This window comes from Hemibagrus wyckioides, linkage group LG01 (assembly GCF_019097595.1).
Source record: "Hemibagrus wyckioides isolate EC202008001 linkage group LG01, SWU_Hwy_1.0, whole genome shotgun sequence".
NCBI classification, from domain to species: Eukaryota; Metazoa; Chordata; class Actinopteri; order Siluriformes; family Bagridae; genus Hemibagrus; species Hemibagrus wyckioides.
The window spans coordinates 12,918,833-12,979,780 of NC_080710.1; the positions used below are offsets into that span (position 1 = coordinate 12,918,833).

The 60,948-nt window shown below is 36.9% G+C and overlaps 5 protein-coding genes across 6 annotated transcripts; 3 read left to right on the top strand and 2 right to left on the bottom strand.

The window, feature by feature from the left end:
* Positions 1–2,624: 2,624 nt before the first annotated feature.
* abcb5 (ATP-binding cassette, sub-family B (MDR/TAP), member 5) lies at positions 2,625–16,487 on the bottom strand. The gene is made up of 29 exons (XM_058397771.1): positions 16,394–16,487; positions 14,766–14,830; positions 14,508–14,622; positions 14,351–14,414; positions 14,082–14,232; positions 13,268–13,343; positions 12,923–13,114; positions 12,602–12,773; positions 12,375–12,499; positions 12,100–12,277; positions 11,858–11,971; positions 11,653–11,763; positions 11,413–11,538; positions 11,109–11,312; positions 10,729–10,899; positions 10,432–10,593; positions 10,074–10,337; positions 9,699–9,848; positions 9,414–9,518; positions 9,206–9,283; positions 8,832–8,915; positions 8,235–8,438; positions 7,839–7,939; positions 7,299–7,439; positions 7,050–7,206; positions 6,755–6,952; positions 6,371–6,577; positions 5,015–5,161; positions 2,625–3,919 (listed from the first exon to the last, which is right to left on the bottom strand). The coding sequence occupies exons 2-29, from the start codon at positions 14,806–14,808 to the stop codon at positions 3,722–3,724; spliced, it is 4,038 nt and encodes a 1,345-aa protein (XP_058253754.1). The 5' UTR covers positions 14,809–14,830; positions 16,394–16,487; the 3' UTR covers positions 2,625–3,721.
* Positions 16,488–23,605: 7,118 nt separating this feature from the next.
* Positions 23,606–30,957, top strand: macc1 (MET transcriptional regulator MACC1). Of its 2 annotated transcripts, XM_058398726.1 has the most exons (6): positions 23,678–23,759; positions 23,975–24,074; positions 26,038–26,164; positions 26,736–28,759; positions 28,894–29,082; positions 29,893–30,957. In XM_058398726.1, exons 3-6 carry the CDS (start codon positions 26,047–26,049, stop codon positions 30,097–30,099), a joined length of 2,538 nt encoding a protein of 845 aa, XP_058254709.1. In that variant the 5' UTR covers positions 23,678–23,759; positions 23,975–24,074; positions 26,038–26,046; the 3' UTR covers positions 30,100–30,957. The 2 variants fall into 2 exon arrangements, with proteins under 2 accessions (XP_058254701.1, XP_058254709.1); XM_058398718.1 differs by lacking the exon at positions 23,975–24,074 and having other exon boundaries at positions 23,606–23,759; positions 29,893–30,955.
* A 6,415-nt stretch (positions 30,958–37,372) lies between these two features.
* LOC131365403 (hemoglobin subunit beta-like) lies at positions 37,373–38,222 on the bottom strand. Its single transcript, XM_058409011.1, has 3 exons — positions 38,065–38,222; positions 37,747–37,969; positions 37,373–37,589 (listed from the first exon to the last, which is right to left on the bottom strand). The coding sequence occupies exons 1-3, from the start codon at positions 38,154–38,156 to the stop codon at positions 37,461–37,463; spliced, it is 444 nt and encodes a 147-aa protein (XP_058264994.1). The 5' UTR covers positions 38,157–38,222; the 3' UTR covers positions 37,373–37,460.
* Positions 38,223–46,102: 7,880 nt separating this feature from the next.
* LOC131369547 (hemoglobin subunit alpha-like) lies at positions 46,103–46,935 on the top strand. Its single transcript, XM_058416361.1, has 3 exons — positions 46,103–46,258; positions 46,353–46,560; positions 46,686–46,935. The coding sequence occupies exons 1-3, from the start codon at positions 46,164–46,166 to the stop codon at positions 46,812–46,814; spliced, it is 432 nt and encodes a 143-aa protein (XP_058272344.1). The 5' UTR covers positions 46,103–46,163; the 3' UTR covers positions 46,815–46,935.
* Positions 46,936–56,684: 9,749 nt separating this feature from the next.
* On the top strand, positions 56,685–58,290 carry twist1b (twist family bHLH transcription factor 1b). The gene is made up of 2 exons (XM_058399744.1): positions 56,685–57,409; positions 57,710–58,290. The coding sequence occupies exon 1, from the start codon at positions 56,834–56,836 to the stop codon at positions 57,359–57,361; it is 528 nt and encodes a 175-aa protein (XP_058255727.1). The 5' UTR covers positions 56,685–56,833; the 3' UTR covers positions 57,362–57,409; positions 57,710–58,290.
* The last annotated feature ends 2,658 nt before the right edge of the window (positions 58,291–60,948 follow it).

Sequence of the window (60,948 nt, forward strand, 5' to 3'; positions counted from 1 at the left end):
AGGAGGTTAACCAAAAGAGTTTCAGCTATGAATAGATGTTCAGGCCACTGTATTTAATAAATTATGAAAAATGATATACAGAGATGTATTAGATGAAAAGCATTTCTACCCTTGCTGAATAACAACAAATATTGGAAGCTGATTTGGTCAATCAGTGGGGAATAAGTTAAATCTCTGGGTGCATTAACAGGCTTCTGCATGTAACTGCAATTAGTAACCATGTAATAATTAGCACTGACAGTATGGCAATTGCTCATGATTTCAGTTTCCTTTTATTTATTGAGTCTTTTTATTTCAGTCAGATAAAGCTATTGTACCAAGCTTTCATCAACACTTGCATGACTTAGTGATGGATACACCAACATCATTTTATAAAATGCAAGGCTCTCCAGTATTATACCTAAAATGGCTTAATATATATGTGGATTAAACATTTAATGGATTAAACATTTAATGAAACTGAAATAGTTTGGTAAAGGCTGTAATCAACGTGAAATATATCTATTAAAACTGGGAACCTTTGTAAAAATGACTATTGCAACGCCCATTTTAAGGAGGGAGCTTCTGACCAAGCTTGTAATTATGGACCATTATCAAGTTTGCCAATTGCCCTAAATGTTCCTGAAAATAATAGTTGCTGAACAATTGATTTATCTCAAAAGTAATCCAACATTCAAAACAATGTGAGTCCAGGTCAGAACATTTAACAGACTATATCACATGCTAATTTACTGAAATAATTAAACAAGCTTTCAAATAATGGATCAGACTTTTCAAACAATGTCCATAAATGCTATGTTACTTTATCATAAAGAACAATCATAAAGGAACTTTGAATGTAGCTGCATGCAATGACGTTACACTTTCATTATGCAGAGCAAACTTTTATCAGTCATCATTTTCGTGGAAAGGCATATAGTTGTGAGAATGTGAACATTGGTTAACTTTGACATACATTAGATACATAAGAATTTACTGACACATACTCAGATATGTACAGTAGACAGTGTATATTGCATTTCAAAATACTTGTTTATTGTAAAACACAACCCAAAGACTGCATGTACTGCATATTTCTAGTAACTTCTGCAACTGTTTTTGTTTCTTTTATACTTCTGTTCTTTTGTTAGTAGTGCACATGATATGTGGGTCCTAACGAACAAACCTGTAAAACTAGACACTGTGGTGCCCATACCAGAAAAACCTTTCCAAGAAGAACCTGTTACTACCTCATAGATATTTCCTGAAGAATCTTGAGGTATGTGAAATTTCCCTCTGACCTCTCTTAGCTTTTTATGATTTCTATATTTCTGAAAGTCAAGTCTTCCATTTTCTCCACTGATTATATTTTGTATTGTTGTATGAACAAATTATTATTATTATTATTATTATTATTATTATTATTATTATTATTAATTTGTTATCATTTTTATCCCATGTTCCATGACGTACTTTTGAAATATGACATGCAAATGGTAAATGCTCGCTCAGTGTTCATTAAAAATGTATGAGGCAATGCAGTGTATTTGGATTACAGTGTTCTAAAAACATATTGTAGCATGGCTTAAAGATCACAGGTAGGTAGAGCTAGGACTATTCACTTTGACTATGCATATTGCTAAATAAAAAAATTGCACTACGATTTTATAAGATGGGTTATTTAGATAGTACCAGATTCTGATCTTTATAAAAGCTTTATTTGTAATCCTTTCTGAAAGGAAAACACAGTTATCTGGTTCCCTCCATGCACAATAAATGAAGCCTTTAAGGCTTTGGTACAAATAAAGCCACTGAAAAGTGTGTCAAAATGAGAGCAAAACTCACATACTGTATTAGGCTACATTTTCTTCCCAAGTTTCAAACTGGCAATTTATATAACAGCAATTTAAAGATCCATATTTTGATCAGTTCAAAATAATATCCAGACAAATCAGAGCCCATTTAATAATTTACACTTTTCAAGGTGCTGACATTTTGCTCAATTAAAAATCACTTACCTCAAAGCACTCATCACACCCCACACTGCATCATGCTCCCTCTGTTCCTCCAGCACTTCTTGACTCGGCCTACCATCTTTCAAGGTACAGTACAAAGAAGGCACATATCCTCATTTCTGTTCAGACCGGGAACACCCTACAAGAGCTGCAGTTTTGGAGATGCTCTGATCCAGTCGTCTAGCCATCACAGTTTGGCCCTTGTCAAACTTGCTCAAATCACTTGCCCATTTTTCTAGCACATCAACTTTGAGGACAAAATGTTCACTTGCTGTCTAATATATCCCACCCACTAACAGGTGCCATGATGAGGAGATAATCAGTGTTATTCACTTCACCTGTCACTGCTCATAATGTTATGTTGGATGCAGAGATGTTCTATATTGTGTCTTTTCTGACAGTATAGTCTACATATGGTCTACAACGACAGCTTTATTGAGGATGCTGAAAATCATATTGTGAAAGGGTTAAGAGGGTTAAGAGTGTCTGTGTCTTCTTTATTCTGGTGATCCCCATATAAGAGACAACCGCTAATATTTAACTTTCTGAAGTACATTTAATATCAATCCATGATGGATACTTCAAATCCAGTGATCCACTTTATAAGCTTACAGCATCATTAACAAAAAACATTATAACAAATATTTTGCTCTTTATTTACACTTCAAAGTACTATTAATCCTCTGTACAATCATACTTACAAAAACAAAATAAAACATAATTATCATTGAAATTCTCAAATGATTTTGAACATTCACATTCTTTACAGAAGTCATATACAGAGATGGATACAGAATAAACAGCATGTTTAGAATAAATTAGTACAGCTTTAGAAATAATATCATTAAATTAGTACACCATATGGGCAAAAGTATGTGGACACCGAAGCATCATATCAAACCTTCTGGGAAGGTTTTTCATTAGATTTTGGAGTGTGGCTGTGGGATTTTCTGCCACATTAGTGAGGTCCGGGACTGATGGTGGTTGAGGAGGCCTCAAGCACTGTTGCCTTCTGGTTCATATCTAAAGATTTCAGTGGGGTTAAGGTCAGGCTCCACCCTTGGCAAACCATGTCATCTGAGCACAGGGGCACTGTCATACTGGAACAGGTTTGGGAGAGACCCCTTATTTCTAGTGAACGCTAATACTAATGCTACAGCATACAAAGACATTACAGACAGTTGTCTATAGTGTACTTCCAACTTTGTGTCAACAGTTTGGGGAAGAACCACATATGGGCGCGACGGTCAGGTGTCCACAAACCTTTGGCTATGTACTATGTCATATCTTTTATAAAAACCTTTCATTGCAAAGAAATGTAGTACAAGTAGGTTATAAATAAGGTACTATATGTACCTTAATTGATTCATTGACATGCACCTTCATTGAGTCATTTAACATTTATCGATTTCTAAAGTTAAATCAACAAAAGCATTTGGTTACATGTCAACCAAATACATTTGTTTTTACTGATTACATTAAGACCATATATTGCGCTATAACTTCATCGTTGTACACATATACTTCTACAAAAATATATTATATCTGTGTGAGATGTAAGCTACATGAGGAAGAATAAACTACAAGTGATTGTTGACAGAAAAATAGATATTAGTATGTATTACTTTATAATGATAATAACTAATATTCTGTACATGTAGTTGTGCGTAAGATTCTGCTACATATAATGTTGCATGACACAGATGCTTATGAAAATACAGTAACAGTTAGTGGGAGGCTTGGGCATTTACAAGGGCATAGTATGCTCCTTGTTTGGCAATTAGCTGGCTGTGTGTGCCCTTCTCAACCACTTTGCCATTCTGAATGACCGCAATGATGTCAGCATTCTGGATTGTGCTTAATCTGTGAGCGATGACGATGCACGTGCGGCCCTGTCGAGCATCATCCAGAGCTTTCTGCACAATCTAGACCACAGCAAAAAGAGGAGACAATTATAAGAAAACATAAGTTCGTGGGCATTAATGAAACCTGCCAGAAAATTTTTGTTAAAAAAGATATTTTGAGGATCATTTCTGAACATGGGCACACGAACAGTGTTGTTCTTGTTTGTTTATAAACTGTGTATACTTTATTACAAAAGAGTGCGTACGTCATTATCTTGAATCAGCAAATTGCTAGAAAAAAAAGGGGCATGTTAAAGAACTCCGCTAATCTATTGAAGTTCCTACATGTCACTGGTGTAAATATCAGCATTCTGACACATTATATAGAACCTGTAATTAACCTGTCCCTAAACAGCTAAAGCTCTTCTTCTGCTAATCCTTAAATAACTATTTATGGAAATTCAGTTATTTAAAATATGCAGTCAAAGTAAACACACAGAATTAAAAAAAAAAACAAGAACACATGTTTAAAGATCATGAACCCCCTGCATGAATACCAAGGAATAAATTACAATGGACCCCAAGAACTCTTTCCTCTTGCACATTTTACATACACATTCAGCCTTAGTTGGGGTGTGGGAAAGGGACTTTAAAAATTTTTACCATAATTATATCACAGTTATTTTCAGTAAGCTCCAGGCAACATAAATCTTTTTAAAATAAATAAATTTTAAATAAATAATTTTTTTTGTTGTTGTTTGTACATATACTTTGTAAGAAATACTGGCGGTCTAAATCTTGGCTAAACTTATTTGCAAGTTTTTTCTCACCAGTAAGAAGGTTAATGACACTTTGCCAAATGTGTTGCCTGGTTGTCTGTGCCAGTAGGTGTTAGACATGGGCATGTGGTTTTATGTTTGCTTGTGTTTACCATCATGTGGAAGGCTGGGGAGTTTTGTCACCCCCACTGGTCTTCGATGGACTAGTTCTATAGCTAAGCATTAAGCCTATTGTTTATTCTGTAAGCATGTGTTTGGCAAAAAACAAGTACCAGTGGTTTTATAATCCCTCATTAATATCATGTTGTTTCTTGTGTTTGTTTTTCCAACAGTGGAAAGTATAAATCCAATATTAAATAGAAAGTATAACAAAGACAGCCAGGAACCTCTGACTAACCTTTTCACTCTCTGTGTCCAAGGCTGATGTAGCTTCATCCAGTAGCAGCACTTTAGGTTGCCGGACCAAAGCTCGAGCAATTGCTATCCTCTGTTTCTGGCCACCAGACAACTGAGCGCCTTTGTCTCCCACACGTGTGTTGTATTTCTAAAATAATGTGAAAGATGCTGATCATGAGCATAAACAAGTAAAAACAATCAACAAAACAAATCAAGTAGAAATGTAAAATGTAACATTTAAACGGATACGCTATATGGGCAAAGGTTTGTGGACACCTGATTATCACACCCATGTGTGGTTCCTCCTCAAATTTTTGCATTACAATGCCCCTCTGTCACGTACCCACGGCCATGTACCTGAATCTAGTGGAAAGGCTTCAGAAAAGCGTGGCGGTTATTAGAACAGCAAGAGGTGGGACTAAATGTGGAATGGGTTGTACCAGCACATGTAGATGTGATAGTTCAGGTGTCCACATATTTTGGCCACGTAGCGTATGCCTTCATGCAAAGGCCTGTCCCTATTATGCCCATAAAAGGTGTTTCATAATGCTTGGAATGTTTCATGAACGAAGACTTTGTGCAGTGGGAATGAATTGTGTGTTAACTAAAAGGTGATGGTGACCTTTCACTGAAGCATTTTTAACACCACCACAATGACAGATAGTAGCAATACTAAGCTAAAAATGTCACAAACTTATGAGTCTAAAAAGAGAAATTATGCAGAATTGGCTTGTTTTTCACTTGACTGGTTAGTACTCTTGAGGTATGTTAGCTAGCTCACCCACTCTGCTTTACATTTGAAAAAATTCCCAGCTTGACTTTCTGCATCTAGCTAAACAGTGTGCATGTAATAAGTCTATTACATATGCTTGATGCTAGATGCTTGATGCAACTTTCTTAGTTGTTCTAGGCCAGGGGTATCAAACTCAAATTCTACTTCAGCCATAATCTAAGAATTATTTCTTGTACATTATTATGCATTATAATACCGTATTATTATCTACCCTATCGATTAACATCACTAACTGAAAAATAGAATAGGATGTCTATATATTTAATTAGCATGTGTGTGTGTGTGTGTGTGTGTGAACCAGTGTTTCAGCACTGTGAAATGTGAGAATGCATGAGGCGTGAGGTCACTACTCTGCGGGTCTGCTGCCTGTGGATATTGAGTTTAACACCTAGGTTTTAGGCAATTTATGCTGCATGGTAATTACATAGCTAAATAACTATTCTTAATTACCTTTTCAATAGGTAAAATTCCTGAACAAATGTTTTTACTTAAATACCCACACATATAAAGGCACACACATTCTCTCCCATTATAACAAAAAAATGTAGTGAAACTATAACATACGTCTGGCAGGCTAAGAATAAAATCATGGATATTTGCATTCTTAGCAGCTTCCTCAATCTCTGCCTGGCTGACCAAACGGTTGTTGTCTCCGTACTGGATGTTCTCAGCAATGGTGCAGTCAAACAGGATGGGTTCCTGAGACACCAGACCCAGCTGAGAGCGCAGCCAAGCAAGGTTCAATTTCTTTGTGTCCACCCCGTCCATTAACTGAGCAAGAAATGCAGTAAGCAATACAAGTAGTTAGCAGCATCTAGTACCGTCTCTTTTTTTAAATGGAAATAGTCACATGTATTATATTACATAGAGATACACATAGTTGATATGACTTGCTGAGTAATTGTTAGACTTAACATTACAAAAAGTACTTCTATGATCCCAACTCACCACATGCCCACTGGCAGTGTTGTAGAACCGTTCCAACAGCTGGACTGAGGTGCTTTTCCCACAACCACTGCCTCCCACCAGTGCCAAGGTCTGTCCTTGAGCCACTGATATGTTTAGTCCTTGCAGAATTTTTACGTTTGGACGTGTAGGGTACGAGAAGTGCACATCAGTGAATGCTATGTCTCCCCTAAAGTTTGTCTGAAAGAAGAGCAGAAACTCTTAATCATCACATATATAAATACTTTAAAGTAGCTTTAAAATGAGTCTAAGGCCAACAGCAAGATATTTCACTTACTGGTTTGTCTCCTGCCTCACTGTAGATGTCAATCTCAGGTACTTTCTTAAGCAAGTTTAAGATTCTCCCAGTTGCAGATTTAGCTTTGGCAAAGTCCGGAGCAATTGAGGAGGACTGGCCAATACTCATGGCAGCAAAGACAATAACAGAAAATACCCTGATGGAAAAAACTGATGAATCAGTATTCTGTGTGAAGGCTGCAGCAACAAAAGTCTAGCTGACATGAAATACTTTCTAAATTGTTCTTACAGGAAAACTTTCTCATATTCAGTGTAGCAATGTGCAATCAGCCAGGAGCCAAAACGGAAGATTGCAGCATTAACGAAGTAAGGAATTGCTTGAGAAAAGGCAAAAGTGAGTCCATAGACAGGTGCTTTACATAAGGCAGACCTAAAAAATAATAATAAAAATGGAAATTTGTAAAATCAGACATTAATTGATTTTTTTTAATCAAATATAGACTTGTGACAAATAAAAAGTGATGTCTCAGTTTTGCTCTGAGTGGCATTTTACTGTATTTGCAGTATGATGTTCACAGACACTTGATATCAATCCATTTTGGACCAACATCCTTCCAGTACAGTTCCAGAGATTTGTATCTGTGCCAAGGCACAATGAAGCTGTTCTGAAGGTTTGTCTTGGCATAACACTGTGTTATGACACCTTGTGTTTTTTTTTTGTTTTTTGTTTTTTTCACTTTAATTTGTCACCTGTCTGTATATATCAAATAAGTCAAAGCTCTTTCATTTGTTCAGCATTGAGAAATAGAGTACTGCAATTAAGTTGTACCGATATGGTTTACTGAGGCTCTCATTAAACTTTTGGAAGAAGACATCTTCTTTTGTTAATCCAACCACCGTCTTGAAGTTTTCAACAGCTTCTGTGGATATCTGTAGAACATAAGCATCAAGGTAAAGTGGTGTTTTTTTGTAGTGCCTTATTTTCCTAACCAAAGAGTAACCTTACTGTACAAGACCTGACTCTTTAAATTCTGTTTAATTAAAGGTAAAAATGTTTGAATTGTGTTACAAAAATAAAATGGCAATCCTAACACACACCATATTGTGGCAAAAAAGAACCATAGTCCAATTAGCAGTGTGAAGAGGTAAACTTGAATGTATACATTTATATTGTCCTTAATTCATTTTAGTATTCTTATAATAAAACAAAAGTATAATCATACACCTTGCCAGACATCTCTAGTGCACTCTGATCTTTGGATGCATGACCACCCAGAGCTCTCATCTGGATGTAATGGGACCCAATGAGGAACGGTACACAGGAAAGGATAAGAAGGGTAAGTTGCCAGCAATAAATGAAGGCAATGATCACAGCAATGCCTAGGGAGCAGATAGTTCTGCTGGTCAAACCCAATCTAGATCCTGTTGCCTGAGAGAGAAATTAAGAGAAGAAGAATAGTAAGAGTGAACATAGAGTGAGCACAGCAAATAAATGCCTGGACAACTGTATTCAACTGTAAAATTACAAACAAACAAAAAACACACTTTGCATTAATTGACCCTTCAGCTCCCAGAACCTGGTGAGTCCAGGCGTGTGATGATATTTCTTCACTTAATATCATCACATCACTTAATTTCCTCATCACACCACTACATTTCTTACATCACTCATAGTTAATGTAATTAATGTTAATGTAATTACTCTTTAATTCATAGTAGATGCTGAATGACACATTTTAAGTGTTATTATAACTGAATAATAGGCCAGGACCTTAAAAGGTTGCAAAGACTTAATCATGGCTCATGGTGGGAAATCACTTACCCCTTTAGCCATTGATGCGTCCGTTGCTAATTTAGTGGTTAGGACTCCCACTGCATTGCTGTGGTCATCAAACCAGCTCACTTCCTACAAACAGGTCAACAAGTTAGCAAGGGAAACCAAGCAGCCTCCTTTGCGGATAATAAAGATCGTATCATTTTGTCTTAAATTGATAAACAGATACTTTATTGATCCCTTAAGGGAAATACTTGTGTCACAGCAGCATAAAATTTAAAATGATAGATAGATAGATAGATAGATAGATAGATAGATAGATAGATAGATAGATAGATAGATAGATAGATAGATAGATAGATAGATAGATAGATAGATCTTCTAGTAATATCTAATACTGTGTAGTAAAGTATTCTTCATACCTGTCTCAAAATGGCTTTAAATACCTGACTCCTCAGTCTCATAGTTAAAATTTCCCCAGACTTGCCAAACATGAAGCCCTGGAAATAGTGACTTCAGAATGTCAGATTTGCAAGAATAAAAAATGTGAACAATAAGTAAAAACAGGAACATGTCAAGTTTGAAATAATGTATTGGTTTACACGAGAGATTTTATTTATTCAAGTGCACCTCTAAGAAACAGGTGATAAATGACACAGCTCCAAGCAGGAGAAACAGAAGAGAGAGCATCAGAGTCTTCTTTCGCTTCACTTCAGGGTCAAACTCAGCAAATACCTACACATTAAAATAAAAAGTATTTGAAAAATTGCAAAAAGAAAAAAACCCAAAGCTGCAACTGAAGCCACGTTTTAAAATGGAAAAATTGTGCCCTTGGACCAGTCTACTCACTATGCATGCATGCAAACAACAAATCGGTTTGACAAGTAGCAAACACAAGGAAAGACAGCTACTCACACCAATGATTTTGGAAAAGAGGATAGCCAGACAAGGGTAGACAGCTCCTCCCACAATGCTGGCCAGTACACCAACCATCAGGTAGGGCCACTCAGGTTTGTTCAGAGCCAGAATTCTGGTGAAAGGGACATCTGCAACCTTTTCTTTCTCCTGATAAGGAGATGAATATATTGGATTGTGTGGTTAGGTTGTATTATTGTAATTCTGTATCATTAAAGTTATTATGTAGTCTTTCAATCAATAATTTCAATTTCATGGCTGTGTCTGTATGACAATATTGAAAGTTAACCAAGCCAATGACATACCCTGTGATTTAACCATCGTTGTAGTATTTTACCGTCTAAACACACAAAGCTATTGTTGTGTAGATTGTACCTTCTTCTCTTTCTTAGATTTGGACTTTTTTGACTTCTTTTTCTGCTTTGACTTCCTTTTTGACGATCTCCTTTGAAGAGTTATGCTACGTCTTATTGAATTTCTCTCAAGTCCACCGTTTTTTGTCGTGACTTCCACCAGGTCATCAGGATTGTCAGATGTTTCTCCCATCCCATCATCATCATCATCAAAATCAAAATCACCATACTCATCACCATCATCATCATCCTCATCATCATCCTCATCTTCTGGATTCCCCTGTGACTATATAAAGTTGATAAATACAAAAAAAAAACCATTAAAGAACACATTTAGACTGTGTCTGTGACTCTGATCAGAAGGGTAACTGCAAGAGTACCTGTTGTGTGACAAGAGAGTAATAGACTCCTTTCTTGCTCATGAGCTCTCTGTGAGTGCCGAGCTCCACCACCTGACCATCTTTGAAGCCAGCAATTATATCAGCAGTACGGATTGTTGACAGCCGGTGTGCAATCACTATGGTGGTTCGGCCTGCTGATGCCTGAGAAGCAACATAAGCTGATAAATTGTGTATCAGCTACTTTTCTATCATGTAATCATTAAATTGTCATGACTTAACCTGAATTATTTATATGCTTTAAAATCTAAGCGGTATGTGGTGCTTTGGAAGTCTTACTTTATCTAAAGCAGCCTGGACAATGGCTTCACTCTGTGTGTCCAGGGCTGAAGTTGCTTCATCCAGCAAGAGGATTTTGGGGTTTTTAACCAAAGCACGTGCAATGGCAATTCTTTGCTTCTGCCCACCACTTAGTTGAGCCCCACGCTCTCCCACCATGGTGTTCAGCTTCTGCCTCAGAAAAGCAAGTCAAAACATTTATGCAGTCTTTAAATGAAACGTATGTCTTTATTTATTATAAGTATTATAAAGTTCTAGCTATCTGCTGTGGGAGCCCTCTCAAGCAGTATTTACTTGTTAATGCAAAATAGGTTTTGACTCCTTCCCTAGTAAAATTGTATGTAATTGGGGTCACAGAGTAAGAAACCCACAACTCTTACCTCCGGTAGTTTGGAGATAAATTCATAAGCATTGGCCTCTCTCACAGCCCTTTCAATGTCCTCATCAGTGGCATCCTCACGACCATAGCGAATATTCTCAGCAATAGTGGTGCCAAAGAGTACAGGCTCCTGGCTCACAATGCCAATGTTTTCTCTCAGCCAACGCACATTTAGAGTGCGGATATCTCGACCATCCAGGGTGACCTGCAAGCATGGATGCCCTAATTAGAGCAAGTAGCCAACCACAGAGGCCTAAATGTCCAGTCTCTGAGAGTCGCTAGCACACTGATTTCAGTATAGTTACCTCTCCTTGATCTGGATCATAAAAGCGTTGCAGCAGTTGAATGGTGGTGCTCTTCCCACAACCGCTGGCCCCCACTAGAGCAATTGTCTTTCCTTTGGGCACTTTTAGGTTTACTCCCTGCAGGATCTATGATCGGACAGAATATACATGCAAAGAACATGTAATGTATATATATATGTAAAGAATAATAATAGTGCTTCTGTTTTTAATAAGAAAGCTATTAAATGTCACATTGCTTACCTTCACATCCTTTCTAGAAGGGTAACTGAAGTGAATGTTTTTAAATTCAATTTCACCTTTCACACTGTCTGGTTTGTAGCCTTCCTTTGAACTGCTGTCGATCGGACAAGGCTATGATAACAAACAAAGAACTAAGTAAGCTTAGATTATCATATAATGTAACTGATTAATAAAAAGTTTAAATGAGAAAAGGGCAAGTCATTACCATATCAATGGTGCTGTAGATGGCATATGCAGCACCACAGGCTTTAGCAACACTCTCCAAGTTGGGAGCTCCCTGACCCAGAGAGAATGCACCAATCATCACTGAGAAGAAGACCTAGAGAAAGAAAACATTTTAACAAAGGTAAACATATTACTATGTGTACTATCCATCTTAATATGATTTTATAGTAGAACACTAAAGCAGAAATGTCCGGTATATACAGTGACATATTACAAACTCACAGTTAGGACTTTTCCAATGGAGTAGTTTTCTGGTTCATCCACAGAGAGCTTTGTGCCATACCAAAATGCAAGAGCATACGTTGCTAATATGAAGAACTGTGTTAGCCCTAGTGCCGTGTTTGTGGTAATAGCTTTCTTCACTCCAAAGTTCTTTGCATCTACCAAGTTAGTTTCGTACCTAGAATACAGAAAATGATCTTTAAATGACATTTTGGAAAGAGGGTTTTGTTTTCAGCTTTTAAATACAATACCTTTGAACAGCAACAGATTCTTACTTTTGCAAAGCTTTGTTTTGGCCACTGAATGCAACGACTGTCCTAATGGCCACAAGTACCTCCTCAGCCACAGCTCCTGCTTTAGCATAGGCTGCCAGCTCTTTAGTTGTAAGAGTTGCAAGAATCTTTGTGGGAAAAAAATTCATAATTAGGATATATAATATTTATATACTGTCAATAGGTTAGTGAAATCGACACATATTAGCAATAGCATTAACTTATCATACCTTAGACCATGCAGCAGCTGAACCTGCCAGCAGTGGGCTCACTGCCAAAATGACCAGGGTCAACTTCCAGCCGAAAATAAATCCAATAATCAATCCTGTAATAAATCTGCAGAAGAACTGCAGAAATATACAGATCTTGTCTCCCAGGCCATCATTAACTGTGTTTATGTCACTGTTGTGGTCAGAAAGAAAACAGTCATATTGTTGAGAGAGCAGTTATATTACACTAATCTTTGACAAAAATTATTTTAACTGCTTTGAAATGTTCATTAGTGTGTGAAACAACATTGTTTATGGATAGTGGTTCTAAATATAACCTACTCTGTGAGTCGAGTGTTAAGTTCTCCAATGGGATGCGTGTCGAACCATGCCATCGGCTGATGGAGGATCGCATGGAAGTACTTCTCTCTGATCCGCTTGGTCTGTCTAGTGCCCGTCAGTATGAATAGCATGATTTGGAATGTTCCAACGAGTAAAACCACAGCCCCAATGGCAATAAAGTAATAAGCATATCTGTGTGTGATTTAAGAGGAGAAGATGTGCACTTCTAGAGTATCAGCAAAACAGATTTTTTGCAGCTGTCATCAGGATTAAGAAATAATGAATTACAGCCAATAACAAGAAAATATGAATATAGAAGGTAAAAAGTAAATGAAATCAATTTACTTTGTCATTGATGCTTCAATGTCTACTCCTGGTATAGGAACACATGCTGAAGGACTGATGTTAAGGGTGAAGTTTCCTGTAAAGTGCCATGCAAATGGAAAACAACTTCAATGACTGCATAATTTAATGTTACAATATGTGCTGACGTGCTTCAGGAGTATGAAATCTGACAGTTTTGGATAACACTAAATATACATGACAAGCACACAGAAATAATTGATAAATTAAAGGGAAAATAATCAAGGGAGGTTTTGGGCCATCACAAGCCACCAGAACAGCATCAATGCTTGGTCTCAGGAACTGTACTAGAGGTGCTGTGTAACGCTCTGCTCCAAAATCTCTCACATGTGCTCAGTTTGGTTGGGATTAGATGACTGTGAAAGCCATAATATATGATTTATACCATTTTTACACTGATCAAAACATTCAGTGAGCCTTCATGGCTCCTCAATTAGGAGAGAAATAATTGTTGATAGGATAAAAATGATCTTTTTTGTAGATCTTCAACTTTGCATTGATCTACAGTGATGCATCTCTCTGAGAGGATTCAAACCATGCAGCAAAATGTCCCACTGCATGGCAGAATTACAGTTTACCTTTAATTTGTCACCCATCTGTATGTACAATATCTTCAACTTAATATAATCTGAAATATACTGTATAAATGACAACTTGTTTTCCTTTTATTTTGTCACACATCTGTAACTGCCACTGTCGGAACAAGGAATAACTCGACTGGCTATTGACTGTTGAAGACAAACCATAGCCTGATGAACTACCTTTTCAAAGAAGGTAAAATGTGCATCTTTCCTACCTGTAACATTAAACTTTTGTCCACTTTGTACAAAGCTGTCAGTCATCTGTCCAAACACAATACACATTATGGGCAGTGAAGCACCATTAACAGCAGCGCACAGAAGAGCAATCAGCATCAGGAAGATCTCTGGACAGGTGGCATAACGAAACTGTAATAACAAAAGAACCCGGGCAGTCACGAACATTTTAATATTCACTAAAATTCAGTGATAGCTGTATATCTGTGGCTTGCAAACTGAAAATCAGAACAGACAAATATTTCCATACCAGCTGGAAAAACCCAACTGATTTTCCTTTTTCCTCTGGCTTATCAGACTTTTCCTTCTTCTTCCTTTAATAACAAAGTAAAAATGAATACTTCCTTATTATACTGTTAAAAAAAATGTATTAGAAGAATAAACATTTCTAATGGAATTTGATGTACTTCTTGGTTTTTGATTTGGATTTGGAGTCCTCTTTTGGAGGATTCTCTGGGTTCTCGTTGTGTGTTTTCTCATCCTGTGTGAAGGCAAAGTTGATATGACCGACAGGAGTCCCATCTGTAAAGGAAAATGGTGTGTTCTTTTAAAAAATAAAACAGTTAATAGAGTCTTATGGGACAGACATCTGCAGGAGAAAGACGTTTTTTAATAACTAATGATTCATGTGGTGTGCATTATAACTGGGAGTGGGATGAACATACCCTGTTGGTCTGGTTGAGGTTCTGCATTCTGTTCCTCTCTCATAGTCGCACAATGGTATGTTTGCCTTCATTAAATAAGACATTAATATAGTTCAAAAAGGAGGTACTGCTATTTTTTAAAATAACGAAGTAATGCATTTACACAGCAATTTCACTGTTAAAAATTGTGATTGTTATTCATTGTTTATCTATTTCCAAGCTGTTAAGCTAGGAAATGTATCTTAAGCATTCCTAACCGGTCCTTCAAGCATTTGGTATTATATAATCTGTTGGTATTATCTAAGAGTTTTTTTTTTTGTTTGTTTTGTTTTCATTCCAGATGTATGTTTATTGTGTTCACTCTAGTTCATGCAAAGGTGGTAGTACCTACTGGAAAATGGAACACATAGTCATGTTTATGCAACAAGAAGCATGACAAGTCATTTTAGCTAATACTTTTACTGTAGACATGCAGATGTGATACAAGCAAACATTTCTGCAGAGTGATTTAGTGCTAATAAAAATGAATCATGTGACAATAGAAAAAAGGAATCTTTCATTTTCAGAATATCTTTTTTTTTCCCCAGAGTTTATTAAAATGTATCAGCAGCTGGATTGCACAACAAAATAAGGTAATTCCTGATTTTCAGGGTAACAGACCTTGGAATCTAGGATTACATTTTCTTTAGAAATGTGCTACATAATTTCGTAACCTGAAACCTGATTCTTAAAATGTCATATTCTTCAAAATTTATACATATTATTTGTGTATTTTGTGTGGCATTTAAATATTAGAGTCACAAAAATGTGCAGTGAAGAATAAGTTGTAAAGAAGAAACTATTAGAGCCAGATGGACTAAGATTGTAAGATTTTTCACAATTACTGTGCAAAAAACATGTGAGCATAAATGCACAGTTCCATTCATATAGATACACTTTGCATTTGAGGATTAGCAAGCAAATGTTGGAAAAATTAGGGAGATTATAATTGATTATACTGGTGTGTAGCCTGTTCATTGGACTGGTCAGTTAGCAGCAGGCAGTTTTGCACGTGATTTTGTTCGCCTCACTAAATCAGGTGGTAGTCAGTGCTGCCGGCTTCAAGGCTTTCCCACAGAATTTGCATACTTTCGAACACCTTATGCAAGCTTTGTAAAGAGACTATTTATATACCAAAATGTATGTTTTTCATTATTAGATAAACATGCATAAAGTGAAAACAGTGAATTTTTTAAATTTATACATGCCGATATACATAGAAAGCTATTTTACATATTATATTTACGCTTTGAATTTTGCCACCAACAATTTTCCATTAAACACCATTTAACTGTTCAAACACAAGAATCTTCATTTAATAAGATCTTCATTTAACATTTTCTGATTTAGTCTAGAGATTTTACATAGATCAGTAAGTATGAGTAGTAATTAGCTACAAATCCAATATGCATATTTATTTAACAGAGAGAACTGGTGCAAATGTGGTGCAGCAAATAAGAATATCACAGTTATTGGCTAACTTATTTTATTAGTAGTAGTAGTAGTCACAGTAATAGTAGTAGTGGCAGTAGCAGTAGTAGTAGTAGTAGTAGGACTAATATATTGTCACTAAGGAAAAAGTAGATAGCAAATACACTTTAAAAACTCACCGGTGATGCGATCACAAAAACATAGTAAACATCATAAAGGTCATGAATGTTTCTTCTGACGCTTTGAAGAAGTGCTTTATATTGTACGGTACATCAACACCCAAAGGACACACCCCCAAAACTGTGTTAGATGTCATGAGAAAAAATGCAGTCAAGTGGAAGTCTTTACTCCTGTATTGAAAAGTGAAATGAATCCTGCTTCATATTCCTATTAGGAAATTATATGTATAAATATATAAAATAACACGTTATCAATTTCTATAATTGTTAAACAAATCACAAAACTATTGAAAAGAGGATCATAGGTGATTATATACTATAGGTGTATGTGAGTCCACAGTGAGGCAGTTAAAGAGGAAATTAAGTGTGTGTGTGTGTTTAAATATGAAACAGCACCTGGCACACAGCATTTTCAAAAAAGTGACAAAGAATTGCTGTTAGGTTTTATTGATTATCAGCATACAGTGGATGGTGAGCAGTTAAGCATTCAGTATCTGGGTATTCTGATCTCACATCCTAATAACAATTTTGGCAGTCAGCTGTAGGACAAAAGTGTATAGTATGAACTCTGTTGAACCCTTGTACAAGTGCGGCAGGGGTTGAAAGACGAGTGACGTGTTTGCCATTAAACAATGCACTGATCTGTGTAGATGAGAATGCTGATGAACTTCACTATCAATTCATCACATCACCAAAAATATTCTAGTTTATCATAAGAGTGCCTCAGGATTACATATCAGCTACTCTGTACAGAGGTAAGCTTCGGTTTTAACTACGACGAAAGCAGTCGAGTAAAACTTATATAATGTGGAAATAATGTGTGCAGTGTGTATGCAGTTAAATGATTGTTCTTGGCATGAATGTTTTCCCTGTAATCCTGTAATATACTGCAAAATATAACTTATTATTACAGTTATTGGAGAAATGGTTTGGTAACTTTTTTTTTTACTGTGACTAAACACCTTCATTTGCATGATGAATAGAGATAAATAAGGTATGTAACTCTCCCTCATTCTTGTGAGATCAAACTTGTCAAACTAAATCTACCTTGAGGAAATAAGCGGTCACCTGCCTTTGGCTTAGTCACTTTGAACATCTCATTCATCAGTACCCTCACATGGTGTTATAACACTTTGTGCAGATGTGTCAGAACAGGACGAAATATTTTCTCATGCATCTAACACAATAGAGCACCTGAGCATTCTGGCTCTGTGTAACCTCTGTGCTACCATCCCTCTCACGTGTGGTAGGTGTAGCCTTTGTTATCGAATAAAGATTTACCTGGAAATAATGTGTCACAAATAAACTCAGTTGAACCATGTACAACCAGTCTGACCTAATTACAATCGCATCTAATTTACTGTGAATGTGAATGGTGTTTGCAGTATCAACATTTTTAATAATTAAACTATTTGGCCTCTCTGCATTTGGATTCTCACTGATCAATTATAAATTAAGTACAAAATTCTAGAGATGTTTTTATAGTTAATCTTTATTTTAGTTGAAGTATACGCTCAGTTTACTTTGTGTCTTGACTATACCAAGTCATTCGATTTTACAGACCCTTGACTGTATCTCTGTCTACTGTCTTGTTTGTCCTGTTTGTTCATCTGTCTTATGACACTGTCACTCACAAAGAACTGTAGGCTTCGCTGATAATAAGGTGAATATCAATATACTTAAGTGAAGGCATTTAAAAGTTACAAAAAAGAGTGTAGAAGGTGTATAACAGAGTCTGTGTAATGTCTACCTAATGACAATGGCAATTATATTGTTCCAAAAAAAGGACAGTGGCAGAAGATGTGCATTCATTTAATTAAGGTGTAATCTGGGCAAAATGTGAACACTGGGTGGAGATTCAAACAAGTCACTGTTATGATTTCATGAAGTCATGTGCTGAAATAAATAAACTGATGTCTTCCTAGTCATGTTTTTTTTTTTTTACCGTAAGGTTCACGTACATGCATATGCACTTACTCACGTAAATCTATGCACAGTTTTGGGTGGACAGAGGAAATCAGAGAATCCAAAGGACAGAAGCTAAAGTAGGTATACATGCAGAGAAGCTCCGCACAGTTCTGGTTCAATCTGGGGATCCTGGAGTTGTATGGCAACAATGCACAGTTAAAATACAGTCGGTATAAATCAAAGCTACACTCTTGCTGAGGGTATGTTGGAACTGGTCCACATGTAAGCTATGTTTTATTTAAATACACAAAAATGCTTTGAGAGGCAATCATTCATTAAGTAGGAAATGTTCTGAGAATAAATCCTCCAATTTCCTGAAAGATTTGTAATCACTTATATTGCCTAAGTCCTTCCTGTGATCATGGACCATGCATTATTTCCAGAAAGTAAATTGAGACTGGTAAATATAGATAATTGTCGCTTTTCATATGTGGAATAATATGTGAACAATTATATACACTCACCAGCCACTTTAATAGGAACACCTATATTAGGTGTTATATATTAGGAACAGAAATCTTGTGCTACATTGGGCACAGGCTCACTGAAAGTGGGTTGTTGAAGACCTGGCAATGTAAAATGACACAGAGATAAATCATGTCTGAGATTTTTCCACCATTTATGTGATATAGTCAACAAACTTTAAGTGAAAAACAAATGGAAATGTTTTAGAGGAGAATAAAATAAAATAAATATACATTAACAAGATTGCATAACTATATGCATCACTTTAATAATACTTTGTTAAAGCACCTTTGGATAGTAATACAGTACTCAGTGTTCTTCAAGTCATTTAACAGGTTTTTCTAGGATTTAGGATTTAGATCTGAATAGCTGTAGATCTCTGACAGGGCCATTCCAAAACATGTATCTTCTACTGAAGCTATTCCTTTGTTGAATTGAGTTTATGCTTTGGGCCATTATTATGCTGGAAGGTTGCATGTTTCTTCATCTTTAGTTGTCTAACAGAGGCCTACAGCTTTTGTGCCAAAATAGTTTGGTATTTGGAGCTATCCATTATTTCCTATATTTTGACCCAGTCCCAGCTGAAGAAAGCAGTCTTATAACAAAATGCTGCCACCACCATGCTTCAAAATAAGTATGGTGTTGAAACGTGTGTTTTAGAATTAGGGTCAATATGGTTTAATGAGATTAAGGTGGGCCACTTTTTCTTGTCTTTGAATCAATTTTGGAGGAACATCCTGTACTTGGTAATCTGTGGTGTAATCAGAATCACACCGTGATAACAGATGTCTGATAATTACTTCTGAACATTAGTTCAAATGGGTTGTGAGTTTTTTCTCTAAAACTAAAAAAATTCTGTTTTATTTCTCACTTGAATTTCGTTGGGGTGTGTATACTTTCTATATGTACTGTGTACAATGTTTAGTCTTAGGTCACCACTAACCCCGAACTTCTGAGCATTTCCCAGCAAACACCATGGCCTATCCACTTAATTCAATTAGACTCACTTCGTCATGATGTCTTTAAAAAAGATTCTCAAACATTCAGACTTTGTTTATTGCGATTGCCTTTGTTTTGAAATAGTATTTTTATTCTTGCTTGCCTGCTTTACCTGCACTTGCATTCAGTGCCTCAGTGTTTTTCCAGTTTATTCCCAAAGAAACTCTTAACAGAGGCCCAGAGGCCCACTAGATCTGAAACTGTTCAAACAGAATTCTGTAAAACTCTCTTTATATATATTAAATATCCACAATAACAGTTTACTGTCACTACAGCCTGCATCAAAAGATATAATAATTGGGTAGTGGACAGGTTAATATAATAGTGAGTTAATTGGTGCTCATCACAGAAGAGGGGAAAAGATTTCCAGTGTTTAATACAACTTTTGTCCTTCCTTGAGCAGAACAGAACTGTCTGAATAGAGTAGCTACTTGCCCTCTGACACAACGACCACAGATTCCAGGCAACAGTTCCACAATGATGTCCAGCAACTCAATCTTTTTTTTCAATCTTACTTTGAAATCTGATTAAAACATGATACCAGGACAAAATATGACAAACATCAAGGTATGGCATGAGCTGAACATGTTGGGTCTGATGACATAGAAGACATGTGCTTTTGTCCTGACCTCTGCTAACCCTTATTCTTAGAACTTAGGAGGGTAATACAATACAGATTTTCTATAGATCTTTGGTATACTGAATATGTGTGTGTCACCTGGTAATGTGGATATAATGTAGGTTTTAAAAGGATTTAAAGTAGATAATTGGACTATAATAAGTTTAAAGAGTGCAACTGTAAAAGTTCACTAAAGTACACAGTGGTAGCTTAGTGGTTAAAACACTGAATTACTAATCAGCAGGTTATGAGCTCAAATCCCATCACTGCTACTGCTGGGGCCTTGAGTAAAGCCCTCAATCCTCAGTTGTAAGAGACTCTGGATATCTGCAATTCAATTTAGATACAAGCATCTGCCAAATCCCATCTTTGTAAATGAAGGATAGTCCTGAATAATAAGGGTGCAAAAGCTGTGCGCTTGATGAAACCATTCCAGCAACAAGGAATGGTACAGTTTAATCTTCCTTTTTCTGTAGTTCCTATTAGTTTCTATTAGACCTATTAGTTCCTGAAGAGCTCTGGGTTGCACAAAATACCTTGTGACTATATACTGTTGAAGAAAGGACATTATCAACATTTACATCACTTACTGTCCAGTGTCACCCAAATGAGGATGGGTTTCCTTCTGAGCCTGGTTCCTCTCAAGGTTTCATATAATCTCAGGGAGTTTTTCCTTGCCACCATCGCCTCAGGCTTTCTCATTAGGTATAAATGTTAGTGATAAATAATAAAAGTTAAAGTATAAAAAGTAAAGTATAGGACATAGAAAGTAGCTTTGAGACATTGTCATTGCTGAAAATGTTATACAAAAAAATTTAATTGAATTAAAAAATATTCTATTCTATTCTATTCTATTCTATTCTATTCTATTCCTCCCTTTCTGTAGCTGCTTTATCTTAATCCAGAGCCTATCCTAGGAATTTACCTTGGATGGGATGTATCACAGGAGTCTACACAGGCACATATTTACTCACTTATTCATTCAATCATTCATATCTAGGGCTAATGTATCTTAGCCAGTCCACATAATGACTTGTTTGGGAAAGAAACCCACAGAAAAACCCAAAAAATGTGGGAAGAACATACACTGAAACTCCACATAGACACTAAAGCAAGTTTTGAATTAAACCTGGATCTGTAAGGTATCAAAACATCCCAATACACCTCCACCCTCTTTTATTTTCTATTCTATTCGGTTCTACACAATTCATAGTTTTCAGGCTCATGACTAAATTTAGCCACTAGAGGTCAGTCTTGGTCAGGTTTTTGTTTTCATGACACATTTAACAATTAACAAATGATAATTATTATTATATTTAGAATATATATTATATAACGTTTATACTTGTGCTTGATTTGTCATATTATTTGCTAAACTAGTTAATTTTTCCTTTTAATCCTTAATCCTAATTTTCCCTTTTTTTTAGTTGAAGCGCAGCAGGTTAGAAAGATTATAAAGAATCTGCCATATTTGAAGCTTTATATAGAATTCTAAAAAAAAAAAAAATCGATGCTTTATTTGAAATATTTTTTCAATGGAGCTCTACAGTTCAAAACCATTTTAAGTGACTGACTCAGCGTGCTTCAAGGAACTGCCCCTGCTAAAAAAGGCTTATCTACTACAAGTAAGATAACTTTGATAAACATCCTTTGTGCTGCCTGCTAACTATTAATGTATCAGTGAGAAACTGTTAGAGAAAATATATACAGAAAACTCTGCAACTGACCAAATTCTAATACAGTACATGCTCAGCTAAACTGTTAACAAAACCAATCCCAAAGAATAAACCAAGTTATACATCATACAATTTGTTAGCAGAGGTGAGGTTTATGTATAAACCTCACCTGTTATTGATGTACTTTTAACTTATTTTTGATTATTTTCAATATAATTTACAATATTATATGATTTTATTATATTATATTATTTTCTGTACTTATTATTTTCTCCACATATGCACTGTTGATTCAGGAAGAAATCAGTTTATATTTCCAAACCTTATTTCAATCAAGGTAAAAAATAAAATAATACAAATACAAACTGGTCACACCAAATATTGAGTTACTGTTTACTGCTCTTTCTAATATTTTTTTAATATTAGAAAGAAACATTTAATATACATATGTTTGGAGGCATATTTGCTTTATATCATTTCTTTGCATGTAAAAGAGATTAGTGACAAAGAAGAAAAAACATTGGTTCTGTTGTGCTATGGAAGCCAATTTCCTACGCAGTTTGTGTCCATTGTCCTCTTAGAGGGAAAGGTCACTGCACATCAATCCTAAGCTATTCCAACTGATTCCAACTATTCCAACTGAAGTTTATCCTATAATGCAACATTTCTTTAGTGACTGAAGAAGTCTCTTTCAGGATTAGAGTCTCCCCCATCCATAGGGCACAAGGGCTCACTGAATGCTTTGAAAAGGATGTAAATAATACCCTTAGAAATACACTAAAAGAGAACCCGTGGTAGACAGTCCTCTTCATCGTCATCAACAAAACACCTATTGAGGTAATGTTATTTTGGAGGAATGGTTTTCATCCCTCAGGACAGTTTCAGAAACTGGTAAAAAAAAAAAAAAAAAAAAACTTTGCTGGAGGCTGAAGTGTAGTAATCCACTTTATGTTGTTGTTGTTGATGATGATGATGATGATAATTTGGTACCTAATCTAACTTCGTCTCTTCTCTATCGTTAAAACTGCTCAAATATTTACATTCACTTACATTTTGGCTTGGAAATCAATCTTTGTCTTACTGCAGATCAGGCGTTTATTGTGATGGATGACTACTAATATGCAGTTAACAAGTGTAATTACTACAGATTAATCATCGTTCTTTGTTTTATCGGTCTACTTGTCAGCCCAACAGCAAACCCATTAAACTTTTCTTTTGCCAAAATAAGCAATCCACAAAAGAACCGGTCTCTCCAGCCGACCTCTTTACAGAAATCTCATATAAATACAAACCATTGTTTTAGACCTGAAAACGCTTATCTTGAGGTTGTGAGCCCTGAATGAATATATAACACGTTTTCCCACGGATACCGAAACCACCTTTAGTTTCAGGTGTTGCAACTCTATATTGGTACATAAAGCAGAGAGGTCTGGGAATCTGAGTCTTAAGCCCATCTTGCTCTCAGCGGCTACACAAGGCTGGCTGGTTTCTCAGGACTACATTTCCCACAATGCACCTGGTTCCTATGCAAACGAAGCTTTGAACGCTAACGTGCAAGGTGTATGGCTGGTGACACTCCCAAATCTTTTTGATTTAAAAGTTGCCTAGTTAACGTGGCAGCGGAAAACTTCCGTTTCAGGTGAGTTATGTTTAATTAAGCGATTAACGAGTTACTGCTTATTGGATCTTGTCAAACAGTGAAATAGTTAGTTATTGTTTATATTGATGACCTGCGTCGTGTTTTTATTTCAGAAAGCGCTATATATATGTCTGTTATATATTCTAGTGATTGTTTTCTGTTGTGTATTAATTGGTGGAGTCTGAAACACACTGAAGCACCATATTACTTTACAGGACACGCGACATCCGGACACGTCCATACCTGTGCTACTAGTTAGCGTTTAACAGAACTGTCTTATTTTTATACCATAAGTAGTGTACTTAATGTATGTAGGTAAGTAATTTCCGATAATGCCATGGCCATGGTGTGTGTGTGTGTGTGTGTGTGTGTGTCTGGCTGTCTGTGTGTGTCTGGCTGGCTGTGTGTGTGGGCACCTCTGTGTGTGTGTGTGGGCACCTCTGTGTGTGTGTGTGTGTGTGTTTGTTTGTGTGTGTGTTTGTGGGCACCTGTGTGTGTGTGTCTATGTGCGTGTGTGTGTGTGTGTGTGTTTGTTTGTGTGTGTGTTTGTGGGCACCTGTGTGTGTGTGTGTGTGTGTCTATGTGCGTGTCTGTCTGTCTGTCTGTGTGTGTGTGTGTGTGTGTGTGTGTGCGCGCGTGCGTGTGTGAGCGTGCGAGTGTCTGGCTGTGTGTGTGTTTGTGGGCGCGTGTTTGTGTGGGCACCTGTCTGTCTGTGTGTGTGTGTCTATGTGCATGTCTGTCTGTCTGTGTGTGTGTGCGTGTGTGAGCGTGCGAGTGTCTGGCTGTGTGTGTGTTTGTGGGCACCTGTGTGTGTGTGTCTGTCTATGTGCTTGCCTGTCTGTCTGTCTGTCTGTGTGTGTGTGTGTGCATGTGTGAGTGCGCGAGTGTCTGGCTGTGTGTGTTTGTGGGCACCTGTGTGTGTGTGTGTGTGTGTGTGTGTTTGTGTGTGTGTTTGTGGGCACCTGTCTGTCTGTGTGTGTGTGTAAGTGTGTGTGTAAGTAACCGTGGTAAGTTGAATAGATGCTTTCTGTCCTCCAGTAAGAGCCTGGAGAGAAAGCAGTGTGTTTGCGATTCAGACAACAAGCACAACCTGTTTTTCTTCAGCAGTATAGTGAGCCATATAATTAATAAGTGACTTCTTGTGACAAACTAAACACCACAATGTCGATTTCACAACAAGAAAATGCTCTTCACACTAATAGCTGGTTTTGTATGTTTGCATTGCTATTACGATACTATAATCGCTAACAAGGGTCACACTGGGGTCAGACAGAATTTTATATTTTATTGTGTGTATGTATGTATAAAGTTTGAAAAATGAAAATTATTTTACTTTAGTATAAGATGACATGTTTTAAATGAGTATAGTTTTCCAAGTCAAGTTAAACCTTTTTTTCATGTTATATGATACTCTGTTTTGGGACACCCCTCCAAATCATTGAATTCAGGTGTTGTTTTTCTGGGGTTGGGCTTGGCCCCTTAGTTCCAGTGAAAGTGACTTTTAATGCTTCAACATACCAAGACATTTTGGACAATTTCATGCTCCCAACTTTGTGGGAACAGTTTGGGGATGACCCCTTCCTGTTCCAACATGACTGCACACCAGTGCACAAAGCAAGGTCCATAAACACATGGATGAGTGAGTTTGGTGTGGAGGAACTTGACAGGCCTGCAGAGTCCTGACCTCAACCTGATAGAACACCTTTGGGATGAATTAGAGCGGAGACTGTGAGCCAGGCCAAAACTGGGATGTCTGCCTTTACATGCACATGAATGTAATACGGAGTTGGCCCACCCTTTGCAGCTATAACAGCTTCAACTCTTCTGGGACAGTTTTCCACAAGGTTTAGGAGTGTGTTTATGGGTATTTTTGACCATTCCTCTAGAAGCGCATTCATGAGGTCAGGCACTGATGTTGGAGGAGAAGGTCTGGCTCACAGTCTCCGCTCTAATTCATCCCGAAGGTGTTCTATTTGGTTGAAGTCAGGACTCTGTGAGTTCCTCCACACCAAACTCACACATGCTTTGTGCACTGGTGTACAGTCATGTTGGAACAGGAAGGGGTCATCCCCAAACTGTTCCCACAAACTTGGGAGCATGAAATTGTCCAAAATGTCTTAAAATGACATTAAAATGTCGATATCCTGTATATTCTTCATAAATTAGTATGTCAGTGATACGGTTTCCCCCCTGTCTTCTATTTTGAGTCATGAGAATCATAATATCTACAATTAAAGGTATATTTATCTTGAACCTAATTTGTTTTTTCTCTACTCAGATGTAAAAGATGGCCGTTGTTAGAGCAAAGTCAATACGACAAACAGGGAGTCTGCTACGAAGTCGCTCAGAAGGGACTCTGATAGATCTAGATGACAATTTAACCATCAACAACAATAGCTTACATGGTAATCATGAACATTTCATTTATAAAACATGAAATGTAATGTGAGCGTGCATGTTGCTAGTATTTTGCTGTATTTATTTATTTGTTGTATGCATAAGTTTTGATAAGTAATGATTTAATTTTTTTGTTATTGTCTGGACATGTGTTATGTTTGTGTGTTATCTTCTCTTTTTGCAATTCATGTATTGTGACACTGAGGTGTAGTTACACATACAGATTCGAGGAATTTTGTATGCGTTGCGTATTCTATTGAGCAACACACATCACTACATTTGATGGTCTTAATTTAAGACTCTTAACCAGTAAGTTTTTTAAGGTTGCTGATTGCTTGGTAGTTCACCTTTTAAAAGCGCAAACCTTTCTGTAACCTTACATCGCTTTTTTGTGGTGATACTGCTCACATAATGGCTTTAAAATAATCTTATCTAATGTTATCCAACTCTGTTTAGTTGAATAGCACCTTGGTGAAGTTATTCTGTGCAAGACCTATGCATCAAAATGTAAATGCAATGTAAAATTGTTTTACTGTTATTTATCCTAAAAATATACCCCAAAATCTTTCTTTCCTCCAGGGAGTTACATTTCAAAACATTCGGAATGGCCAGAAGTCCAACCCCAAGGACAAACAACAAATCCCTTCTGGAACAAACTTTCCCAGTCAAATCCTTTCTTAGATGACATTGTGCGCAGAACTGACACTGATTTAAGTCTGTCCACGCTGAAGGAGGATACATCAGCTTTGTTTGGTAACAATATTGAAGACTGCGAAAGCAGATCCTCGGATGAAAATAATTTTGGTCATTTTCTGGAGCCTGAGAGGAACAGCCTCAATCGATCTGGACGGTGGAGAAGTGCCTCAGACATTCTTGACAGTCTTGTAAAAAAGGAATCCAAAAAGGAGAAGAGTTTTCACTCTCAAGGGCCATTCATGAAACCTGATTTTGACTGGCTTAAAAATGACATGGAGGCTTACAAAATGGCCTGGCTGAGTCACAGGCAGTTGACCAGATCCTGTTTGGATCTCAGTCTAATAAAACAAAGTCCTGGTTGGGCTCAAACTCAAGCCACAGACACACAAATTGTCTGTAAGATCGATCACAATGGAGGTTCAGTGCAGTTACCCCATTCTAAGATCAATGCCCACATTCCCCAAAGACATGTTGCTCCAGGAGAGATCCAGGAAATTGGTCTCAAAGCTAGCCTTGATCCTCCACGTGGAATCAATAATAATTATGTAACATCTGTGAGTCCTCTTTTGGAAATCAGTCTCAGTAATCCTAATACTATGGAAAGCATCTTGCTTGACATTCAAATGGCAGCTGCTGTGAAAAATGACGATATGAGCCAAGTCATGACAACATTTGTAGGTCTGGTGGCCCATAGAAAAGATGGACCTTATGAAAAGGTTAAGGACTGTTACATATATAAGGACATTTTACAGATGAAGCTCCCGGAGCTAAAGCCTCACATGTACGTCATTGCTGTTGCAGAGGCTACAGTCATCCAGCCACCGGCAACCTCGGTATGGGACTATTTAGACCGACATTTCACAGTTGCAGTATATGGTCCCAAGCATATTCATCCATCTTTCAAGATTGTGCAAATCATCTCTTGCTATAATAATGTTCCACCCAGGCTGCCTTTTTCTGATATCCAAAAAGGTAACAGAAACCTGCCCCCTGTTGTGTTACAACTGTGGGGAAAGCATGAGTTCAATCCACATGGCCTAAATGATTTGCATATTACAACCAGTGTGATAGACTCAAAGTTCGAAGTAAAAAAGGAGGATAAAGACAAAAAGGTCAAAATAGAGGCGCTCCAAACAGGCAGAGTGATCCACTTGCCATTGGAACTATCCAGGACAGGCAACGGAGATATGGCTCAATTCAAACTAGCCATCCAGGTGAAGAACTCAAATTACCTCTCTTTAGCAGACTTTCATGTTACTTCTCCTGAGGCTGCACCTCTGAGGACAGACAAACATGTTCTCAGACATGTGGATCGTCACAGGGACGTGACCTCTTCTCAAGCTATCCCAGAAGAATCAGTCCCAGAATTCCCAAAGTTCCAAGATGAACCAGTGAACATACAGTGGTATGGCATCGCATTGAAATCTCTTCTAAGACAGCCGAGAGTGGATTATCTTCTAGAGTACTTCAAGGGCGACACAATTGCTCTGCTTTCCAGAGAAACGGTCAAGTCCGTTGGACAGTCAAAAGTAAAAGAATGGTATATTGGTTTTCTCAGGGGAAGTGTTGGTTTGGTGCACTGCAAGAATGTGAAGGTCATAACAAAGGACCAAGTAATTGACTTCTCTGCAGTTAGACTCTCAACACAAATCCTGCTGGACAACATGACTTTGCCATTTAAAAAGCTCACATACATGTACTCTGCCATTCAGAATCTAGTAACAGATCACGTAACCTGCTGGAAGACTTTTGCTGCAGCTCTGGGTTACTCAAACCTCACAATCGACAATTTCTCTAGGAAGCAAGCTGAGACAGAAGCTGAAAAGGTAGCATGTGTCCTTGAGAAGCTAAAGGAAGACTGCCACACAGAAAAAACTAGAAGAAAATTTCAGCATGAACTCATAATTGTAAGTATCTTTAGTTGTGTAAATACAACTTGGTATTTATTTGGGTAGTTTTTGAGTATTATGTGTCCTAAAACTATTTGGAGGAAAATGTTCTTAACACATGACAATGTTGTTTTCTTTCTTTTTTTTAACAGGGGCTCTTTAAAATGGATGCTCAGGGCCTTGTAGCCCATTTAATCCAGAACACAGTTATTCTGTCCACGGCTGTTGAGCTTGGTGTACGGTGGAGGGAACTGGCAGAGAAGATCGGAAAACTTTCCAATTCTCAGATTGCTGGTTATGAGGCACCACACAGAGGGAAAAGTGGCGATGTCAGTGCCCAGGTAAGCATCTGTAAAGCTTTTCTGCTGTGGATTCTATTGAATGACTTTAGTACTGTGACTTGCATGCTGTGAGTATTCATCCGCTTGAAATTTCATGGAACTAATCAAAACAACACAGTTTACAAAACTGTTAACAAGCAGATTCCTAAATAGGTTCTGGTGATAAATTAGTTTGGTGAAGTCGCATAATTTGTCTAATAGGGGCTGTGTCCAATTAAAGTGATATAGTTTCATTATAAATGTACCTGTTCCTGCCCCAGAGGTTGTTGGAGAATATATTTAAGCAAACAGTGCCGTCGAAATAAGTACAGGACATGGTTCTGGAAAGATATCCAACAGATTTTGGTTAAATTTAAGATTTTTGGTTGAAAATAACCCAAATATGAAACATCCCACAAATCAATATTGAACCCATTATTAATAATTATGAAGAACAGCCCAGACATCAAAAGTCAATAACCAAGGAGGACTTTGGTCAGAGGACCAACCAGGAGGCCAAAGGTATCCCTGAAACAGCTGGAGAGAGATGAAATCTCAGAAAAGAGAAGCTGTTCAAATGATATTTTGCACCTGCTAGACCTAATGTATCAAGCCCATGCTACAAATCAGAATAAAGTCCATTTCAATTCCAGGTTGAAACGCTACAAAATGTGGAAAAATTCAAATGAAGTGATTAATTGTGCAAGAGAAAGTATATTACAAAAAAACATTATTGTTGATACTGTATTAAATGTTTAGAATGTATAGATTAGCTGTGTGAAAAGAGGAATTTAACCTTCTGGTTTAAAGTAAATTACTATACTCTTTCAGTCAATGTGGAAGCCTGCATATGACTTCCTGTACTCATGGAGTATGCAGTATGGTGAGGGCTATAGGGACATGATTCAGGATCTCCATCTGGCCCTGGACAAGATGAAGAACCCAGTTACTAAACACTGGAGGCAGATTACTGGAGCTCTCATTACAGTAAATTGCATGGAGATCTTGAGGGCCTCTGCCTTCCACACAGCACAGTGAACAGTGAGTTGCAAACTCGGGTGGGTTTAAGAATGTTGTGCATTATATCTTTTTTCTGTATTTTTATAGCAGTGAGCAATATATGCTTTCTTTATATAGTTGATAACTGAAAATGTCAGAATATGAATGCTGTTGGACTTGGAATGTTTTCTTTTGTACTGTTATGAAGTACAATGAAGTTACCCAGGTCTACATAAAACCTGTTCGTTATTCATGTTTTAATATTACTTAACTGTATAGATTTATTGTATGTTAAATGAAATGCTTCACATCCAAAGTCCTTGTTATGTTTATGTGCATTTCAATCTGTTAACTTTGAAATATAGAGAAATTGTCCAGATTCTCTCTATCACTGCCACTTAAGATGAAGTCTGACTAAGTTCCTTCTGTTGTTGGGACAGCTGATTGTTTTAGGAGGAGTGACTTTTCCCTGCATCTTAAGCTCTAAAGGTGGAGCAGGCCTTTGTATTATAAAATGTCTGCAAGTCATTCTAATATCTAGCATTCTAATATAATGTCTGCTAGTCATTCTAGTATTTAATTTTATCATTGCACTTAAAATATATATTGCAAATTGTACTATTTTTTATATTTAATCTTGTAACTATTATTGAAATAATAAAACAGATTTAAACTGTTTCACGAATGGGCGGTCAATTTAATCATTTTGTTTCATTTTAAGATCATGGACTATCATGCATTTTGAGGCTTTGTGTCACCAAAGTGTCTAGGCTGTCTGTATTTTGCATTTGCATGGCATGCCTGTCACTTTCTCTCAGTAGTTTTTATATGATGCTATTTGCAGAGTGCAGGACTGTGTAGTGACCTCAATATCAAATGACCTATTTGCAGCAAATGACTGTGAAATGCTCTACAAAGTACTAATGAATACAGATCCAAAATATCACTTGTGAGTTTTGTCCTTTGTCTCATGTTTTAGATATCCATGAAAAGAAGAAATGCCTAAATAGTACACTCATTCACTGACAGGGAAAAGGTATTCTACTATACATGCAAGGAATAACACTATGTAACACGATTTTTGTTCCTGGGTAGTGAATGACATTTTCCAATTACTCTTGATGGAAAATGATTAAAAAAAATAGCCATTAAGCCCCTTGAAGTTTGGGTTTGGGTGAGAATAAGAGAATGAAAACCTCAAAATTAGCCCATTTTACTAAAAAAAAAAAAAAAACTGCCCAAAACTAACCCAAACTTTCATGGCTAAGATGGGTTTTTTTCTCTTTATTTGGGTTACAAAGCATGGAGAAATAACACACATCTCAGGAACAAGAAAAAAGTAAAAATTTGTTACATAGTGTAATCTGGGTAAATGTACCCACACTGCTTCAACAGTCATTCTCCAGACCCAGTTATGTTCCCCAGTGAGGTGTCTAAGAATAAATTGTTCTATTTAAAGGTATAAAGACATGCTGTTGAGAATAATATCCTAGTTACAAGAAAACCCTAGTTTAATGCATTTTCTACAAACTAGACCTGAACAAACATGGACCTACCAAGTGGTCTTTATAAGGGAGAATAAACTTCAGTCTTAACATTCAGTATCTAGTTTTATTTTTGTTTGATGAAAGCTTGTGTTCAGCATGTAGATCCTCACGAGACTTTCAGGTTATAATAGGTCTAATAGGTTTAATAGTTGTTTTTCACATGTGGACACCTGACAGTCACACCTATATGAGCTTGTTGGACATCCTATTCCTAAAGCATGGCCATTTTTGTGCCTATAGGGCCTCCACTGTTCTGAGAAAACCTTCAAGTGTGTCTGTGGGAATCTGTCCATTTAATCAAAAAAAAAAAAAAATCATTTGTGCGGTCAAGCTCTGTTGCCCAAGAAGGCCTGATTCCTGAATCGTCCCAAATGTCTCTAATGGTTGAGGGCAGGGCTCTGGTTTCTTCACACCAGAGTTATCAAACTCTTTTTATGGACATCACTTTTGCACAAGGGAAGTTGACATGCTGGAACAGAAATGAGCCTTCTCTAAACTGTTGCAGCAAAGTTGGAAGTACACAAATGCCTTTTGTTGGCACAGTGCGTTCTTTTAAGTAGTGTTCTGCTATTTGCCAAACCCAGATTTGTCCATCAGACTGCCAGATGGTGAAGTGTGATTCATCACTCTAGGGAACACATTTCCACTGCTCCAGTGTCCAGTGGTGGTATGCTTTACACCACTCCATCCAACACTTGGCCATGGACACCCTCTTCATGAAGCTCCTGATACACAGCTCTTTTGCTGATGAGAACAAAGCACTGTAGTGAGTAATGCAACTGACAATAGATGGTTTTATGTGCTATGCGCTTCAGCACTCGGCAGCCCAGCTCTGTGAGTTTGTGTGGTCTACCACTTTGTGGCTGAGCTGTTGTTACTCCTAGATGCTTCCATTTTAAAACACTTACAATTGATGGGGCAGATCTAGCAGGGCAGAAAGTTCATGAACTGGCAGGCAAAGCATGTTTAAAGTCATTGAGCTCTTCAGTATGAACCATTCTAATACCAATGTTAATCAATGGGGATTGCAATATATGCACTTGATTTTATGTACCTGCGTACCCGTGGCTAAAACACCTGAACTCAATAATTAGAAGGGCTGTCCACATATTTTTGGCCATATCTGGTGGTATTTCTCATTCCTGAAAAAAGATTTTTGAATTAAAATGAAGACTGTATTTGTTTCAGTGTAGAAAAAGTACACTCAAACAGACACTAGACAGAAATGTAGACAGAAATCCAGAGGGAAATTGTAGCATTGCAGGTAGTGGTAAAAGACATTCACAGATGTACATACATGTGTGTGTATATATACATACAATATGATATGTATGACAAGCAAACAATATGATGGCACAAATTGTAAGGTAGTAGAGGAGCTGGCCAGGACTGTTAACGCGTTAAAAGCCTGTTGTCCTAAGTGTTAATCTTTCACCCCATTAAAACCCCATGAACACATCAGAAAGTAAGAGCGGCTACAGGTAAGACAGACTAGTTGTGCATTGGCATTATGTTGAGGACTCCCTGCAGGTTTAGACCATTCAGCAAAAACGTGTAATGAACAAGCAGTTCATATATATACATCAATCAGGCATAACATTATGAGCAGTAAGAGGTGAAGTGAATAACACTGATTATCTCCTCATCATGGCACCTGTTAGTGGGTGGGATATATTAGGCAACAAGTGAACATTTTGTCCTCAAAGTTGATGTGTTAGAAACAGGAAAAATGGACAAGCGTAAGAATTTGAGCGAGTTTGACCGAGAGCCAAATTGTGATGGCTAGACGACTGGATCAGAGCATCTCCAAAACTGCAAACTGCAAACTGTCTTGTGGAGTGTTCCCGGTCTGCAGTGGTCAGTATCTATCAAAAGTGGTCATGGGTGGCCAAGGCTCATTGATGCACGTGGGAAGCAAAAGGCTGGCCCGTGTGATCCGATCCAACACTTGAGCTACTGTTGCTCAAATTGCTGAAGAAGTTAATACTGGTTCTGATAGAAAGGTGTCAGAATACACAGTGCATCACAGTTTGTTGTGTATGGGGCTGCATAGCCACAGACCAGTCAGAGTGCCCATGCTGACCCCTGTGCACCTCCGAAAGTGCCAACAATGGGCATGTAAGCATCTGAACTGAACCATGGAGCAGTGGAAGAAGTTGGACTGGTCTGATAAATCACGTTTTCTTTTACATCACGTGGATGCCCGGGTGCGTGTGTGTCGACTACCTGGGGAACACATGACACCAGGATGCACTATGGGAAGAAGGCAAGCCAACGGAGACAGTGCCCTGCTTTGGGCAACGTTCTGCTGGGAAACGTTTGGTCCTGCCATCCATGTGGATGTTGCTTTGACACGTACCACATACCTAAGCATTTTTGTATACCCTTTCATATTCCCTGATGGCCACAAAGCAAAAATGGTTCATAATGGATTCTATATGGTTTGCTGGCCAGGTCCTGCTGCAGCAAAGCATCCCCAAACTATAACACTTCCACCTCCATGTTTCATAGTTGATATGAGGTTCATTTGCTGAAATGCTGTATTTGGTTTACGCCAAACATGCCCTGTTATGGTGTCCAAATAATTCAATTTTAATCTCATCTGTCTGAAGCACATTATTCCAGAAGTCTTGCCCTTTCTGTGTTCTTTGGGAAACTTCAGTCTTGCCTTCATGTGTTTTTTGACAGCAAAGGTTTCCTTCTTGCACACTTCCCACAATAAAGTTGTGTAGTCTCTTTCTGATTGTAGATTCATGCACTTTGGCATAAACTGTAGCAAAAGCTTACTGTAGGTCCCATGATATTTTAGGGTTTTTGGAGATGTCTTTAAGCATCTTGCGGACTGCTCTTGGTGTGATTTTGCTTGGACAGCCTGACCTGGCCATGTTGGCAGTTGTTTTAAATGTTTTCCACTTGTAAATGATTTTTGGACAGTGGAATGGCTGATTACAAATTCTTTTGAGATCTTTTTACATTCCTTTACCAGACTCATAAGCATCAACAATCTTCTTTCTGAAGGCCTCAGAGAGCTCTTTGGATCTCACCATGGTGATACCGCTCACTTCAACAATTAAGAGCAAACCAAGCTAAATGTCTGAGGTTTAAATAAGCCTCCTTCAAAATGCTCTGGAACAATGGTCTAATAATTTGTATCTTATGTTATACACCCGTAGGTCATTTTATCCATTTTAAGTACAAATAAATGTGGGGGTGTCCTTCCTTTTTCCTAACAAGAAATTGGATTTTTTTTTTATTACATTTAAAAAAAAAGACTTTTCTTTAGATTTATATGTTTAGTTATGTTACTTGAGTCTTTTAATATAGTTAAAATGAAGATCAAATGCCCATATTTTTAACTATGTTAAAAAAAAACAAAAAAACACAGGCTTTCATGGGGTGTCCTAATTTTTTCACATGACCTTTCATATTCATTGGTGCATTTAATTGAAATTTTAGGGAAAGCCTTACTTCTAAAAGCAGTCAGCTGTGTAGAAGAAGGAAAGCTTTATTTTGTTGAGCTACTGATACACTTTGTCCTTGTTGAATACTGTGTAACCAGGTCGCACATTCACTGCACTGAGAACCATGTAGACTGGAGGATTGCCATGTTTAGTAGCATAATGCCACTGCACTGCCATATGCTGTTCAGCACTTTTGTTATCAGGGTTGTGGGATTTTGCAGTGCTCACTGAGGCCCAGTGAGAACAGAAACAGACCAGCTCTGAAGTGGACTCTTTTCGAGAGCACTGAGGCAGATTACATTGAGATTAATGAGATATGACCTATTTGTTGCTTGCGCTCTTGCAACCAACTGGATCAACAGTAATGGCACATCTGTTTACATAACACAGTGAATGAGGGCTAAAGAAAGCATTTTTTTATTTTTATAATTTACTTCATCATAGAGTGAGTGCCCCACACTGTGGTAGGCAGAAGTATATGCATTTTTCCTAAATCACATTTGTTATATGGCACCTGTCTAATCATGTGTATAGCAGCAATAGTAATAATACAGTATTGCCTAACTTTATAAAGTTTTATTACAGCATCAGAGACCCTGAAAACAAGCTAATAGCTGGTTAATGAGTCATCTGATGTAATGGCAATTACATTTGCTACCTAAGTTCATGTATATGTTTCAATAGTTCAGGCCATATTGTAATATGTAGCAGTGTAATTATATTATATTTACATATTGTGCAGCCTTATTACAAACACGTACTATTACATACAACACAGCTTAGACTATTGCCATTTTATAGTATAGTTTAGACGTTTAGTTCCAGTTTTTCTGGTCTGTAACTAAACCACACAAACATTTGCAAACGGGAGATAAATATCTGGCTACTAGCTACTGTTTCTTTTACATATGAAACACTTTACGCTGTGTGTATGCTATGAAGCATTACCATTACATTTGCATTTGCAAAGGAAGCCTTTTATACTAGAACCATGTTAAAGCTACTTCTTTATATACAGAACTGCTAAAGAAATGATTTACACTGATCAGGCATAACATTATGCCTAATATTTGTCAGTCCTCTTTTTGCTGCCAAAATAGCCCTGACCTGTGGGCATGGACTCAAATCCCTGAAGGTGTGTTGTGGTATCTAGCACCAAGATGTTAGCAGCAGATCCTTTAAGTCATGTAATTTGTGAGATGGGGCCTCCATGGATCAGACTTGTTTGTCCAGCATGTTCCACAGATGTTCGATTGCATTGATTGGATCTGGGGAATTTGGAGGTGAAGTCAACACCTCAAACTCATTGCTGTGCTCATCAAACCATTCCTGAACCATATTTGCTTTGTGGCATGGCACATTATCCTGCTGAATAAGGCCACAGCCATCAGGGAATACCGTTTCAATGAAAGGGTGTACATGGTCAGCAACAGTGCTTAGGTAGGTTGTAAGTGTCAAAGTAACATCCACATGGATGGCAGGACCCAAGGACACATAAACTTCGAGGACAAAATGTTCACTTGCTGCCTAATATATCCCACCCACTAACAGGTGCCATGATGAGGAGATCATCAGTGTTATTCACTTCTCCTCTCAGTGCTCAGAATATTATGGCTGATTGGTGTATATTATACAGTAGGTATGGTAAACATGAGAGGTGAACAAAGGGATTGCAAGAAAGTGCTGTCACTTAATATTTCAAATAAAGTATGGTGTATTTTTTTTTCTAGCTCAGACAGCTTGAGTGAACAGCTTGCTTATTAGTTACACTGTGAATTAATTGTACCCGGTTATGCCAGAATGCCAGTGTTTGCTTCTTTGTTCTCCCAACACAGGTATGCCATTCTATCTCACTTCCTTTAACAGGTTAATAAGTAACAGTTATGTCTGATGTATTATTAGAAGTTACAGAAGTAATTGCAGTTTTATGAATTTAGTAGTAATTCAATTTTTTGTTTGTTTTTTTGTTTTTCAAATAGATGTCCCTTGCAGTTTATTTATTGTCTTGTTACAATCAGTAGCTCTATACATTTGGCACATATTTAGTCAGCAACGTACAAAATAAAACCAAATCTTAAGTGTGCCCAACCTCAAGGTGTTGTATGCGCATGCGTGATAAATGTGTCCACCCTTCAGCGCGTGAAGCACGGAATTTTGCGCAAAGACAAGAAAGTAAATAGACATAAACTTAATTCGACTGAAATCAGATCTTTTTTTAATGTATACAAATAAATAACCTGCTCACTTATTTGGGGTTGGAAATTGATCCCTAAATGCACAGTAAATAGCCACACAATTCACGGATGTGTTTTATTAGTTTTATTTAAATACTTGCTTTAACAAGTACATGGTCGTTTCATGGTTTTCTCTGGCCGTTCGGTCACTTCAGCATTTAGTGGTACTGCTTTCCAAGAGCAGAGACCACAACAGCAAGGAATTTCTGCAGAGCTCCCTGCACCTCAGCAGTGAAGCAGCTGCCCAGGGAAGCGGCAACGACGATGGTGATGCAGTCAGCCAGCAGCTGTATGTGGAAACAGAGGTTGAGTTATAAACCCAAATAATTACTGTAAGTGCTTAATGTTCAACTGAAAAATGAGTGAACTAACTGAAGGAATAACATACATACATACATACATACATACATACACAAATAAATGCATGCATGCATGCAGACGCACCTTGAAGTTATCGGGATCCACGTGCAGTTTCTCAGAGTGCAGCACACTCAGTTCGGCCAAAGTGGCCTTGATGTTGTCCAGGTTCTTCGCAGCTTTCTCCAGACCACGGACTACGGTCAAGCCGTGGGCTGCAACCTTGGGGTTTCCACTGATGGCAGCGGCGTTGTACAAGTTTCCAAATTTAGCGAAGTACCTCTGGGTCCATGGGTACACGACAAGACACCTGAGTGGCAAAATCAGAAGCGTGTCATTTCATATTTACAACAAACAAACAATCAAACAAAAAGAAGTCAAAGTTGAAGAGAAATGCAACCCTACCTGGACAGTGCCTGGTGACCGATTGCTTCGGCGTCGATCTTGGAAAAGACATCCTGGATGGTAGCACGCTCGAAATCTGTCCACACAACCATGTTGCTGACTTTTTGGGGTTTCGAAGTGTTCTGATGAACTTAGAGCCCTGTAAGTGAGGTCTGTTTAGACAGCTTATATAGACCTGTGGCTCTGACTGCTCCTCCCAAGACCACGCAATAAACGTTTCAAGGGGTGGATCTTGCAGTCTGAATGATTTTGATTAGATATGAAGTCTTATCTTTCAAAGTATGTTGTCATGGTAGGTGATAAAGCCTGCTGTTTTGCGCATGCAGACATTATTAGTAGTGGGATGTCCTGTACACCATTATTATGTAAGCATTACTATAACTTACAGTACATTACATAATGACCGAAAACATCTCACTGTATTAATGAATGAGCTTCAAGCTAATAAAAGCATGAATGAAAATCCCTGCACTGTAATTACACTAGTATCAATGAATGATGTAGGAATCAAATATCTATCATTTGTTTTTTTTCCCCAAACACAGCCAGAGTTTATAAAATAGAAATGAACGTGAAGTTCTTATTCGACATAAAGAATAAGCCATTAGTAACAACCTTATTAAAAAAATCAGTTCAGATATATTGCGAAATTTCCAATTTTTCTTTCTTAAGCTTTCTTAGCAGTAATAAAACAATATACAACACATGACCAAAATCCTCAAGAAAGAAAATGTCCTATTTCATGAAAAAAACATTATTTACCATTTTCTCATGGCTTAGCCTTTTAAGTAAAAACTATATCTAGAATGATATATAGTTAAGTAATTAATAAGTAATTATATAATTATAATTATTATATAATATTTCATATAAATAAATCATATAAAATAATAGGACCTAATCTCCGAATTCCTCTCATCATTCCAGTTTTATCTGAACACAGCTGATTAAGTAATGAGGCTACATATTTAATTTAAATAATGTTTTTCTACCATTTTTTAAATATATAAAATTCAGGTTAAACAGATTAAAAGTGAGGTAAGTAAAAGTATAAGTTAAAAAACACTAAAAGTTAAGTAACGATGTTAAATATTTAATTTTTTCAAAGTAAAAATAAATTATGAACACAGTACACTAAGTAGAAGTCTCTGCATACTCAAGTTCTATACTTCCCTGCTTGCCTTATGATTAAAAGAATATGATGATTTATAAAATGTTTTTTTATTTATTTTATAAAACAGATTTTGTTACATATAAAAGCCACAAATCCCATAACCATATCTATACATTATAGTGTCTATATATACTGTGTAAAAAAATATATAAGGTGAAAAAACACTATAACGATGTTAATTTTTTTTTAAGTAAAAATAAAATAAAATATGTACACAGTACACTAAGTATAAGTCTCTGCATACTCAGTAGTAGACCTAAGTTATATTTCCCTACTTGCCTTATGATAATAATAATAATAGTAATAATAATAATAATAATAATTATTATTATTATTATTATTATTATTATTATTATTATTATTATTATTATTATATAAAAAATATTTATAGTAAATACAAAAATATTTACATACAAACCGATTTTATAGCACGTCACACCCCTTCTGCTGTTGCTAAATTATTACTTAACAGGATTAATTATTATAATCAAACCATCAGTTTAATCTGGACAGGCAAATAATAACAAAGACTACTGAAAAGAACTGTTATATAGATTTAAAAAATTATCTTCATTAATTAGTTTAACAAATAGTAAGTAAGTACATACTGACCGGTTTATGTTACTCATTAAATAAAATTCTGTTTTATTAGAATGGTTTATTAGAGCAACGTGTATATTATATCAAAATGAAAATGCTTAATTAATTAAAATGCTTAAGACCGCAAAAACTTTAAGAGTGCTCTGAAACCAAAATTCAGTGCCAAATTCAGCATAATATACCAACATTTCATGTCAGAAGTGTTTTTTATATTATTGCATAGATAAATATTATATTAAAGAATGAAGACCAGCGAAATATGAGTAATAATTGATAACAAAATGCTTTAGTATTGCTGTACTGTGTCAGGGATCATGTATGCGGAGACACTTTATAAATTGCATTGTTAATATGGCGCATGTTTTGTTTTTTCCAACACAATATATGAATCTCTCTTTGTGGTAATAAACTCTGCTTTACATTACTAATTCAACTTGATTCCGCCAGAAATTAACCATAAATGAGAGATAAATCGATGTGTGTGATGCGTATTTACATACTATTTTTTCTTTGACTAGAGGCAGAAAAGGTATAAAGGTTCAGAATTTTATTATGCAAAAAAAAGAAACCCTTTCAAGGCTATTTAATGGCAGAAGCGGATGCTGGAGTGGGAGATAGGAGCAGCCGCTTAGGGCTGGATGGTTTCGGGTGCGGCACAATAATATCGCCTACTGCCATAAATATCAGTGATATATATCACTTGTCATGTCACGCAGGCTTAAACACCAGATCCACCACAGCACAGTTTGTTAAAGACTCTTAGCTTACTGAAACCATCTTTGCATTTTTTTTTCTTTTTTTGGTAGAGAAACCCAAGATAATGTAAAGTATGTCTACACTATAAAAATATATATATAGTTTCATTTTTTGTGAACTTTGTAAATTCAAAATATAAGTATTGTTATTTAGAGTGTATATTTAAAGGAAATGACAACACATCAAAAACAACCCAAGATCATGCAGTATTTGCAGAGTTTTATTAACTCAAATAAAACAAAATAAAAACTTTATCATTTTTTTTCTCTTTGTTTCTATGCTGAGACAATGTCCACAGTTAAAAGTGCTATACAAGTAAATTGAATTAAATTGAAATTGAATTGAAAATATATGCTTGGCAGTTTAACCTGATATTTACTCCATATTCATTAATTCATTAATTAATACACAAATTAATGTAGTACAGAACCTTAAACAGTAATGTGAATAATTAAATTTCTTTTAAGTAATTAAAAACGAAATAAATTTTTATGTAAAAAAAAAAAAAATCAGAATTTGCTTATTTGTTTTTGCCATAACTACTGAACCACTCAATTTTTTTTTTTTTTATAGTGTAGCCAAAAGTATGTGCATGCCTAACCATAACCCCTATATGTCAGTTTTCACCAAATTTTCTGCAAAATATTTAGAGGCACAAGATTGTTGAGAATGTCTTAGAATAATTTATTATAATGATTTCCACATTAGCACAACTCTGTACAGCCATGCTGTAAAATGTAGTGAAAAGCCGTTCCAGAAGAGTGAAGAGGTTGTTATATCAGCAAAAGCAAGCAAATCCATATTAATACCATGCCTTTGGAACAATTTGTTAATCAAGCACATGGTCATGTGTCCATATAATTCTGGCCATGTAGTATACAGTGGCACCAAAAAAAAACACTCTGAAACTTATAATTATGAACATGAATATATTATGTTAGCTTAAACTTATGTTAGCACCTAAAAGGCACTATAACGTTTACAGGTGAACTTAATTTGACTTTCTCTACACTTTTGAATGCACATGTCCAACTGTTCAGTGTTTCAGTACTTTTTGCATAACTTGCTGTTCTCTAACAAGGTGCTTAACGGCAAAATTCACAACTGGTGTTTGATCCATGAATCGACCCATAAATTTCCTGGTTCAATTAGAATTGGTATTTAAACAGTCCTCTTCATCCTGCTGTTCACATTTTGACATTGTGAGTCCAAGATGACATCTAACAATTGATCAACAGTACCTCGCCATTGCGAGGCTTCAAACAGGATGTTCTCAGAGGGAAGTGTCCACTGAGCGTGTCACAGAGTGTCATCAGCAGGTTGCGACAGAGACACAGAGAGACTGGAAGAGTCACAGAAAGGCATAGAAGTGGACGTCCTTTGGCCATATCCCACGTTGATGACCACTTCATTGTGAACAGTGCCCTGCGGAACCGGATGATGAATGTCACTCAACTCCAGGCACATTTAAGGGAGGTGAGAGGCACCCAAGTGTCACATCAGACCATTCGAAACCGTTTACATCAGCGTGGTCTGCGTGCTAGACGACCTGCAAGGGTACCTGACCACACCACTAGGCCAGGGAGCATTTACACTGGACGAGGGACCAGTGGGCCTCAGTGCTGTTCTCTGATGAAAGTCGATTCACGTTGAGCAGAAATGATGGATTGGAGATGTCAAGGAGAGCGCTATGCATCAGCCACTGTTGTGGTGGTGTTACAGTCTGGGCAGGTGTGTCTACTCAATACAGAACTGCCCTACATCTTGTGAATGGTACAGTGACAAGCCAATACTACCTGAATAACATCATTAATCCAGTCATTGTGCCCCTGCATGAACAACACAGGCCTAATTTCATCTTCTTGGACGACAATGCTCCAGTTCATTGAGGTCGCATCATTAGGGAACGGCTGCTGGAGGCTGGGGTACCTCAAATGGAGTGGCCTGCACTTTCTCCAGACCTGAATCCCCTGGAAAACCTATGGGATCAGCTGAGTCGCCGTGTAGAAGCTCGTAACTCTGCACCCCAGAACCTCAATGACCTGAGGGCCGCCCTTCAAGAAGAGTGGAATGCCATGCCTCAGCAGACAATAAGTCGACTCGTGAACAGCATGAGACGTCGTTGTCAAGCTGTAATTGATGGTCAAGGGCACATGACAAATTATTGAGACATTGACATTTTTTGTTGTGGTATACCCACCACTGTTGTTGTCTTTTGTTTCAATAAATTGTTTGAGATGAGGAAATCACCATTGTATGCTTCTACTTAAATGCCCTACTTTCATGATATAATATCACTGTAGCGTGAACTTTTTACATTTTCCATAAATTTCACCCAAAAGCCAAATATCCTTCACTTTTTGTGAGTAGTGTATATTGACAGGCCCTGTGGAGATGCAAGATAGATTTCATTTCAGAGGGAAAGAGCTGACTCAAGTATTACAGTACTCTCATGTAGCCTTGCCATAAAGCAACATACACTGGCCACTGTTCTCGTGATACTGTATCTGCTGATTTTTACAGTGTATTGAGGGGACTGTTTATTTGTTTGCTTGCTTGCTTGTTTGTTTAACCAAAATGTATTTCTTTAAGGATAATATTATTATATTAAAAAAATAATGAATTACATGTTTTCAGAATCTATCACAAAATATTGGGGATTTAGATTACAGGTAAGGCCTACACTACATTGTAGAAATCATTACATATTATTTATATTACTTTTAATTCATTTCTAAGGGATTATTTCTTATTAATTTCTTTACAAATTCTTTCGTTATAATTCATTACATCAGTGTTTTGAGGGAATTTTCTTCTCAACACCTTCTATAGCAAAAAGAACAAAGAGTTTTAGGCAGTAGTTTTGTCACCTGCAATGAGGAGGATGAAGCAGGTGAAATTCATGCATTAAACCATAGTGAGAATCTAGGCAACTGTGAAAACAATGGTGAAATTAAAAGGCAGTGGAAGGAGCACACCACAGCAAAATAGGGTTGTGAAATTCAATGTGAGATTGTTCTACATGTCTTCTTATTTTGCAAAGCAAGCTGCTACACTGCATATTGTATAATAAATTATTACCTTGTGTCACTGAACAGTCTTAAATTCAAGATTTAAAATTTTTATATGCCACATACAGAGTGTACAGTATACAACATGCAATGAAATGAAAACCCTGCCACTTATCCTAGACTGTGCATATAATAAATAAAGTAAATTTAAAAGTTATAAATAAAATAAATAAATTACATGTTACATGTAGCAGCATGATGTGCAATTACGTTAAATGATGTAAGGGTTCAGATTGTGAAAACATTACAGAATGGAAAATGACATTTGATATGCAGGTGAGTTACATGTAGTAACAGTAAAGTGCAGTATGCAGAATTTCAAAGGAGTAAGTAAGTATAGATGCTTGTAAGACAGATATGTCTAATTCAAGTCATGAATAAATGGCAGTGTGTGTGTAAGACAAATCCATCTTATACACACTCCACCACTTATTCATGACTTGAATTATATACACAACAGCACCACATGTCTTAACCTGGCAACCTATAATATATTTTGTACAGGAAATCTAATCTTTGTCTATAAATAACAGTGAAAGTTATTTATATGTTTATTTTAATTATTTCTTTCTTATTTGTGGTATAGTCTGAGTTTATTGCACACTGTTATGTGGTTATGGTATATTCTATTCTATATGAACTTTGGGTTAGGTTTAAGGGTTCTATAAAGTCTTAGTAATAATGTGACATCAAATTTCCCCTTGGGGATTAACAAAGTACTCGCTACTCTACTCTGCTTCTAGATACGCTCTAATGTGTTAAGAAAAAAAATTGCATAAATAGAGCTATGCTGTTATACTTATGATTTGATTTGTCTGTTTTTTATATCTGCTGTGAATTTAGATCCATATCCCTGCTGCATTTGTAGTTTTCTATTGGGAAATGGGCTCATTTGAGTGACTTAAATGTTAAAAGTTAAAAAAGCAGGTGAAAAATAAATAGGATAAAATAAAGAATAGATGGTAGCACATAGTAAGTATCCATAGGCTGAATGTAGCATGCCTGGCCAGTGCATTAGTCTCCATCTCCATGTCAAACAGTGTCATGTAACCAATGAAAATAAGCAGAAATTGTCAAGAAATATGTCAAGAAATATGTCAAGAAAAAAGAAATGTACACTACATAACCGAAAGTTTGTGGACACTTGTCAGTCAGAATCAGGATCAGAATGTGCTTTATTTGCCAAGTATGCTCATATATACAAGGAATTTTCTTTGGTGCTGGAGTCAGACACAGAACTTTAACATTAAATATAAACAGGGTAAAAAATAGAATAATGTAAATAAATGTAACTCAGGAGTCCTGTATGTGTGCAAAATGTGTAATGAAGTGTGTGTTTACTCACATCTTTCCTAAACTCTTGCCTTAAAAAACCCTCAGCCCCACTTGATCATGTTTGGGATGAACTAATGCTCTTGTGGATTAAAGGGCAAAACCCCACAGCCATGTTGCAAAATCTAGTTGAAAGCCTTCAGAGAAAATTTGAGGTTATTATAACAGCAAAGTAGGGGAATAAATCTGGAATGGGATGTTTAAAATTCACATATGGTTGTGACGGTCTGATGTCCTTATACTTTTGGTTATATAGTGTGTGATATGTGTGACTTACAATAAATTAATCCAAGACTTTCTGTACATACAATGGTTTATAACTCGTATAAGAATATATTTGCAACACCATTCTTTCACACACACACACCAGTGCCTTGCTCAGACAAATCTGTTTTATACTTCAACACTGTGAATGCACAAATCAAACTAAATTCACTAACTAATACTAACAATACATTCTCAGTCTATACACATTTATTTACAATTCCAGAATATTATATATATATATATATATATATATATATATATATATATATATATATATATATATATATATATATATATATATATATATAATTATATTTTTTTCTAGTTTTATTATATTAGCTAAATTTGTTTCATATATTTTGCATTGCAGTGAAGGAATAAGAAGTTCTGATTATACATTTTAAGAGATCACACCCTGCTAACATAATATTTTTTGGCACCCTACAAGATCCCACCCCTTTAACTGCCAAAAAAAATGTTTTTTTTATTTTTTATTGTTTTTTTATTTAAAAAAATTATGTTTTATGTTTTTAATTTAGATCATATTTCATATTTATAACAAACTAACTGAAAATATTATATAAAACAAATATACAATAACAAAAAAACGGAGGCTACCTAAACATTCAGCAATTATTCATTTGTAATTTGTTAGATGATTTTTTAAAATACATTGCACCAGATGTCACACTAGAACTGGGCAGGTTCTTTCCTATCAGGATGAAACTTATCTCTCCCCTGCAGCAGAAGTGCTGACTTATCTGTCGTATTTGAACTGAATCCAAATTGTCACGTATGTGAGGTGGGTCCTGGGCGTGCCTGCTTCAGCTCCTTGTATAAAAGGATGTTTCTTTTGTGAGGCAGTTTACAGAAGTCTTCTTTCAGACTACTCCGAAAACATGAGTCTCTCTGACAAGGACAAGAGCACCGTCAAAGCTTTCTGGGCCAAGGTCACCCCTAAGGCTGAAGAGGTCGGTGCTGAAGCTCTGTTCAGGTAGGTGTCTGAGTAACTCTGCACTTTTTTTGCTCTCCACATCGATTCTTCTTTCAGTACTGAGGACTAATTATTTCCCCTTTTCATTGCGCAGGATGCTGACTGTTTACCCCCAGACCAAGACCTACTTTTCCCACTGGAGTGACATTAGCAAAGGATCTGCTCAAGTGAAGAACCACGGAAAGACAGTTATGGGTGGCGTGGAAGAAGCTGTCAACAAAATCGATGACCTGACCAATGGTCTGCTGAGCCTGAGCGAGCTGCATGCTTTCCAGCTCCGTGTTGACCCGACCAACTTCAAGGTAATCTTACACTATACAATATTTATTTGCTCTGGCATCATTTCAGCTTGTTTTTTTTTAAACCTAAAGTTCCTGTTCCACAACATGATTAACAAATATTGCCATTTTCCCCTCTTTTCCTGTAGATCCTTGCCCACAACTTGCTGGTTGTTTTGGCCAGCATGTTCCCCGCTGACTTCACCCCTGAGGTACACATGTGTTTGGACAAGTTTCTCGCTGCCGTTGCCCTGGCTCTCTCTGAGAAGTACCGATAAGAAGCTCTGCAGGCAACAGATGGACACCAACACGCATCTGTCTTTCTTAGATCTAGTCAATGATCCAATGTTCCTTGATTGATCTAAATAAAAGCCAATAATTTTGGCCTTGGAAACAAAACTGTATTCTCTGGTCCTCTCTATTTTACTAATAATGTGTTCCTGTTAGCTATAGGACTAAAACAAGTGGTAGTGTGTGTGTGTGTTTAAACATAAAAGACAAGACAATTCTTTATTAAAAATAAAAAAAAAACAAATAAACAAACAAAAAACATATTCATTCAACCCATAGAAGGGTTACAGCCGTCATATTATGCTTAATACGATGATTATTAAATTTTAGGTGAAAAGCAAAGCTTTGGCTTAATAAATGAAATAGATGACCCATTGTCAAATAGCTAAAATATTCCTTAAACAAATCAGTAAAAGAATGAAATACAATTACAAAAATAAACTATAACAAAAAAGAATGAAAGAATAAGAATGAATGAAAACGCAATGAAAAATACAATTAATACACGAATACAAAAATACATGAATAAATCATGAATGACAATAAAGACACAATAGTCAATTAAACAAGTCAACAATTAAATAAAAAATTATTATTATTATTATTATTATTATTATTATTAATAATAATAATAATAATAATAATAATAATAATAATAATAACAATAAATAGAAAAATAGCGGAATCAAATTTGCATGCTTCTAAATCCTGAATTCATTAGTTATATAATACAAGGCCTTTATTAATGCAAATGACTTCATCTTATGATACCTGCTGTACATAAAGAAAAGTGAAGCATTTTTTTTTCTTTATTTATTTATTTTTATTTTTGTTTATTTATTTATATATATTTATTTGTTTATTTTTGTTTGTTTTTATTTATTTATTTATTATTTATTTATTTATTTATTTATTTATTTATTTATTTATTTATTCTTTTTCTTGTTCGGTGCTATTAAAATATCATCCCTCCCCTGTTTCAGGCTTCTAGCACGTGACTTTTCGTTATCAGACAGACAGCTGCAGAGGTGTGAGAGGGGGCAGAAAGGGGACGTTACCACAAGGAGCCGCTATGGGCTCTTACTATTTTATCCCTAATGAGCAAGACTGAGGTGACGGTGGTGAGGAAAAACTCCCTGAGATGATATGAGGAAGAAACCTTGAGAGGAACCAGGCTCAGAAGGAAACCCATCCTCATTTGGGTGACACTAAACAGTAAATAATGTCCTTTGTACAACAGCAACCAAGAGCTCTTGAGGAACTATTGGGTCAGTGTAGTTTCTGAGTTCATTATAGACTTAACACTAATTCCTTCCTCCCGAAAGTTGACTGATACAACGGCAGTTCTGTGATGGTGTGATGGTCTCCAAGTGGTCACTATCCACAGCAGTCCCCTGGGTCACAGGCTGTCCGTGCAGATCTATCTATCCCCAGCAGTAGTGAGCACCACCAAGCGACAAGACTCCAACCAGGCGTAGAGCGTCTATTATACCCAACTGGATGCAGCTAATTTGATCAAGTGATTTAGAGGACATTAATGGTCACTCAAATTGCCTTGTTTGAAGTTTATTCTATTGAACAGTGCAGCAATCTACATCACTGCGTTCATTTTCAGAACTAATTAAGAAGTGTTTGAGGAGCAGCATGTCTCAGTGTAGATTTCATATACTGGAGATGAGTGTGTTAAAGCCCAGGCTTTTGAATTAAAAGAGCGCCATTACTAAAAAGAAAGACCAGTGAGTGTGTGAGTAATATGTTGCTTTGCTATTATTTGGTCATGTGTTTGCATTTATGTTGCAGTGCATTAGTCTGTTTCGTGTTTGGGGATTGAGTTACAGCTTTGCGTGGAAAAAACACGATTACTAGCAGTATAATTGACTTTACTAATTTGTGTATATGTGAGCAAACCTCCACATGATGTCGCTAGAGTGCACAGAGTAGACTATAAACTAACACACTGTGCTATCTCTCTAAGTCTCTCTACACATTAGCTGTTCATTTACACCAATCAGGCATAACATTATGAGCAGTAAGAGGTGAAGTGAATAACACTGATTATCTCCTCATCATGGCACCTGTTAGTGGGTGGGATATATTAGGCAGCAAGTGAACATTTTGTCCTCAAAGTTGATGTGTTAGAAGCAGGAAAAATGGACAAGCGTAAGGATTTGAGCGAGTTTGACAAGGGCCAAATTGTGATGGCTAGACGACTGGATCAGATCATCTCCAAAACTGCAGCTCTTGTGGGGTGTTCCCGGTCTGCAGTGGTCAGTATCTATCAAAAGTGGTACAAGGAAATAACAGTGGTGAACCGGCAACAGGGTCATGGGCAGCCAAGACTCATAGATGCATGTGGGGAACGAAGGCTGGCCTGTGTGGTCCGATCCAACAGATGAGCTACTGTTGCTCAAATTGCTGAAGAAGTTAATGCTGGTTCTGATAGAAAGGTGTCAGAATACACAGTGCGTGATGGGTCAGGGCTGTTTTGGCAGCAAAAGGGGGACCAACACAAATATTAGGGAGGTGGTCATAATGTTATGCCTGATCAGTGTATATATGATATGTGGTTTGGATTCTTTCCAATGATCAACAAACGCATAAAGAGCTACAAAATATTCACCATGATCTGCTGAATTTCTACTACAATCTGCTTGTGTTTATGAATGTTATACTTTTCTTTGCTTGTTGGCTATACCATTTGAAAAGGTTTCCCACTCATTTAGCTAATAATTTCTAATGTGTTCAATTTTTTAATTAGAAAAGCAAAGTGACACATTGGGAACTGTCACTTGTGACATTTTTTTTGTTTTTTTCTTTCTAGATAATCAGAGGTTTTTGTCATAAATGTTCAACAGGGAATTTAGATACTTAATTTTGTATTCCATAGTTTTGCAGTATTATTATTATTATTATTATTATTATTATTATTATTATTATTATTATTATTATTATTATTATTATTATTATTATTAATAATTATAATTTTTTTTTTAATTTTTTTCAAAATTATTTTTTAGGTTATAGAAGGATTACTGCAAAGAAAAAAATGATCATCTTTTTGTTGTGGTTGATTTTAGGTTTTGAATTTTGATTCAGTTTCCAATGTATTGAAGTTTTTTTTTCAACAGTGTGTACTGCAGTACCTACACTGCCTCCTCTGCCTCCAGTGGACTCAGAGCTCTGACAGCAGGCGAGCCATCCACAAATCAATGTTACAAACAGAAGCATTCCTGCATCCTCCTGAATATAGAGTGCTCTCATGATATATGCTGAGGGCAAGGAGTCATTTCGCTTTTAAATTTATTAGCTGTGTTATTTAAAAGCTCTTTGGTGTTTGCACTCTCACTTCTTCTACCAAGGCACTTTAATAAATGTGACCGATGATGTGACCAGAGAGAAAGTATAACAATTAGGGAGATCATAACAAACAGAGAAATGCTAGATTTCATCTATCTTGTGGTTTAGTTTTCTCCTGAGGTAATAAGCACATTTTCCTTTATTTTACCCTTGACCTTGACTAAGAATCATTTTATAGAATCTGACCCTTCTTCAGCAAACCTTATTTTAGTTAATGAGGTGTGATTCTGAGGATTTCGCTTTCACTTTAGAAAAATAAATGTATATCTAAGTAAATGATAATGTGCCACTGATACCAAGCACTTCTCAGTGTTGATATTGTACGTGTTCTATCAGTAAAACTGGAGTTTGCACTTTATTTCAAAATGTTTGTGTGTTTTAGGAGCAAGCCATATTGATGACTTATGACACATTGCTTCTTCCAGCTTTTTTTTCTCATGTGCTTTTCTGTGTTGTTGCAGAATCCCTGTTCTACTGAATCATCTAAAAGAAACCTTTGTGACTCACTCTTGGCAGTGTCTGTGGGATAATGTGTGTAAATCATCTTGCAATTTTTCTTCCCAGATACATGGAAAGCTTTGGAAACCTGTAAGAAAGGGAAAAAATTTTCTCCTGCACACACAAGCATCAAATGCACAAACCCATAGCTAGGGCCTGCAAAGAGGCTTACTTCACTGGGTCAGTTATTTTGTCTTATCTGTAACCTCTGTGTAATTAAGGGCTAGTTTTTAATTGCTGACTTTTTCAAGTCGGTAAGACTTGCATTATTTAATTCTTTTTCTGAATTTGGCATATAATAGTTCTTGCCATGATGAGAATGATGATTGTTGTCGATATGCAAACACACCTTTTTAAATTAGTCGACTGTTAACCTTAGATTATGTGTCGACTGTTAGCCTTATTATCCATCACTATGGAAGAGTGGTTTTTATAAAAAAAAGTATAAGTGTTACAATGACTGCGTTAATATAACCCTGTGATTTGAATTACAGCTTGTCAGAGGAATGCTGTTATAGAAAATTTATCAAGGCCTTCTTAACATTCCGAATCCAAGATTCACCAGCTGTGTGGTATAAAAGCAATAAACCACTCAAGGCATTTGGTATAGTTTTATTACCGATAAGGGCGTTCTTATGCACAGTGTTGGGCAGTGTGCCTAAAACCCCTTTACCTGCGATAAAATCTCAATGAAACACATTCCCTAGTTGCTTATAAAATGGCCACAAACGTTGTGTTAAAATTTATTGTTCAATAATTAAAATAATTCCTTATTAAAAATATTCACTATAAACAATTTGACTACCACATAGCAGCAAACAGTAAGCTTCAGTCACTAAGGGTATGCCATGGACAGAACAGTGGCTTAAGTTTTTGTTTTGTTTTTTTATACCTGACTGCTTTATAATCATCTCAGCCAATCAGATTTTAGATATAAAACTATCTGTTTTATAAAAACGTTTGAGCATCTTAAGGTCATGCTTGATCAGTTTTGATTAGCAAACAAAGCAGGTGATCAGTTTGTGCTGCTTTGTGTGTGTGATGGAAATTGGCTGTAGAAAGAGCCATGCCGACATGTCTTTGCTAACACTGCAGCTCCCCCACCCTGCCAATTCATACTATAATGGACAAAACACATGGGCAGAATGGTGAGAAACACTTCGTGGTGTGGTGAGGGTTTTTTTTAATGACTCACAGAATAACCCACTGGCAATTCCGAAAAACTGTGTTTGTATGGAAGCTTTTTGAGGATTTTTTTTTCTGGGAAAGGAAAGAGAGAAAGAGCAGAATATTCTACCATACCATTGATAAATTGTGCTCTGGATGCAACATTTTTACCATTATAGCACATGTACTGGTGTTTTACACATCATTATGTCTACATGATCATTACTAAACTTTTTAGCACTGCCTTCATACCAAGCTGTCGAGGGTCAAACTGAATTTTCATGCCCTGTCTTCAGAACGCCAGTCTCTTAGTGGATGTTCAGTAGACACTCTGACCTGGTGTCACCTCATTTAATGCTCAGCAGATGAGTGCTGATAAGCATGGCCTGCAGGTGCACACACACTTGCACCAAGCAAAGCTTTCTGTCTGGAAAAGCAATGACTGATACAAAATGGACTGTTTCCCCAGAATGATTTAGCAAATGGTACATTTATTTTGATGTCATTAAAGGTGTTTTAATGGCTTATGACTTTCTAATGCATTAGATTGATGGAGTAAGAGAGATGCACAGAATGATGATGGACTTATTGATAAATTGTGTGCTGCACTCCAGTTGAGTGTAGCAATTGGAACGTTTCTGAAATTAGTTGTGTAGCTACTTGGATGGACCAAGAAACACACACACACAGGTGCTTTCTGAGTTATGATGCTTTAACATGCTTTTGAAGTGAGGATTGGATGGAAAACATGAGACTAAACAGAGATATGAGATTTCTGGAGCGAGCAAGTCGGGCAAAATCATTTACAGCGGCTCTCGATGTGTTTAAGATATGACTTCCAAATTCACATTTTCCGTTGTACAGCACAGTTGTGTCACTTTACAGTAGCAGCCTACAACATTCTCAAGTCTCCACACTGATGGCTCCTAAATATCCCCTTTCAACATGAGAGACGCTGTAGGCCTATATAAGTTCAAAGTCATGTTTCCAGGAACTGTGGAAAACGGTTGCTGTGAGATTAGTCCAGTCGGGGTTTAGCTTTCAGCGTCCTGCAGGGAAGGGCTGGAGGATGGTGGAGCTCTCAGTTCTCTCATTGTAGATCCTTACTCAGCACATAGCACTCTCTCAGCCTGTCTCATGCTGCCCCAGACTTTGTGTGTGTATTTCACACTTTGTGTCCTCTAACACACACACATATACACACACACATATACACACACACACTCTGTCTTACCTGTAGTCACTTGTTATAATTTGACAAACAAGCAGCCCATAGCTCTTAGTGCAACATGATATTCAGCCCAAAATCTTAAACGCAGATTGTTTTTCTTCATTTCACAGTTCTGTTAATGCATAAATAAAGGAACTGTGGCTGACTGCATTTAGTTCCAAGAGTAACACAGCGGGGGGAGCCGGTGATCGTATGCTGACAGACAGGAGTTGCTCCTCAGGAGGGTTGCACTCTGAAAGTGAATTTAGCTGTATGACTGGGGGAAAAATCACACAGCTGCAGACAAGAGGAGATATATTATTGTCACTCCCACATAGTTTTAAGATCATCTGCTCATGAAAACCTTTAAAGAATTTGGACTTTTTTTTTACTACCGAATGCTGACCATTTTGGAATATTCAGAGAACTGCTATTCTACTTTTCTTCCTCCCAGCTGCAGAAAAGTGTTGGGAAGTGTCAGTGGGTTGGACATAGCGACTCAGCTTCTCTCAAATCCAGACTGAGGAGACAGCAGGAGCATCCGTCCTTCTCCTCTGTTGTTTTTGGCCTGGGCTTAGACGTTCCTCCCCTGCACATTATGCACTCCCCTACACACACACCTCAGCCTGTCACACTACCCTTCCTCTGTATTCTACACACACAGCTGCAGCTCTTCTAGTGACCCAGACTAATGAACACACACACACGCACACACACACACATACACACCCTTAGACACACAGCTATCCATACAGAAATAAGCACAGAACATCTAGTACAATCTGTTGTGTAATTCTCGTCCGGAGAATTGTCTATAAAGCACTCAAAGAAATTGTATATTTCTGCATATATATTAACTTCACAAGACCTAGCTTACTAATGTAGCAGGTAAACATATTTCTTGGTACACAAGCAGAGAAATGGAGACTCACTCACTAGCAAATGTTCGGCCTAAGGCCTGAGGGATATCATTAGCATTTAGTCGACTGATAAAGGTGATCCCTGTCTGCTCAGAACCATGACTTATCTATTTACCATATTTATATAGAACAGTGTGTTTTATGATGTTCTCTGTTATTTCTATGAATTTGAGATATTGGCATTCATATTTGCTGCTGTTTTTGGCTATTGGACATGATTAAAGAGTTATCTCAGTTCTTTTCAAATCTGAAGAAAAAAAAACCTGTATAGGAATCAATGATGACAAATTAATTTCAGTAAGAATCAGTTTTAAAGGCCTCTGCAACAATTAGTTCAAAGATTGTTGCCTTTATTCAGACAGGTTCACAGTTTATTTATTCAAACTTGTCTAATCTTTAGCGGTTTTCCCATTTCTCTTGGCAGACGGCCTCTATCAGTACTGATACGGTGTCTGAGTGCGGTTTGTCTGACTGCAGCTCTTTCCACAGACTCAAGCAAAATGGTGCCAGCCACATCTGGTTAGCTGTCACCTCTCCTGCTTGGTAAAAGATACTGTAAGTGTTTGTGGGAGAGGCTTCACATTAAGGATTTGTTCTTACAGTATTGGAATGTCATCCTAAATTGGAACTTGACCCTGTCAGTCTAACACCTAGAGCCTTCTGCCTTTCACTTCATTTAACAGCAGATTAGTCCTGCTAATCAGCCAAGTGTTTGAAAAGCTCGCTAATTCAGGTTCTTTCAGGGTGGGAAAGTAATATGTATATTAATTATTGTTAAAGCATACTGAAATATCCTGTTATTTTCCCCTGTCATATGCGAATTCGTAAAGGGAGAAACAATTCTTTCCACAACTCAGCTGATACATAATAAAGCAAATGGTGAGGCTTTCATTGATAGGCTCTGGCTCCAGTAGATTTGGCTGTGCACGCACTGCTTAGGGAGAGGCTGTGAAATATTTGGCTCCTGAACTCCTCCTGGCTTTTGAGTCAGTACATGAATCATCATCACTAACTTAGTCAGAGTCAAAAAACCCTCTTGTTCGCTCACAAGTCATAAACAGAGAAGCTGATCTTGTATGACATGTGGCGTTTAGCATACAGAATTTATCCAGCATACTTTGTGGCTTGTAAAAATCTGCAAGTATTATCCTTAAAAATGAAGAGCGCCAAGGTCTTTTAACAACAACTCATCAATCTACACAGCCTCTGTGTGCAGTATAGAACTACAGTATGTTAGGCATGAAAGGCAGGCAATGCACATTATCCACAATAATGTTGAGTTCACTGGAACTGTATAAATCTTCATGGTATTGATTGCAGTCAGATGTAATGCCAGAAATGGCTTTCTGCTTTGTATTGTACTGTATAAACATACAGCCATGTTAACAAAAAATCTTCAGCCCGTAGCACATCCTGTGTTCACTTATTATTCACAATGGATTCTAAATTTTTTATTTATGTTGGGCTCAATACTTCTCCATCATCATGCCTTTATTTTGAGTGATTAATTTATCTTCTTTTTTCCTAATTATGTTTCTGATCCATGTGGCATGGTAGCCACAGCACTGAACACATAAACTCACAAAAACTAAAAAAAACAAAAAGCTTTTTGACATTATTTTCTTCACACCACCTTCACTTTCTTTAAATACTATCCTTAAATTAATTAAAGTAATTAGTTATGAATTGTAAATGATTTGTTTATAATTTTAATTATTTTATCAATTTGTAATGTAATTACATTATTTCTGTTATATTGCATATGAATTATATATATATATATATATATATATATATATATATATATATATATATATATATATATATATATAATATAATTTTTCTTTATTTTTTTAACATTGCAAAAGAGAATTGTGCTTCTGCTCCAAGCAATTCTTGGAATTATTTTGTGCTAATCTGATGCTGTTTGTACATTCATAGATTATCCAAATCTCATATTTATTTATCGGACAAAATGATATCCACAAACAAAATTTCACTGAATATTTGATTTTATGCAAGCACAGCAACACAGACACAACTCCGGATAGGGTTGCAGTTGAGTGCATGGTTGCATGGTTTTTGAATGACCTCTATTTAAAAAAAAAAAAAAAAAAAAACATCACAATGAAAAAGGGGTTGTATCTTGCCACCAGATAATTCAAAACATAAGGCAAACTGAACAGGAAAAAATAGTGAAGAACCTTTGTCATGACCCACTTTGTCTCCAGACATGATTTCGAGAAAAGCAGTGTGTTACACCTGGAAGATTTATAAGTTGCATCAAGAAGAATAGGCATAAACTGGCCAAACAGTGTGACAGGGTTTGAGTGAGATGTCAGGAACAATGCAGGTGTATGTTACAGCTGAGAAGATCCAAAAGCTTTTCAGCTTTGCAAGATGTTAGGAAATATTTGTATTGCATTTATATTGCGTGCAAAACTATTGACAAACACTATTTGACATTATTTGATATTATAAATAGTTCTTTGCACTAAACCGTTAAATCAGAACACTAGCCTCCTAACTAGTACGCACAGGTTTGGCCCACAATTTGGACACATGCGTACTCTTGCCTTGGATAGTATGAGGAGTATGTAGTTCTGGCCGCTCGTTCCCTCACCCCTCCTTCTCACGTAGCGGCCTACGCTTCCCTGACCAATCAACTCTCTCTCCTCCAGCTATAAGAGCGCCCCAACTTTTTGTCCCAAGTAAACTTTTTTCTGTCGCGTGGAAACCTGGATACCTTTTTATTGTCCTTGTTATTTAAAATTTTTCATTCAAATTGCATTAGTCCAGCGCAACCCAATGAGGGAGTAAACGCGCCGTCTTGACACGCCTCGGAAGTAAAGAGATGCCCGACGAAGCTGTGCAAGACGGATCGAGCTGCCCCGTGTCTCCGGCGGACAGCGTCCCAAGCAGCAGCAGCGAAGGCGAACTCGAGCGACACACCAAGAAGAGCTTGCGGAAAAGGCGCTCGAGCCGCAAGGACGCTGAGGACTCGGACAGCTCTGTGCCGGGAAAGAGAGGGAAGAAGTCGTGCAGCGGAAGCGGGGGAAGCAGCGGCAGTCCGCCGTCTATCGAGGAGCTTCACTCGCAGCGTGTCATGGCTAACGTGCGCGAGCGGCAGAGGACGCAGTCCCTGAACGAGGCCTTCGCAGCACTGCGCAAGATCATCCCCACGCTCCCTTCAGACAAGCTCAGCAAGATCCAGACACTTAAGCTCGCCGCGCGCTACATCGATTTCCTGTGCCAGGTCCTGCAGAGCGATGAGCTCGACTCAAAGATGGCAAGCTGCAGCTACGTGGCCCACGAGCGCCTCAGCTACGCGTTCTCCGTGTGGCGCATGGAGGGAGCGTGGTCCATGTCGGCGTCTCATTAGCGCGCGCAATAAACTCAATACGCATGGGACGACTCGGGGCGCTGGACGGTACATTTCTTTTTTCATATATAAAAATATCAAAAAGGACCAGGATGTTTCCTTCTTCTAGAGTAAATCACGGACCAGCATGAGCACAGACAGTTTGGGTTTGTGTGCGCGTAGGTTCACAGTTACTGTAGCATTATTGCCCAAAATATAATATGGACTATTATCTCATCGTTGGAAGTGTCGAGTTATGATAAAGTTATCTGGGCTAAGACGATCTTTTATTTTTTTTGAAGTGCTAAAATTACGCTACGCACTAGCTGAAAGATGCATGATTAGTCTAATGCATTTTCTGATTTTCAGGTGACAGTCGTCTGTGCTGACAAGGCAAAAGTGGAGAGATGTTTGAGAACAATGCTGGATACTTACATTTCTTTCAGTTGTAAGAAAAAGACTTTTGTGGACGCTTTAGCAGCGGACAGCAGAACTGTATGGAGAGGAGGCCGCAGACGATGCCTTCTGAACCGCTTGGTACAAAGTTATAGTTTTGACGCTGAATGTCTGAGCTGTGTGTCACGATGCGCACCTTTACTAGGAGAACAGCAGAAAACCGCAAACTGCATCCAGGAGCTTTTTCTGAACATTTTCTTTGGTACTGAATTCAATTAAGACATGTAGTTCAAACTTTTATTTATTTATTATTGACACGAGTTGTCAAAATGTGCCAAATGTGTTTCTGTTTCAAAATGAATCCCTATTTTTATTACGTTTGTAAATAAATGTGCATTTCTGCAATAAAGATGACGAATTTTAAAAGAAAACAATCCTTTGTTTTGACACTTCAAATTCACCTAGTCATCTCTCTCTCTCTCTCTCTCTCTACATATATATATATATATAGAGAGAGAGATATTTCGTTTTATTGTGTTTCTAAAACATAAATACTAATAATGATGTGCAATAATAATAATAATAATAATAATCATAATAATTTTATAGGCTTTGAGAAAATTAGTTATTGACTAATACATGCACATTTTATTTCGACATGCAATGGACTACAAAATTTTCTCAGAATTTGTTTTGCCAATTATTAGCAAATAATTTGAACAAATGTATTATTTGCATTAGGCTGTCTGGGGATCACACTATTGCAGCAGTTGTTTTCTGCTAATTCCTGATCATTACTGACTGTATATACAAGCTGCATTATAACTACTCGTGTTTTTGGTCACTGTTTCATTTCTGTGGTCTGTTACAGATGCAGACCACAAATGACATATCAATGATAGCAATACATTTTTCAATTCTCGTTTCTTGTCGGCAGTTATAATGCAGTTTATTAGTAGTGTTATTTTGCCTGTGGTTTTTTTTCCAAGCATTTCAAGTTTAGTATTTCAGTGTCATAATTACTTCCCCGTTTTTTATAAGGGAGTTTAATATTAAAAAAGACAGTTGAATTAATATTTAGAATAATATAAATCATTATTATCCTCGTGGTTGGGAAACAAATCAATGTCCCGTAAATTAAACCTGAAATCAAACCCCTTCCTACTGTTCTCTTTAACAAGCTTTTGCTATGACAATTTCTTCAGAGAAATGTGTGTGTGTGTGTGTATGCATGCATGTATGTTTGTGTGTGCGCGCGCGTGTTTACACTCAGCACTGGGCTAGAAGTCCCGCTGACGGCCTTCAGTCTGGGAAAGTGCTTTAGTTCGGTGCACGCGTGCTGGAGCCGCTAGCCGAAAAGCGCGTGCGCGTTTGAAGGTGTGTAATTGGCCTTTGAGGCACGTACGGAATTTCCAGATGTGGATGAAACCGTAGCTGCCTTCAGCCGCCACTGGAAGGTGGACTATAGGTTAAACTCTCGTGTACACACATTGCTTTTACGACGGAAAGCCTAGGCTCAATATTAACATTAATAATATTACATTTTTCTTAAGGGGAAAATCACCAAAATGTCTTTAGTCCCATTACCCCGTTAGGTTAGTTGTCATAACAGCGTAAGGTAGCGTCTTGCAGCATATTTAGAGGTCTATTTGTCATTTTGCGATTTCCTCTAATATTGTTTATTCTAATAATATGATATTTAAATATCCAAACATATTTCTACAAGAGAAAGATGAAACTGGGGTTGTGGCAGTTGTAGAGGATTTGGCAGATGCGCGTTAGAGGCACACGAACGAAGTTTATTTTGAACAGATGTTAGTATTTTCGTGTCACGTGAATGGAACAGATGTTCAGAGGCCGAGGACCGCCTTTGAATTCACTCCACACGAAAAATGAGCTTTGAAACAAAGCTTTTGCTTTCACTCACTATGAGAAAGACTGCTCCGAGTGACTCCGGCTGTCTTCAGGGATTCCAGTTCAGCAGAGATGAAACAGTTTTGTGTTGAAAAAGACTGCAGATTAACGGTGTGGAGGTGCGGAGCTGGAGACAGAAAGAGTGTGGGATGAGCTGCTAGTAGACAAAAAACCTCCTCTGCTTTACAGGTACTGCTGCAAACAAACTCAGTTCTGCTCATCGGTATACAATAGCCCATTAATACAAGTACCAGTCTAAGATCAGCTGTATTTTAAATCTGTGAATGTGATTTAACATCAGGAAAATGTGCTGTATTTAATCTACAAAATAGATGTTATGCATCTTTATTATTTTGGTAACTAATTTATATGTCTTTTCCGGATTACTGTATAAAATATAACATCACTAAGGCGATCTTTAATGATTTGAGTTATTGTCAAGACAAATAATAAGATGGCTGAAATGATATTAGACTGATAATTATATGCGGAAAAAAACAAGCTGGAAGAATTGGAAAACACAGACAAGCTGATCCACATACTGCACCTGGTCCGGCGGCCTGATTCGTGCTTAACTTATAATGTGACAAGACATTTAATGTATAGTAATAAAGTTTAATCGATAATAATAGTAGGTTTTTAAGTATATTTGTAACTATTTAAAACTATTTATTTCAGTTAGGATGCATTGATTTTTAAATATTATTGGGGGTTTTTAACATCTATTATTTTCACAAAAGCTGTTTGGCAAAAAATCTGTACTCCAATTCTGCTTCAGTGTCATGGATATATTTTATATATTTTAGTAAACAGGATCTCATTGTCTTTACTATGTTTAATAGCAGTTCTGGCTTTGCTTGTGCTCAGATATTCGAAGCAATCTCTGATTTGTTTTACAATGATCATATATATTTATTCAGCTTATTTGGTATTTGAATTAAAGGAATATTAATAATGCTTTTTGTGTGTGTTTGTTTGTTGTTGGGTTTTTCTGGAAGATATTTATGATGCTTTCTCTTAGATAGATGTCATACCATAAAAGAAGAATAGTCTTTTTATTGTGTGAAAGAACAGCTGTGAGTCATTTTGTGATGTCTAGATAACTTAAATAAAATAGTTTTGATGATACACTAATTTTATTAACGTAAGAAAATTTAATCTTGTGTACATTTAATTGAAACACTGTGCCTAGCACTCCACTGATGAGATGTAATAAATGCACTGTTTTATGAAGACACAGCAAGGCAATAAAAATGCCTGAGAATAGCATAAGAATCACATATTAGCACAGATTAATA

Bases quoted from the DNA above. Each gene is read 5' to 3' on its own strand.
- abcb5 (XM_058397771.1), bottom strand. From the start codon at position 14,808: ATGAGAGAGGAACAGAATGCAGAACCTCAACCAGACCAACAGG. The intron at 12,500-12,601 runs GTATGATAAGTT...TTTCCCACAAAG, and splicing joins CAGCTGCTGCATGGTCTAAG to ATTCTTGCAACTCTTACAAC. The intron at 10,594-10,728 runs GTAAGACTTCCA...GTTGCTTCTCAG, and splicing joins TCCAGGCTGCTTTAGATAAA to GCATCAGCAGGCCGAACCAC.
- macc1 (XM_058398718.1), top strand. From the start codon at position 26,047: ATGGCCGTTGTTAGAGCAAAGTCAATACGACAAACAGGGAGTCTGCTA. The intron at 26,165-26,735 runs GTAATCATGAAC...TCTTTCCTCCAG, and splicing joins CAACAACAATAGCTTACATG to GGAGTTACATTTCAAAACAT. The intron at 28,760-28,893 runs GTAAGTATCTTT...TTTTTTTAACAG, and splicing joins TTCAGCATGAACTCATAATT to GGGCTCTTTAAAATGGATGC.
- LOC131365403 (XM_058409011.1), bottom strand. From the start codon at position 38,156: ATGGTTGTGTGGACAGATTTCGAGCGTGCTACCATCCAGGATGTCTTT. The intron at 37,970-38,064 runs GTAGGGTTGCAT...TTTGCCACTCAG, and splicing joins GGTCACCAGGCACTGTCCAG to GTGTCTTGTCGTGTACCCAT. The intron at 37,590-37,746 runs GTGCGTCTGCAT...TTCCACATACAG, and splicing joins TGGATCCCGATAACTTCAAG to CTGCTGGCTGACTGCATCAC.
- LOC131369547 (XM_058416361.1), top strand. From the start codon at position 46,164: ATGAGTCTCTCTGACAAGGACAAGAGCACCGTCAAAGCTTTCTGGGCC. The intron at 46,259-46,352 runs GTAGGTGTCTGA...TTCATTGCGCAG, and splicing joins GGTGCTGAAGCTCTGTTCAG to GATGCTGACTGTTTACCCCC. The intron at 46,561-46,685 runs GTAATCTTACAC...CTTTTCCTGTAG, and splicing joins TTGACCCGACCAACTTCAAG to ATCCTTGCCCACAACTTGCT.
- twist1b (XM_058399744.1), top strand. From the start codon at position 56,834: ATGCCCGACGAAGCTGTGCAAGACGGATCGAGCTGCCCCGTGTCTCCG.